Below are 60,948 nucleotides of genomic sequence, written 5' to 3' on the forward strand. Positions count from 1 at the left end.
AAAAGCCACCACAGCCCTGTCCTATATATAGCAAAGAAGACCATAGGAAGAGTGACTGTCCTCCTGGATGAAGGTCTGGGGGCCCGTCCCCCTTCTCAAGGGATCCAATAAGATTGACAGAGGCCTGGGGCTTGATCTCTCTGCCCCTGTCACCTAGACGATCATCACTACACAGGAGACTCGGGTTACACTGGAGATAGAAGGAAACAAAATCAGTTTCCTTCTGGATACAGATGCCACCTACCCTGCTCTCCTTTCCAATCCCTGGGGCCTCACTGCTCATAAGGCTACAGTGAAGGGTGTCTCGGGAGAAGGAACCTGTCTGCTGTGTCTGGGAAGATAGAATATTCACTCATTCATTTCTAATCATGCCTGGAAGCCTGACTCCCTTGTTGTATCTCAGACTGAGCTAAGATATCTCTTCCCAACAAGGGAGTCGGGCCCCGGGAGAGCTTTTATGTGTCCCTCCAACAAAGGATGATGTTGACCCCCAGGTATGGGTCTCTGAAGGAAATATAGGACATGCTGAGACCACCCACCCGGTTGTAGTTCGCTTAAAGGATCCCTCCTGATCTATTGGCTGATAATTATCTAAACAGGCCTCCTCCTAATAGAACCCAAGTAGCTGGAAGAAACACAAGTCATCCCAGACAAAGGGTACGCTGACTTTCTCTGATCCTCCTAATAGATGTGGGGGCATCTCCCTCATTCATTGCCTGGGTTAATGGCTATAACTGGAGCCAACTGTGGTTAGCCTACCTAGGGACAGGGACTTTAAACAATGTTCCCAGGCAAGCTGCCCAAACTCCCTTTGTTTCAGGGAAATTCCCTGTCTTCTCCAGTCTGATATGGACTGCCTAATTCCACCTGTTGGTGGAAAGAAACATGGCATTTGCTCATCTGTCCAAGTGGATGAGCTTTAGAACCAGGAACCCTTTTTCTCTGCCTTCTGGCTGCACTTCGCCTCTTCTGTGTCTGCCCCCCTCCTGTTTCTGTACCACCTTAGGTGTGGCCTGCATACACTGCCCACTTCAGATGTCCCCACCAGTGCCCAAGGTAAAAATGAACAATGGGGAACAAGTTGATTGACTTTTAAGTGGACCCAGGGGGAACATAATTTGGTATTTAAACTAATTGCAACTTTTATTCTGCCAAGATTTACTGAAGGTCAAATAAGCTAATGTTATCTCTGTTGCAATTTGTTAACAAAAAGATGACTTAAAATGATGGTTAATCTTGTCTGTCTCAAAGTTTTCATAGGTAATTGTTAAGATAGCTTTCAAAGTCTTTGGTAACCTGAAACCTCAAAATCTTGCTTGGATGATAAGTGGGATTGAATTCATTGGACATCTAGGTCCTTTCCAAATAGAATGGAGCGCTAAAGCATTGATTGCTGAATGTAAGTTTGTGCTTTTGACTTCTTACTGCAAAGAAACTATAGATATTTAAATTTGTTGGAAACAAATATGCTTTGTGCTTAATAGATTCATAAGTTTGCCATCCAAAGAATTCTGGTGTGACAGTTTGCAATTGGTTACTACTTCATCTTCACTGGAGACTAAGATTTCTAAGAGTTAAAATTCTGTTAAATGGAATTAAGACTGACAGAAATAAGGGAAGCAATTCTGTGTCTGTAAGAAAGATGTAAGGAATGGAAACACATTTTTATTGAAGGTAAATGAAGCTAATTTTGTCCTAAATAAGGCTGGTTGTTTGGAAAGAAATGGCTTGGGACAAAATCTGAATGCAAAGGAAAGTTATAGAAGGTTTGTAAAGGGAAATCTTTGGTAAGGAATTTCAGCTGTAGTCAGGATGGACTAAGATTGAAGTAGATGGATTTTAAAGTACACCGGTATAAGACTGAAAGTCTGCTTTCTCTCAGTTAAAAAGACAAAGTTTTCTTGAATTGTTGGTCTGCTCTTTATTAGAAAGTATAAACAAAGTCATTTTCTCTTTTCTTTGTCCAGTTTCTGTGTTTTGCCTTTGCCAGGTCTTGAGTGATCCCTAATCCTATTTAGGCAGGTGCTTTAGAACTTTCTAAGAGTTTAACAAACTTCCCCAAATTTAAATCATAAACGAAATTTCGTTGACTGATTAGGCTTGTTTATTTGGTTATGTTACATTCTGGGATAAGGTCATCATCACTCAATATTCTGATTATTGAAGTGTTATGTGTCACAGAAATAACTGAATTTCCTTGTCAATTGCATCATAATGAACTTCCATATCAGGTCATTAACAATGTCCATTTCTGAGTTTTTGTCATTTATAATTGTTCTTATTCTCTTGTGAAACAAGTTTCATCTCAAGGAGATTCATAAAAAAGTCCTTTTTAGGACAAATACAGGGACTCAATATCTTTAAGATCATAAAACTGAAATGGGTAAAAATTTCCAGAACTAACTAAAAAGCTACATTCAAACTGAACAAGAATTAGTAACATGGGACTAAAAGAACTAAAAAGATGATAGTTTTGTGACTCCTGTTTGAAACATTGCTGGCTCTCCAATGTTTGCTCTTCCAGATTAAGGACACTTTCTCTTAGGATATCTATGATTTACAGAAATGTGATAAAGTATCTGAATAATTTGTGAACAAATTGTAGCATTTAACTTTTCTCTCTCCTTGAACCTTTTGACATTCAAAAGGTCTCAGTAAGTATTCTTTCTTCCATGGCAATCATAGTCATTTACATACGTTCAACAAGAATCTGTTCTCCTTGGAACAGGACACGATTGAAAACAGTGGTTATTTTACCAAGGCTTTGACTGGAATGTCATGTTTGGAGAGACATGCACAGACTCAGATATGACCAAACAGCTTTAAGGAACTAAGGCTGACTTTATGAGACATGGAGCCATAAAGGCCCTTGGAAATGTTGGCCTGATACCTTGCTTACAGAGTTCCCAGCACCCTTACCAGGTGACTAAAGAATGTCACTCTCAGGCTTGTGCAGGAACCTCAGGATACTCTTGGGACCTCATGAAGAGGAATCCGCCCACCTCTACAGGTACTGCAGGCATGTCTGATGGCAAGTACTTGGCTTGGCTTCTGGCCTAGAGAGGAGACTAAAAGTTCAATCTAGATTCCTTATAAAAGTTCCAGCAAAGCAGATCTTAAAAGACCTATAAGGCCAATTGCTATTCTTACTGAGCTTATGTAAATAATTAGGCCAAGTTTGCTAAAAGTGGACTTGTTTTGCAAACAAATTAGTCTTAATTTAGCTATCTCTGGAAATAAGGGTGATTTTAGAGAGAAAAATTATGTTTCAATAACACACCTTTGCGGATATTAAATTCTAGCTCTGATTGTCTCTAAATGTTTGTTGTTTGCCTAAGCTAGACAACTTGCGGTAAACTTCAGAGAAATTGCCACAATAGCTCATGTATACACAATCTTCTTGCTTGTTATTCTGTGGGGATTATAGCAGGAACCCATAGGCATATAATTATTTGAACAGCTGAAATATGGGATTGATTCCCCAACAATTATATAACTCAACTAGCACCTTGACCCATTATGTGTACTTGGGATGACAAAATTGCTCCTTAAGAACCAGAGTGTACCCCATTCCATGGGGTTAACTATGGACTTGTGGAGATAATGGATGACCCCATTTTCTTTATGATTGGATTGAGTGATGTTCTTGGGGATGCCCTTATCTCTTGAGACAAGTCTCCTCCCACTTGCCAATGATTTCTTATAATTAGTATATTGTTAAGGCTGGACTTCAAACAAAAAGGGCTTCTTGATGGTTTCATCCCTCATAGTCATATTTATCCTAAAAGACACCTCTATTGATAGTCAATTACAAACAAAGCCTTTAACCAAACATTCAACAGCCCTCCTGGTAAAAGGAGGCTCAAAGTTTACCATGGGACTCCCGGGACTTATGTTAGGACTGTAAAATGAAATGAGCAAAACAGTATGCTTGCTCAGCAGTACTCCAAACGACACTTTCCAGGCACTAGATACACTCAGCCAAGAATTAAGTGAAGTCAGAGACAAACTTCTCAAGAACCGGGCCACTATTGACTATCTACTATTGCTACACCATTTGGGGTGTGAGGAGTTTCCTCACATGTGTTGTTTTAACATTACCAGTAGCTCCCGCAAGATGTCCCAATTAATCGGGGACATTCGTGATCAATTAAATAAGATCAAGATATCCATTGGTCTATTTGACAGAATTGGTAATTGAGGATCTTATCTAAGGGATGGATGTGATGATAATTTTGGGTCTAATACTTGTTTTATGCTTATCCTTTTGCATGTGCCGATGCATGCACCATTTGCTGTCCATCATGACCCCCTGGAGCCATACTGGGAATCGTCCCCTGGATAGATTCTACCTGCCGCACAGCCCGATGCCCCATTTCAGCAGAAAGCAGCCAGAGCAGTCATCACCCCATTCCCTAATGGCCGTAAGGGTGACCATTCCAGGGGAAGGAATGAGTAAAGGACAGGTGGGGCTAGGGATGGAGGGATAGGTAGGGGCCTCTATGATCAGGCTCACCAAAAATCCCAGAAGTGCTGAGGCATAATGAAACCAGAGATAAGGGAACAAACCAGACCGCCCTGCTCTGGGCATCAGAGGTGGGGTCCTTTATGGTAGTCACATTGTGACCACAAAGAATGACCAGACCCTAAAGAAGTAAGCCATTAAAGGTATTATCACCAGTCCTTACTCAATTGTGCCATCAGTGATAGAGACGTTAAAAAGATTTAAGTTCCCTGGTAAGTTTTCAATAAAAGACCAACCATAAAACCCTCTCACTCCGGAGAGCTATTTCCATATCCTTGCTTAATAAAATTCTATTGCTTTGCTCACTCTCCTTTGTCCACGAGATTCATTCTTTGATTCCGTGGGACAAGAACCTCACACTCCTGCTTCAATGTCAAGCCCCCAGTGTGAGGGCACGGAGCACGCAGCAGTTGGGAAGAGACCCCTTTGGTGGGCTCTGCAGGACCGGACCAGAGGCTCCCGCACACCACCGCCCCCAGTCACTTCGTGGGGAAGAGGGTCAGAGCAGACCTTGTCCGGCTCAGGCCTGCCCCGTGCTCTTCCTGCCCCCACAAGTTCTGGCCTCCGCCACCCTCACCCGCATCCTGCCCAGAGGCCCTGGCTGCAAGGTCTCCTCTCCCCAGGGTCAGCCCCCCCTCCCCCGCTAAGGACCCAAGGAGCCGCTCCCTCTGCTCTGGCCAGTGCTCTGCTGCCCCCTGCAGGTGAACGAGATGACTGCGGTTGTACTTCTAGAACAGCAAGTCCCATGGCTTCTCTAGCAAACCCTCTTCAAAAATATGTTCTTAAGACTTGTCAACTGACTAGAGGTGCAAACAAGGGGGCTTTTCTGTTGCTAATCTGGCCCACTTGCAAACCTATGGAATGACAAGGCAATTTAAGCGCCCCCCCTTGGTCTGCAGACACAGACTTCTCCCCAGGAATGTGTTCAGGATCCACATGAGGGGGTCTAACAGAGGGTGGCTCCCCCCAAGGGTGTCAAGAAATGCATAGAGGTGATTTTTTTTTATCTCACAATGAATGGGGGGAGAGGAGGCTATGACATGAGCTGCTTAGGGTCCTCATGTCCAGCAAGGTCAGGAAGTCCCACCCACCCCAAAATGCCCCCCTCCCCCAGAGAAACACTGGGAACATCAAGGAGGAAATGACATGGGAAGGACATGCGGATAACGCTCCTAAGTAGAAATGTCCCTCTTCCTTTGCCCTCTCCGTCCTCACTGGTTGTGACCACTCTCCTCCGCCCCGTGACGTGAACTGCAAGGGCAAATACATCTACTTTCTTGGCTTCTCTGCAGGGAGTGCAGCCCCTGTGAAAACCTACCACAAGTCCTTGCTGACTTATTCTCCAGGGTCGCTCCTGTGACGTCTCAATCATTTTCAGGAACCAGATTCCAGTACCGGGTGTCTCCAGACCCCAAGCAGCTACTTATTTGGGGATGTATTTATTTATTTTTTTAAAAAGACTGTGGTTAGAAATGCATGGCAGCCAACTCCTCCCTCTCTGGCTCATCAGGAAGCTAGGGTCTAGAGCCCTCTGAGGGAACGACTGAGGCAAATGAACTCATGGGTCTCATTGACCATGGAGTTGAGGAGCTTCTCCTGAATGGAGCAGGCCCTGGTGAGCCCAGGAAGGAGATCGGAGCTCACCACACAGCCAGTGAGCCCAGCTCCAGGGAAGAACCCCCCTGCCCATGGCTGGGGAGGAATCAGCGCAGATGCCCTGAGCCCACTGAAAGGCACAGGAAGCAGACAAGATCAATCCAGTGGATCTTCAGGGGCGGGGAGGGGTGTTGCTGGATGGCTCAGGTTGATTCCTGATTCCAGGCTACTGGGATCTAGCCCTCTGCCCACCCTGGGGCTCCCTGCTCAGCAAAGAGTCTGCTTCTCCCTCTCCCTCTGCCCCTCCCTCTGCTCGTCTGCTCTCTCTCAAATAAATAAATAAAATCTTTTTTAAAAAGTGGATTCTCACAGTCAAACCTGTGTTGTTCAAGTGTCAACAGTATTACAGAAAATCTGGAAAAAATACATTAACATTTAAAGCAGAAAGTGTGAATCACACCAGTAAAATTTCAAAACACCACTGTTAACATTTTGTTTCTATGCTTTTTAAAAAAAAAAGATAGGTGGAGGGGCACCTGGGTGGCTCAGTTGGTTAAGCGACTGCCTTCGGCTCAGGTCATGATCCAGGAGTCCCTGGATCGAGTCCCACATCAGGCTCCCTGCTCGGCAGAGAGTCTGCTTCTCCCTCTGACCCCCCCCCTCATGTGCTCTCTCTCTCTCTCTCTCTCTCTTGCTCTCTCATTCTGTCTCAAAAAAAAAAATCTTTAAAAACAGATAGGTGGAATTACAATGTGCACATATTATCTTCTGCTTTGAAGCCCTAGAATATCCAAAGCATTAAACTCTTCTTGCTAAAACCTCTTCAAAAATATTTTCATGGCCAAAACTTGTTCTATTCTATAGCTATATAAGAATTTACTAGACATTATTGTTGCTCATCTGATGTTTTTCATTTTTATAACTGTATTATAAATAACACTGCTATGAATATCTTTGTGCATAAAACTTTTTTCCCTACATTTTTCATTTCTTTACCATAGAGTCCCAGACGTGGAATTCCTAGCTTAAAGGGTATGACTATTTTGAAGACTCTTGATACACTTTCCTATGATGTGGGCTGGAAAGACACCCCTGCACTTATATTTGTTCTGTTTCCTTAAACCTTAGAGCAACAGTGTTTCCCAGACCAGAGCATATCATGTGATGTCTTGGAGCTCAAAACATTAAGAAAGAAAGAAGCAGGGCGCCTGGGTGGCTCAGTTGGTTAAGCGACTGCCTTCGGCTCAGGTCATGATCCTGGGGTCCCGGGATCGAGTCCCACATCGGGCTCCCTGCTCAGCAGGGAGTCTGCTTCTCCCTCTCTGGCCCTCTTCCCTCTCGTGCTCTTTATCTCTCATTCTCTCTCTCTCAAATAAATAAATAAAATCTTTAAAAAAAATAAAAATCTTTAAAAAAAAGAAAGAAAGAAGGAAGCAGTCAGCTTTCTCATTTCCTGTCTACTCTATGGGAAGAGTTATTACAGAAGGGGTGGGAGGAGGGAAACCAGGCACAGAAACTGTAAGGAGGCCAAATGATTTCCAAGTCCAAATACAGAAGAAGAAACTGATAGGTAGCTGATGCATTTACGCTAACTGTATGCAAACCACAGGGCAGGGAGAGATGCCCTTCCTACAGCCTGTGTGTCCAAAGCCTCATTTTGTTCATCTCATTATTTACCAGAAAAAAAAACAGACGTTTTCATAGAAAACAGAGCATTTCAGACTGATAAAAGGAATTTCTCACCTTTCGGAGTCTTGCAAGCAGACCTGCTACATGTTCGTGCTGTTCTGATTTAGCAAGCTCTTCTGCTGTCTTCCCATCCTGTTGGAGAACAATGGTTAGTGTCTTTCCTTCACAGGACAGCTGTTTGTTCCATGCACTGGTTCTGCTGTCAGAGGCAGAAACAAGAGTTAACAGGCCTTAGAAACAAAAAAGGTGGACAGAGGGTCCTGGATTCTTTTTCTTTCTGCACGGTCCTTATTTCATTTCCTTATTGGTTGCCCAGGGAAGGAAGGTGAGAATTAGAAAACAATTGTGCACTGGTGTGTTGAACTCCATCGGTGAGACGTCTCAGACCCACAGACTTTCATCACACCTGGCACCTCGTTGGTGGGAGGATTACCCCAAATGCTGAACCTCTCTCCAACAAACCAGACAACGAAGACTTTCATAGATGCCAAATTCTAGTTAGTGCTAGCTAATGTCTTCAAATCCTTCCATGGACAAACCTGAGCACTCATATAGGAGGCTAGTTACTGGTAATTACTGTGCATTTCGAAGAAAAGCCTTAGTTTTACCGACAATTTTGATCTAAAGATTTTCAGTGAATAATAAGAGGAGGAAATCAGAGTTCACAGCACCTTTTAATTGGAGAATTTTCATAAGGCTGCAGTTTCACAGTGAGCAAATTCATTTCCATTTCTGTGCCAGCAATAAGCAGGACCCTGGCTAACACGTATTGAGTACCTCCTAATCTCATGCGCCTGGTCCAGTTGTCTGTGCTTTGTGCACATGAACCCTCGGAGTCCCTCGGGGGAGGTGGGGACTATGGCTGTTCATGTGCCACCAAGGAGGAAACAGAGGCTTAGGGACTGTTCTGCTACAGTTTTAAAATCATTACAAATTCGAAGTAGAAAAGGCGAGAAGCAATTTCCGTGCAAATAAAAGCAATCTCTTTTCAAGAAGATTAAGAAGCATTTTGGATCCATCTCTCACTCAGGGTTTATCAGTACCAGTTAAAGCTCCATTCCCGTGGAAGCTCAGAGATGCCCGAGTCTGATTAACAGCACAGCTTCCAACCTCTCCACTCAAGTCATCATCCGAGCCATGCGTGGGGTTTCCTGAGACCAGTGTTTCTCAACATCGGCACTATTGACATTTTGGACCAGATAATTCTCTACTGTGTGGGGCTGTCCTGTGCACTGCAGGATGATGAGCGCATCTCTCTCTGGTCTCTGCAAGGATCGCCTTCCCCAACTCGTGACAACTCAAAGTGTCTTCAGACACTGCCAAGTGTTCCCTGGGTGGTGCGAAATCACCCCAGTGGGGAACCGCTGCCTTAAGCTGAAGCTGGAAGCTCACGTGAGTGCTCCGGGGAGGAGGCTTTACAGTCATGCTGCCCATCTCGCTCTCCCTTGGGGTCCCCAGATGTCTCCGGTGGGACAGTCATCTTGTTGACCTGCAGGGGGCAGCAGAGGACTGGCCAGAGCAGAGTGAGAGGCCCCCCCCCCCCCGGGTCCTTAGCACACATTTTTAGAGAGAGAGAGAGAGAGAGAGAGAGAGAGAGAGAGAAGGAGTTCCTCTCTAGACATTTCATGGCCAGTGTCGTTTTCATGGAAAGACATGTCTTTGTCGCTCTTGTTTAAACATCAACATGCGCTCGTGCTCGCTTCGGCAGCACATATACTAAATATCAACATGTGCATCCACATGGCACCTGCAGACTGTCACCCTGCCTCGTTCCCGTGTATCTCAGGTAGAAGGTGACACAGCTGTAGGTAAGGAAGGCCTGTGGGAGAACTCAGAAGACCCCTGACCTGTGATGTGTGGCACTCCGTTGTCATTGGTACACAATAGATGATTTTCACATCAGGTCCCGGTTCGATAACTTCCTGTCTGTAAAGTCTAACAAAGAAGGTGAAGGAAGCAAGATTTCCTGCAGTGATTTGAAACTGTGATAGAGTTTTAAATAGATATGAGGGAACGTGTCCTCTAATTCTTCTGTCCTGAGAGGCATGTAACTTTAATTTTACGACATCTGTCATTTATCTACCTACATGCAGTGTGTATATACACGTATATCAATAGAGTTATTTTTACTTAATCTATAAGGTATAGTCAAGAAGTTGCTGTTTGGCTTTTCTTTTTTGTTATTTCTTTTTCCTTTTTTTTTATAAATAAAATGTTCCTTGTTTCATTAGTTTTTTGAACTTTCATTCAAAAGGAATCCTTTATCTCTGTTTTGTTTTCACCCAGCAGTACCCCACAGAGCAGGCAAACCAAACAGAAGTCCAGAAAGTCCGTGAACCTGAACCCCCGTATGGAAACACCAGCTTATCTGGGGGATGTTATTACTAAAATTGGGAACGGTACCAGGAAATGGGAAGAGCCCAGAGGATTTTCACATTTGTTCTCACTCAAAGAAGGGAGCCCCTTCCGTTGTCCTTGCGTGACCCAAACACACACGGAATCCTGGAGGGCCCCGCGCGGGCACCCGGGGAGCCTTCTCTGTCTGTACAGACGTGCGGGGAACGGCCCGCAGGAGCGAGAGCAAACCTCCACAAGATGCCCAGCTCCCGCCCTTCCTTCCACCCAGAGCCCCAGCCCCACGCTGTCTGCTGAAAATCAGCTTTGACCTGCATGGTAGCTCTTAGTGACAAAACCTGCATTTAGGGGGCACCTGGGTGGTTCAGATGGTTAAGCATCTGCCCTTGGCTCAGGTCATGATCCCAGGGTCCTGGGATCCAGCCCGGTGTAGGGCTCCTTGCTCAGTGGGGAGTCTGCTTCTCCCTCTGTCTGCCGCTCCCCCTGATTGTGTTCTCTCTCTCTCTCTGACAAATAACATCTTAAAAAAAAAAACCTGCATTTAGTAAAATCTCAAGGTTTTAAACAAAAGAAAAAGGATTTGAAGGAAAAGACTAAAACGGTAATGATTTTCTCCGTGGGGCTGGGAATACAGTCCACTTCTGTTTTGCCCAAACTGCCCACAATAAACACAGTCTATGTTATAATGAGAAAAAGAAACATAAATGAAACAAAACTAAAAGCCTCACGGAGACATGCCTGGAAAGGGCAGCACTGAGACTGAAGCTGTGGTTGCCTCACAAGAGGGGACTCCGCTGTCTTGTGTCACTTCACTCTCTCCTGCTTCAAAGGGAGTGTCACAGGGGAGGGAAGCGGCACCAGGACGCTGGGGCCCAGAGCGTTGGTCTCTGGCAGGGTCTGTATGTAAATCCCAGAGAAGGATCTGGTCCCGCATGGGTCCCGGAGCAGCCCTGCTCAGAACATGGAGGGCGGGGTGGTGGAGTCCGCGACGGTCTAGCCCCGGGGACCCTGGGTTCTGGTAGGGAAAGGAGCCATTCTCCCTAAGAAGGGAGTTGTCTTAACAGGGGAAAGGCGCAGAGGGAGGATGCTGGGCAAAGAAAAGCAAAGGACTGCGAGAGTCTGTCCTGTCTTTGATGCGGGTGCCGGGATTGGCACATGTTCCGAAGGACGTGGCCACCTGGGCTCCCGAAATGTTGAAGCCATAATGGGAATCATTACAACCCAAATCTGAATTGCTTAAGGACCATGGAGCTCCCTGCCCCATCCTGGGAAAGACCATGGGGAGCATCCTGGGGGGCTTTGGGGGTCTTGAGAGCATGAACTCAGGTGAGGCTGGAAGTGTCTGGCAAAGTCCCATCCTGGGCAGCCGGCTCCACCTCCTGCAGGAGGGAAGAAACCAGAACACAACTCCCCTCCTGTTGCCACAGAGAGACTCAGATGGCGCAAGGTCCTGGGAGCCACAAAGACAAGCCTCATGGGATCTTTTTCTTAGTGTTGCCGTAAGGTGCACTCGGGAACAGGCTCCTCATCCCCTCTGGGCGGTGCTGCCCGTGGTACAAAGCCCACTCCTGGGCTGCCCTGTGGTGCCCGAGGTCTCCATATGCACAGGAGCTTCCCAGGGACCGAAGCCTGTGTGGAGTGTGCTGGAGGCCATGTGGGGGTTCTGCTCAGCTCCAAATCTGGATGGCACATTTCGAAAATGAATCAAAACTGTTGGTGGAGATTCTGGTGGACAGTTTGCAGAAAGGGGTTTAATTATAACTATAGGATTCCCTGAAATGACAAAACCACATTTGGCCCCATCGATGTCCAGAGTCCACATGGGTCTTACAAAACCTTGACGGTATGACCCTAGAAAAGCCACTCCAAAGTGAATGGCTGACCTAGCTCTTCCTATATGCACAGCAGCGATGTGCCTGTCAGGCGGGAAATCTGAGAAGGTGGTCAGGAGATCTGAGCTTAAAGTGGAAAGCCTTAGTGAAAAGGAAAACGCTAGTTTCAGTTAGGAAGATGAAAACGGTCTGGGGACGGATGGTGGTGACAGTGCCCAGCGCTGTGCGTGTGCTCGCTGTCCCTGCACCGTGCAGGGCAATGTGGCTCAAATTAACAATTTTATATTCTATTTTGCTACAACTTTTTTAAGAAGAGAAAATATATAAAGCTGGAATGTAAAAATATCCAGGTAACAATAAAGCTTGCGGAGGAATGTACCAGATTATCCATTGTGTTTAGAGCAACCAGCAAAGCAGGCTCCACAAAAGGGGGGACAGAAAAAAAGATTTTGTTTTGGAAGAATTTCATGTTTATTATTTCAAAAAATATTTTCTTTAAAGTGGTATCATAGGAAGAACAAGTAAGAATTGTGTTTGGCTTCTTTTCTCTTTTTCTTTCCTATACAGTCTTTCCCCCTCAGTTTCAATTCATTCGTGGGCTAGTCTTTCATATGCCGTAGTCTTTTCAGGACTTTGGATTCCTGAGGACTTAATCAGGCCAAACTTTGTGAGGAGTAATGCTGTCTGATTGATTATCCCCCAGATGTTTGCTGAACACCTATTATGAGTGCTTGCCCCCAGCTCACAACAGGGACACAGAGACAGGTGACCATGTGCCTGCTCACTCAGGCCGGTCACGGGGCTCAAGCCAACTGCCACCTGAAAAATTGGCTCCTGGGGGCTATTTTCAGAGTGTAGCTGTGCTTTGGGTGAGGTCAGACTTTATCTTTGCAACCAAAGGTCACACGCTGCTAAGAGGCTGGAGCCTCAAATCCCTCAGGCCCAGGACTCAGAAGCTTCCAGAGCTGGGCCAGGACACGGCCAGGTCCCGGCAGAACACCCAGGAGGATGGAGAGCCAGGGAGGAGCCCCTGAAAGGGGATTTTAAGGAGTAGTCAGCCCCCTCCCATGGCATCCCTGGAAATGTGCTTGAGGCGGAGCCAGACATTCCCCAGGGGACAGCCGCTAATCTTCCAGAACCCCCAGCCTCAGAGGCTGGCTGGTGGTGACTAGTTCACAGGGCCAGTCTCTGCTCCGAAAGGATGAGGAAGAGTGTGGGCGTGGGGAGGAGGGGCAGGAAAGAAGTTCCACAAGAATCTACAGCAGAGGTCCCCTGGGAAGGGGCTGTGATGTGCCCTCACCGTTGGGGCTGATGTTTGGCGAGGGGGGCCTGGCCTGGGGCCCAAGGCTGTGACTCCAGCCTGTGGGGCTCCTGCTGGGGGCACAGAGCAGGATCTGAGGTCAGCTCTTGGTGGATAACGTGCCTTGTCCCCTGAAATCACAGAATTTTACAACTAAAAGAGTCTTACAAATGGTTTGCTTCAACTTCAGTCTTTGAGATCTGGAAACAAAGGGTTTAAGAGATTTAGACAAAACTATACCATCAATTATTAACAATTCACACTAAGTGTCACGGCATCTGACCATACTTGGGGGCCCGTTATTCTCCTGTGCTAAGTATTTATATAGTAATGTAGTGTGTGTGTATCAAGTTGTACACATTTATGTGTATATTGTGTAACTGTGTATGCATATGTGTGCATTTGTCTATAAATGTTTGTGTGTGTGTTCCAGTCAGAATGGCTAAAATTAACAAGTCAGGAAACGACAGATGTTGGCGGGGATGCGGCAAAAGGGGAACCCTCCTACACTGTTGGTGGGAATGCAAGCTGGTGCAGCCTCTCTAGAAAACAGTATGGAGGCTCCTCAAACGGTTGAAAATAGAGCTACCCTACGATCCAGTAATTGCACTACTGGGTATTTACCACAAAGATACAAATGTAGGGATCCGAAGGGGTACGTGCACCCTAAAGTTTATAGCAGCAAAGTCCACAATAGCCAAACTGTGGAAAGAGCCAAGATGTCCATCGACAGATGAATGGATAAAGAAGATGTGGTGTATATATACACAATGGAATATTATGCAGCCATCAAAAGGAATGAGATCTTGCCATTTGCTACGACGTGGATGGAACTGGAGGGTGTTATGCTGAGTGAAATAAGTCAATCAGAGAAAGACATGTATCATATGACCTCACTGATATGAGGAATTCTTAATCTCAGGAAACAAACTGAGTGTTGCTGGAGTGGTGGGGGGTGGGAGGGATGGGGTGGCTGGGTGATAGACACTGGGGAGGGTACGTGCTATGGTGAGCGCTGTGAATTGTGCAAGACTGCTGAATCACAGGTTGCATGGAGCCGGTGCTGATGAGCATCTTTCTGTCTTCCAAGAAGGGAAGACCAGTCACCCTCGAGCAAGGCTGATGCTGATTCCTGTGAATCATGTGATTCTGTGACCAGTCCTCCCATGAGAAGCCTGGAATTTATTGCTGACAGTCTAGTGTGCTAAAAGTCAGCATCCGAAATCCTTCAGAGTCAACCCTCCCTGGAGCTCAGGAAATGACCCTCTTGGATTTGGGGGCAGTTTGATGTAATGAAAGTTTTTATTCTCTTCCGTTTTTTTCCTAGATGTTTTTGAATGTAACTTAAATCATATAAAGTGTACTTTATATCTTGCTTTTTTTTTACTTAATGTGTTATAACAGCAATAATTCAATGTTACTCAAAGCTCTTCAGAGTACAGTGCTAACAGCTGCATATTATGATGGTGTGGCCATGTCCCGATTCCCAACCCCGAGACACTCAGGCATTCTTGTCTATTAGAAATACAGCTGGGATAAATGCTTTCATGAACTTTTCTTCCTGTATTTTGGATTGGAGGTGAAACTTCTTTTTTTGTTGTTTTTTGGGTTTTGGTTCGTCAAATGACAATTAAAATCCAACGAGAGAAGCACTTCTTGCTGAGGGAAAAATTCCATTTGTATTGCTCTCTCTCTCTCTGGTTTTCATTTTTCCCAGAAAGAATTATTATATGAATAAACTGTTGACACACCTTCTAATACTTTTAATACAGTTTTTGCTACCTATAACAGATTTTATAATACCACTCTAAGCAAAACAGAAAGATTATTCTATCATCCCAACATCATGAGAGATGAAAATGATTAGTTAATAATTATAATTATTGATAGTTTAGAAAACTTTCAGCTTCAAAACTCATTCTTGGAAATGCCATGTGCATTTTTAGGATTGGTTTCAAATCTGGGGAACCCTCATCACGTTGTATATTTTTTCATATGTAAGCTGTAGGGTTTCCTGACATGTGGAAATTAGTGACTCATTTAGTAACTCATCAGAATACTCGTTGAATTGACAACACTATTAACCAGTCTATGGTGGTCCGAGTCCTTCTCTGTCTAGTTTGAGAGGCTGAGTTCCACTGCAGGATCCCTTCACTGAGGACGCAACCTCACTAGGGCTCTGGGCTGTTCTCTGTGGGAGGCTCCCCTGCCTCCCGGCTCAGGTTCCCCCTTCTCCAACGTCTTCACATCCCAACACCTGGGAGCCAGCCGTCCAGCCGGGACCCTGCCCACCTTGGCACTGGGAAACTACTGGGGGACCTTATCAGTCAACACAGGCTGTAGATAGTGAGGACCCCACTGAAGACCCTTCCATGTAGAGAACACCCAGCCGCAGGGCCCACATGCAGAACTGGTTATCTGGTGGAATGTTCTGGTTTGTGACTTTATCTGATTGCTTTCTCCTCATGACATCTAACTTATCTGGACATAAACTGGACAAAAGTGGACTTTAGGCTTGATGAGTTTCATTCATCATTTTGGTAGGAGTGCTGTCCTGAAACTAAGAAATAAAAATAAATTTTACTACTCTTTGCCTCCAAACTCTGGAGCCTGAAGCTCCCACACTTTGGGATTTTCAGGGAGTAGTAATATTTCATAAAGAGCACAGGGGACTGACACTTTGTTTTCCCAAGTAAGACCACTCAGAATACAGCAAGGGCTGCTTGCTGTTGTCACCAACAACACAAAACACATTTTTGAAACATTGTAATGCCATGAAGAAGAGAAAGAGTAGATTTTGAAAATGAGGAGGGTTAGAGTCTTAGAATAATGGATATATCTTTCTATTGAATAATTTATCCTAAAAAAAATCATCCAGTGATCCTTTTTTTCTCCAATTCACTAGACTAGTGACCAGACTGTTGTGGGCAGTGTGGCTGTCAAGTTTATTATTGTTTTGTTTGTCCAGACACTGTGTATAGAAATGCAGGGCAAAAGATGTCCATCGACAGATGAATGGATAAAGAAGATGTGGTATATATACACAATGGAATATTATGCAGCCATCAAAAGGAATGAGATCTTGCCATTTGCTACGACGTGGATGGAACTGGAAGGTGTTATGCTGAGTGAAATAAGTCAATCAGAGAAAGACATGTATCATATGACCTCACTGATATGAGGAATTCTTAATCTCAGGAAACAAACTGAGGGTTGCTGAGTGGTGGGGGGTGGGAGGGATGGGGTGGCTGGGTGATAGACATTGGGGAGGGTATGTGCTATGGTGAGCGCTGTGAATTGTGCAAGACTGTTGAATCACAGATCTGTACTTCTGAAACAAATAATGCAACATATGTTAAGAAAAAAGAAAAAGAAGAAGATAGCAGGAGGGGAAGAATGAAGGGGAGTAAGTCGGAGGGGGAGAGGAACCATGAGAGACGATGGACTCTGAAAAACAAACTGAGGGTTCTAGAGGGGAGGGGGGTGGGGGGATGGGTTAGCCTGGTGATGGGTATTAAAGAGGGCACAGTCTGCGTGGAGCACTGGGTGTTATGCACAAACAATGAATCATGGAACACTACATCAAGAACTAATGATGTAATGTATGGTGATTAACATAACAATAAAAAAATTAAAAAAAAATAAAGTGCACAGGTCAGTGGCAAAAAAAAAAAAAAAAGAAAAAAGAAATGCAGGGCAAGCCCACAGGCCCCTTTCCATGAAGTATTTCGTGGTCATGGGGATTCCATGCCCTGACACCTACCCTTGAGCATTCTAATAACACCATTTGGCACAACCAGGATCGCATTTGTGCCCAGACTGCTTGGATTCCTCTGAGCTCACTGAGCACTCCACTATGCAAATCATGGGCCATCAACTGAGAATGGTTCCCTTTGCAACAGGAGTGCACACAACTCAGATGGAAGAGAGTAGGGTGTGGGAATGGAGTTCCTCAGCCAGGACACAGGAACCCAAAGCTAAGCACACATGGCTGATGAGACAAAAATGTCTTAAACTGTTAGAGAAACTGTAGCATTTTCTTTTTATGTTTGTCAACCTTCATCAGGTTAGCAGCTGAGTAAGACTTGAACTTAAGGTGATTCCGCTGGAATTACAGGAATGGACTAAAGAGAAGCTATAACCTTAATTTCCCACATTCCAGCAACCCTATACATTTCCTTTCACTTTCTGGGAAATAATGAGTCCCTTTCATCTTCGACTATGACTAACCCTGGCCTTGGGTGTAATTACTATCCATACTATCGAGAACTGTCATATACCTGTATTATTCTTAAAATAAATCTGACTTGGAGCCACTTGTGCCAAATTCAGTCTCTTTCATTCTTTAAGAAGACTCTTCTCCCTCCCATGGCTGTGCAAGGGCCCTAGGGTCTTATGAGCAGTCTGTGTTTGCTAGTCTTGGTCATTTCAAATACGTGACCTTCACGTCTCCTTGCCAAAGGCTGGGCTGGGAATCTTCCAGAGCCCACCAGCCACACATGAGTATAGGCATCAGTGTAAGCAGGATGTTCCCCTCAGAGGGACTTCCTGCCCCTCTCCCTGTGTTAGGGAGACACTTTTCCCCTCTTCCCCTCATTCCACTAGACAAAGGAAACTTATTCCTGCATGCAATGACCTTATGTGAGGTTTTCAGATTGGGCCCTAGGATTAGGAAATCTTTTTCTCTCTCTTCAAAGCTTGGTTTCCAGGACCCTCCTGGATTCAGGAATTCTAATTGGGATGTCAAGTGCCGAGCAGTGACTCTCTCTTCTTGCATTCCTATTGTTAAAATTCTGATGGTCTATGAGACAAGCACGTCCCTGGCTGTAGAGGGTACCTGTCCCTAGAAAAGAAATACAAATAAGAAACGAACACTGACATTTCAGAAAATCTCACTCCCCTTGCCTCACATATGACACAGGTCTGCAGGTGGCTACGGGGCCCCTTTGGCATCGGATACAGTCTCCCCACAGTCCTGCAACCCCGCCCCAGGACCTGCTCTAGAAGAAATAACTCAAGCATGGGGGTCTTCTGCTGGGGCAGAGGGTGGTGGTTCCTGCAGGGAGAAGAGAAGATCTACCCAGAAGTCAGTGCACAGTCACAGAACACAGGAAGAACTTTCCAGAAATGTTTAAATGGACATAGTGGCAAAAGGTTAGAGAATGTACCTAGGGTAATGACTGTGGGGGGCCGGGGGGGGAGGGTGGTCCCTTGGTTCTTGTCCCTAGGACTGTGGCATGAAGCATTAACTATTGTCCTCACCAATTCTCTTTAATGATCTTTACTGATGGCCAGCCTTCAATCCCGGGTCTGGTCTGGCCCAGCCCTGCGTGCTGCCTTGTTTGGAGTAACAGCTCCTGAGAGCAAACCCTGTCTCCCTGCTGACCAGCCGGGGAAGCTGCCAGACTTCTCCCAACATCAGTTCATTCATCTGGAACATGGGATAAAGGATATTATGGTGATCAAAGGTCACCACCCAAAGCAGAGTGTTGGTGAGTGAGCCATACATCCCAGTTGTCTACTGATTTCAAGAAGCCACAAAGAAGTAGAGCAGAATTTTGGACACATTTTTTCCCCTTTTTTGCTCATCTGTACTTTCTAAGTTTTTCATAATGATTAATTGTTTTGTTTTTTAACAAAAAAAGAAAAGAGAAGGAAAAAAAACAGAAGGAACTGAAGACAAAGAAACGGAAAAAAATTGCTGGAAGGACAATGGCCAAGGACCCTCTGAGAATCCACGAAAACAGTTGCTACCATGTTGTGCATGAAAGCTCTAACGGGAGGAGACAACCTAGGGCAACGATGCATTATTGTCCCATCCCCGAGAACATGACATGGGACTATGTGACATTGTTGCTCATGAGCCAGGTAACTGGTTTGGTTAATTGTTCCATTTGTTAATTAAACATTCACACACTCTGTATTTTTACAACAAACCACTGCCTTCTCCACTAGAGTGTGAATAGGTCAGGATCTAGAAACTGAAAGTTTAAGGCAACTGTTCACTCATGTTTGCTGGCAAGTCCAGTTTGCCAGGACCGACTGGAGAATGAATCCACTAGACATCTACAAAGTCATTTTTGACTTGCCTATTATGTTTCTGAGATACTAGAGAAAATGGGGAAGAACACCAGTTTCCCAGATGGATCACCCATGAGCAAGTTTCACCAAGGCAAGGCCGGGACTCAGTGGTGCATTTTGCCCAAAAATCTGCCCACAGATGACCAATTTCAGTGCATCATGCACACTTGGGGACTCAACAAGCAGGGAAACACAGAGCATAAAGCCATGATGATGGAAGCTGGTTTGGTTGAGAGACTCCAAGATCACCTTAGTCCTTGACTCTCCATCCAACCTTGAGCACAGAGCACACCTGAGGTAGCATGTTGGAACGGCTCCCACTGAGTATCTGTGGTCTCGTGTTCGAAATCCTCTGTCCATCTCTGCTGGGTCCTGTGACCTCAGGTGCTCGGCCCTCCCCAGACCCAAAGGGCTTGTTATCTGTCCTATTACGTTTGGATTGTCTGATATTCTAAAACCACAAGTGATACATTTTAAGATATGATCCAACAAGGGTGTTTTGATAAGAGCTCTCTTAAATTCCAGAACATCATTAAGAATAATAATAGTAGCTTCATGTTAGGGACTGTATACTAACCACTATATAATTTATCCTCTATAATCCTTACAGTACCCCTTAGAAATGGGCATTTTTAATTCCCTTTGACAGGTGAGAATATAGACCCTACAAGGTGAAGTGTCTTGCCAAAGTTACATGACTGTTGAGAGGCAGAATCAAAATTTGAACGAAAAACTATGTTGTCTTAAAATCAGTGGCCTGACTTAGTAAATATTTCTCTGTGTACCCTGTGTCTTGCCTGCAAAGCATCATGTTCACCACTTACCCGACATATGATTGGCCTAAATAAATATTTGTTCAATGAATAAACACTATCTCCCCTGCAGACCTAGGGAATGGAGGCATAATTTTGGAATGACAGATCATTTACATTGTATTTCATTGTTTCGTATTTCGTTGAAATATTAGGTCCAGTTGCCTCTGGGCCCAAGGAGTCCAGCCAACTCTGTAGCTCCTACAAAAGTGGGGATGCCTTGTTGCATTGCAGAAGTACTTTGTGTCAAAACTTCTGTAAGATTTCTTTTTTCTTTCTTTAATACTCTTGAGCCTAGATTCATCAGCTCAAGTTGTTATAAATCTGGAAAATTCTGAATTAAGTAGAAAACATGTTTCTCAAGCGGGAAAATGTTTTTCAAGAGGGAAAAACTAACTCTAGCCTCAAATGGAAATTTCTTGCCCCAAATATTACTTTCTTTAAAAAATATGACTAGCTTTGTTCTAATGTCATCCATGGATTATTGGTGACTTTCTAGAAAGGTTTTTGAATGTTTCTATTACCCACTCAGGACAGAACTGCTGAAGCACTAGGGAGCGTAAATGAGGTGGTCAGAGGGAGGAGGGTGATGGCAGGGGGAAGGCTCAGCAGGTCTGTGTCAGTGTGAGGAGAAGGCCCCACCCACATGCCCCAGGCCGGAGGGGGAAGCAGGGCCTGTCCCTCAGACCTCATGTCACTGGGAGAAAAGATTTGACCTTCCTCCCACAGTTGAGATTCATTATTAATCATGTTGAAAGTACAGATGCATTTCTGTCCCTTATCCACCCAACTGCCCCCAAAAACAGAAGCCCCAAGTAATGTTGGCTCGCCCTGATACTAGGAGTCAGTTCAGTCAAATGTGTTCTCAGCTTCAATTCTGCTGAAAAATGTTAGCACATTCCCCGACTAGTGACAATGCTTCCGGTTTGTGTTCCTTAAATTTTTAATTATATAAATTGATATTTGTCTATTTTGTATGTTTTCCTCCATTTAAGATATTTTCACAAACTGTCATTTAAATCCTGACATTAAATGTAAATTAAAGTAATAATCATTGAAGTAAAGGCAAGTAAGACAAATTTCTTAAATTAAATCTGAAGAAAAGCACATTGGATACCGAGTAACATAATAATCCATAACGCAGAGAGTCGGGAGGAAAAAGCAGTTTCTACATTCTGCCTTTTTTCCTTTTATTAAGCCAGATTTCTCTGTAAATAACACGTTTCTGTCATTTTTGAGAAAGGCTTGAGAGGGAAGAAGAATGAGGAAGTCAGGGCAGGAGCATTACAAAATGCCAAACCTTCCCTGGACACCCCTCCCCCTAGTCCCTTTCCTTGAAAGCACTTGAGCCTTGCCCAGCGCATCCCCTGTTTGGGGATTTCCAGTCCTTTCCAGAGGCATCCCATCCTGAAACAGCGATAACCCATTCCCCTGCGGGCTCTGCTTCCTCCACCTGCCCCACCTTCGCTCAGAATAAACAGGAGCCACCACTAGGCTAGATAATCCTGTTCTCAGCCCTCGGGGAGATTTTCACCAAAGACTTTGGGACTAAAGGATACACAGGGTGACCCTGGAAACCCACTTGGGGCTCCCTGTGAGCTTCCTTTCGTGAACCGCCTGCCAACACATAAACTCCTGCTAATTAGTTGATCCGGGTCCCTAGGGAGGGACTGGATTCCCTCCTCAGTCCTGTCCGTGGTCCCCCAGCTCGCCTCTTGCGGGTCCACTGAGGCAGGCTTGTTCAGCTGTCCCCAGCTTCGCGGAGCTCCAGGGCACAGAGACCCCGCCCACAGGCTGGCTCAGCCACTCGCAGCCTGAACAGGCGTTGGGGGCGGGGCTGACCGGACCGGATCCGGACCCTAAAAAGGCGGCTTCGATCCACTGCCAGGCCTTCTGGACCGCAGGACACCCTGCGCAGCTGCACCGGCCACAGGTGGTCTTCTTGTGCCGAGCCTGAGCCGGGGGCCGCCGCGGAAGCAGCGCGGCCGCCTGCCTTGGGGGTCAGGGGTTCGGGGCTCCCAGGAGGCGCTGTCCCTGCGCTTGACCCCTCCAGACAGGGCAGCCTGATTCCCCTGACGCCTCGCTGCCAGGGCCCGCCCCTCCCTGTGCCAAGATGCAAGTCCCCCGGAAGAGGGTCGCAGGGCGGGGAGCAGGGCAGCGGGCCCCCTGCACATGCCACACCCTCAGCCTTCCTCCACCGCCCGGTGGAAACCCTGGGGAGGATAAAGTCCATGTCTGTACTCCACCTTAGTGGCTCTAACATCGCGGAAGAAAGAAGCATGGCTTTTCAGGTGGTTTGGCCTAATCAGAAACTCATGTGTTTTCCCTTCCTAGGTTTTGGAACATGCATCCTTCTCTCTTCCTGGCTGCCCTTTGCTTGGGAATAACCACAGCTGCTCCACAACCCGACCAGAGCTTAGATGCGCACTGGTCCCGGTGGAAGGCGGCGCACGAGAAGCTATATGACGAGGTTGGTAACAGCTGAGCTGTCCAGTGAGGCCCCCAGGGAATGTTCTATGCTGGTGGGAGTTCACAGCAGAGAGTAGCTGCTCCAGGCCGCTCTAACCAAGGCAGTAAGCAAGGCACCGTGACTGCACGACGGTGGGGGCCTATGTCCTGCTGCGCGGTTGCTGGAGAGCAGCTCCCGGAGCGTCAGCCCAGCCCTGGTCAAGGTTTCCCCTCCTCTCTGTCAGCACATCCATTTGGTGCAGGTGAGTTGGCTTTAAAATAGAAATAAAGATGATAGTTTGTTTTTCTGCAGAATGAAGAAGGATGGAGGAGAGCAGTGTGGGCGAAGAATATGAAAATGATTGAACGGCACAATCAGGAATACAGTCAAGGGAAACACAGCTTCACGATGGCGATGAACGCCTTTGGTGACCTGGTGAGTGTGGCAGGATTGCTGAATGTTTCATGCGTCCTTCCTCAGTACTTTACCAAAAAATCTCATGCTTGTCAACATTCTATTTCCTTTCCCTTGAAGACCAGTGAAGAATTCAGGCAGGTGATGAATGGCCTTAAAATCCAGACGCACAAGGAGGGGAATGTGTTCCAAGCACCTCCCTTTGCTGAGACCCCCTCCTCTGTGGACTGGAGAGAGAAAGGCTACGTAACCCCTGTGAAGGATCAGGTGAGACAGTATTCAGCAGGTCACCCTCAGGAGTAAAGGTGAAGGGAATCCACGTCCTTGCTGTGGTCGGCTGAGAAACGTGTGCAGCTCACGAGGTTTTAAAAGAGTTTTCAGATCTGTGGGTGCTGTCAAATCTTGATATTTGTTTTGTAGACTTGGGTTTTTTTAACTTGGTTTCAGGGTCTGTGTGGTTCTTGTTGGGCCTTTAGTGCAGCGGGTGCCCTCGAAGGACAGATGTTCCGGAAAACTAGCAAACTCGTGTCACTGAGTGAGCAGAACCTGGTGGACTGCTCCTGGTCTCAAGGCAACGAGGGCTGCCGTGGTGGCCTGATGGATTATGCCTTCCAGTATGTGAAGGACAACGGAGGCCTGGACTCGGAGGAATCCTATCCATACTGTGCACAGGTTAGTGCTCCTTACCTGTCCTTCCAGCTCTGCTTTTTGGAGTTGAACACATTCAAAGAAAACAGATACCATATTTAATATTCACAGTTAATATTCACAACTGTCGACTCTACACTTGCAAACTGTCAGGACTGTCATTAAACTATATTAGCCGGGCACAGTTCTCTGCCTCGATGGTTACCATATAACTGTTCCTATTTCTATGTTATGTGGCCATATATATATATACCATTCTATATACAGTACAAATTTCTCCAGAATGAAAAACTTCTTATGGACAGGTAGACTGAGAGTGTCTCATGAAATACCAGCTAATGTTTCGATTTCAAAACAACCACTAGCATTTCAGCTCCTGGGATGCTTCTTAACGAACTTGACTTGGGAATCATTTAGCTGCAAACTGTCTTGAACTCATATTCCCCAGGAGGTGGATGGTAGTGCTCAAGTCTCTTCCCCTTTTCCTTTGAAAGGACGGATCCTGCAAATACAAGCCTGAACAATCTGTCGCCAATGACACTGGCTTCACGGACATCCATCAGGATGAGGAGTCCCTTATGGTGGCGGTGGCAACTGTGGGGCCCATCTCTGCTGCGATCGATGCAAGCCTGGATTCCTTCCAGTTCTATCATAAGGGTAAGCATCTGTCTACATACAAATTTAGGCAGAAAAATGGGAAAACTACCATTACATACAGTAAGATTGACTCTGGTGTGTAGAAGTCAATGTAGAATTTTGGAGGGTGTAGATTTAACATAGTTGTCTTTTCTGCACATGTAATTTTTGTGCCTGTTGTTTCCATCAGCCATGACTTGACCAGTATCCCTGTGATTTTAAGTATGTCATAAATATATTTAAATGGCTACATAATTCAACTGGTATACCTTAATTTACTTTACTTTTTTCTAACTGTTAGACCTTGAAACGTTCCAAAGAATTTTACTACTGTTTTTGAAACTGGAAAGAACCTCTTGGCTCAAGTAATTTTGCGTTCTGTGCTGTTTCTGTAAGTTGACATGATCAAAGTCGAATCACAAGGTGTCAGTGAGTGCTCTTTTATGTTTCTTGACAAGTTGTTTACAAAAGAGATTGTACCAATTTGTCTTTCAGCTGGTATTAGATGAGGGCCTAAATCCGTAGCCTAGCTAAAAAATAAAAATAAATAAAAATAAAAACTAATTTTTAAATCTTATCTGGGGTTATGTCATTTAACTGAATTTTGAAATGCCTCCCTGACTGTGGTTGATAGGCTGGGTTACTATCACGTGTTCCCAGAGATCTTCACCCCAGCACTGAATTTCTCTTCTCCAGGCATTTATTATGATCCAAACTGCAGCAGTGAAGACCTGGATCACGGTATTCTGGTGGTTGGCTATGGCTCTCAAGGAGAAGAACCAGAGAACAAAAAATACTGGATTGTCAAGAACAGGTATAAAAAGCCAAGAATACTTATCTTTAAAGTTGAAAAGGGAATCCTTTTTGGAATCAGTGTTTGGAGGCAGGCCCCCCAACTCTTGAGCACACTTCTGAAATCCCAGCAGTGTTTACCCCACTTAGGGGGAACACAGACATATTTACCTGATGACCACAGTAAGATACCGTCTCAAGCTTGCTAGGGTCCTGAGATAGTTTTGGTACCATTGCATTTCTAAATTGGAAATGTTTTCCTATTTCAGAAACACATCTGACCCTAAGCATTTTATGGTCTCTCATTTTGTAGTCTGTGAAGGGTCTGTGGGTAGAATTCTGTGCTGGGTTACAACTCAAACATGAACAGGAACGGCCTCTACGGATTCTTCCAGAATCTGTCCTGGCCTCTGGTGCAGTGCTCAGTATCAGGTGTGATTGTTCATAGGGATAAATGTGTTTATTCCTCTAATAAATGTCAAACGCTGTCTTCTTCCAGCTGGGGCACGGACTGGGGCATGCAGGGCTACATACTGATGGCCAAAGACCGGGACAACCACTGTGGAATCGCCACCTCAGCCAGTTTTCCCACTGTGTGAGCTGAAGGTATAAAGAAGACCTTGACTGGGGACAGAATATGCAGAAGAGGAATTTTATCTTACAACTGATCATACTTCATTGTGTGAGATAAAACACTCGAACCACTGGAGATCCAACTTGTGATCGGATTCTGTGACTTCTTTAATTGCTGCATTGAACAGCTTTGTGTGATTGACTTGTCCAAGAACTTTTGAATTTTTATATCTTATACTGATGTATAAAGTTTCACCTTTTAAAATAAAACCGTTTCAAAGTAGAAGTGGGGGAAGTTTTTAATATATTAACTTCTTATAGAATCAGGCTGTTAAATAATAAGGGACCAAGTAAATTACAAAGATCTAATTGGTTTAACAAAGGATTCATGAATCAGGCAACTTCCCATTTATCTAGCAAGTAGAGGAGAACTCCAAGACCTACGGAAAAAGAAAGGTTTGTAACGGTAGGGAGAGGGAGCGGAGAAAGGGAAATTATTAGCAAAGAATCTGTTGTTTTAGGTAAGGTCGCTTTCCTTAGGAGGACAGAAAGGGCCTGTCAGTACATGGCCTAGTGCTGACCAGGACATTCCCATTATCACTGGGTAAAGGTCAGATTTCAGCTGGGAGGCGGTTGAAACTGCGGTTAGCTTAGGTATTAGGTCTTGGTTTACTGACTTGGGACCTTTACCTAAGTGATGCCATCTTGGGCCTGTGGTTTTATTTTTGACAGGGCTCCAAAGACATAACTGAATGTGCCAGTGGTCCATTAGGAGAATACTGGATGTCCTCTGGTTCTTGTAGTTATGAACATGCGCATCTTATATCAGCTGCCCTTTGGCTGTGTCTGACCCAACCCTGGAATGAAGCAAAATGGGACCAACGATCTATAGGGACAAAGGTACATTATCTTAACAAGGAAAAGACTTCACATTTTCGAAAAGTGAACATGCATACATAGGATTTCAATAATAGAGAAATGCATTAGAGATAATGGTCGTTTGACCCCAGATGGCTACAACCCAGTGGAGCTATAGGACGGATGTCCCAGAGCCAGTTTTGGGTGCATCTTCCTCACCTGCTAGTGAGGGCCACATGGCTACTTTGTAGATGAGAAAGGACCAGACACAGTGGATTGGTGTGTCTTGGGCCCAAAAAAGGATGAAGGGTAAGCCCCCAGACATGAGTCCAGGCTTCAAAAACAGAACTGGGGCCTGAGAGGTAGCAGACAGGTGAGGGCATCGAGAGTGCCCAGCTCTTTGGTCAAACACCAAAGTTTCTGGAACTTGCTGTGAAGTCCCTGTGTAGAAGTGATTAATAATTACAATCAGCGGACTTGGTTTAAATAAAGATTTCTCTCAATAATGTAGGTGGGCATGTGGGAGAGGGGTGGGAAATTCTCCTCCACCCTCTTAGGATCTCTGGCCTGACCCAGGAATTAGACTGACATAAGGTAAATTCACAGGAAAAAAGCACACAAGTTTAATTCAGTTTTTATATGCATCTGGGAGCCTTCACGAGAGAAGGAAGACCCAAAGAAGTGACCAGAGCTGGAAGCTCCTATACATTCTAGACAGAGAAATGATAAGTTTGTAGAGAAATGACAGGACAAAGGGCAGTAAGTTGTGGGGAAGGACGAGGAGATACCTGTGGGGGCAGGAGGCGGAAGGAAGGGAAGATCAGGGTTATTTGGGAAGTGTGTTTGCACAGATGCGGCTGGGTGTGCACTCCCGGCCTCTGGTGATCAGGATGTTCTCTTGCTGGTTCCTTTCTCAGGGGAGAACCCCTCCTCGGGGGAAATGTCATGACCTGCTTTCGGAAAGGGGATGTCAGAGAGCCGTTTCTACCTCTGCTGCTTCTCATGTGCCCTCAGCTGAAAATAACCGGTATGCCAACGCGGCATATTCTGGGGGAGCGTGTCCGGAACCCCTCCAGCCTCACCGATCAGTTAAAGGTCTTAGGAGCAAACCTGGGATTTCCGGGGGAAGAAGGAATTCTGCCTCAAGGCTGTGGCAAAGGGTGTGTGTGTGTGTGTGTCTGTGTGTGTCTGTGTGTCTGTGTGTCTGTGTGGGTTAGGGGGCTTGAATCCTATTGGCTCTGTGTCTCTGGAGAATTCAGACTGATGCACAGACCCATCTTGGAGACCTGCCCACCATCTCCCACTTTCCTGCATATCTTTCTCAGTCCTGTTTCCCTTCTTTGCAGAAAAAGGCAGGTGATTAGATTTCACTACATTTTTAGTTTCATTCCAGTTTAGACTCAGAGCTTTATAATGGTCAGTGTGCTTCTAGTTGGGCTTTTAGTGCAGCTGGTGCCTTCGAAGGACGGATGTTCCGGAAAACTGGCAAACTCGTGTCACTGAGCAGAACCTGCTGGACTGCTTTTTGTCTCAAGGCAACGAGGGCTGCCATGGTGGCCTGATGGATTATGCCTTCCAGCATGTTCGGAACAACGGAGGCCTGGACTCAGAGGAATCTGATCCATATTGTGCACAGGTAAGTGGAGCTCCTCACCTGTTATCATTCTAGCTCTGCTCTCAGAGTTGCATGCTTTTGAAGAAAACAGATACCATATTTAATATTTGCATTTTAAATGGTGGACTCTACAGCAGGAAGCTGTCAAAACTCTCGTTAAACTATATTAGCCGGGCACGGTTCTCTGCCTAGATGGTTACCACAGGGCTGTTTTTATTTCTATGCTACAGGGAGACATGCACAGCGTTCTATAGAGCATACAGATTTCTCCCGAGGGAAAACATTCTTAAGGACACGTAGACCCAGAATAATTCATTGAATGCACACAAGGTAGTTTTTCAGTTTCAAAACAACCACCAGCATTTCAGCTCCTGGGATGCGTTACGACAAATTTGGCTTGGAAATCCCTTACCTGTAAGCTGTCTTGAACTCATGTTCCCCAGGAGGTGGATGGTAGCAATCAAGTCTCTTCCCCTTTCCCTTTGAAAGGACGGATCCTGCGAATACATGCCCGACTCTTCTGCTGCCAACGTCACTGGCCTCGTGAACATCCCTCAGCAGGTGGCGTCCCTTCTGGTGGCCGTGGCAACTGTGGGGCCCGTCTCTGCTGCTGTCCGCGCAAGCCTGGATCCCTTCCGGTTCTATAAAGAAGGTAAGCATTTGTCTATGTAGAGATACAGGTAGGAAAATTGGAAACCACGCTAACATACAGCAAGTGTGACACTTTGGTATGCAGAATTCAATGTAGAATTTGGGGGGGGTGGTGTGGATTTAACATAGTTGTTCATCCTGTACGCGTAATATTTCTGCCCGCTCTTTCTGCTTGCCATGACTTGACCCAAATTCCCATGATTTTAAACACATTATAAATATATTTAAATGGCTACATAATTTGATTGGTATAGCTCGCTTTACTTTTTTCCAATTGTTAGACCTTGAAAAATTTTAAAGAATGTTACTACTGAACTTAACACTGGAAAGAAGCCCTTGGCCCAAGTAATTTTATGTTCTCTGCTGTTTCCCTAGGCTCACATCCCTTAAGGAGAATCATAAGGTTGTGGCAGGTGTTTTTTTATGCCACTTGACTATTGTTTACAAATGAGATTATGACAATTGGTATTTCTGCTAGCATTAGATGAGGGCCTAAACCTCTAGTCTAGCTAAACAAAACCACCTGACTTTTAAATCTTATCTGGATTTATATCACAACTGAATTTTGATACGTCTCCCTTACCATGGTTGATTCGCTGGGTTACTATCACATGTCACGTGGGAACCCTCATCCCAATATTGGATTTTACTTTCCAGGCATTTATTATGATCCAAACTGCAGCAGTGAAGACCTGGATCATGGTATTCTGGTGGGTGGCTATGGCTCTCAAGGAGAAGAACCCGAGAACCAAAAATACTGGAATGTCAAGAACAGGTATAAAAAGCCAAGAATACTTATCTTGGAAATAAAAAAGGATTTGGAATCAGTGTTTGGAGACAAGTCGCCCAACCCTAGAGCACACTTCTGAAATCCCAGAAGTGTTCACCCCACTTGGTTGGAGCACAGACATATTCACGTGGTGACCACAGTAAGGTACTCTCAAGCTTGCTAGGGTCCTGCGATAGTTTTGGTACCGTTGCATTTCTAAATTGCATTTTTTTTTTTTTAATTTCCGAAACACATCTGGCCCCAAGAGTTTCCTTTTCCTGCTTACGCTGCAGTTTTGTGAAAGGTCTGGGATAGAAGTATTGTGTGCTGGGTTAGAACTCAAACATGGACAGGAACGGCCTCTCCAGATTCTTCCGGAATCTGTGCTGGCCTCTGGTGCTCTGCTCAGTATCAGGTGTGATTGTTCATGAAGAGAAATGTGTTGGATTGTTTGTAATAATTGGCAAACGCCGTCTTCTTCCAGCTGGGGCACGGACCGGGGCATGCAGGGCTACATGCTGTTGGCCAAGGACCGGGACAACCAGTGTGGAATCGCCACCATGGCCCGCTTTCCTGTCGTGTGAGCTGAGGATGCAAAGAAGGCCTTGATTGGGGACAGAATGTCTGGAAAACGAATTTTATTTTAAAGCTGACCACACCTTACTGTGTGGCTGAAACACTTGAATCACTGAAGATCGCACTTATGATTTGATTCCGTGACTTTCACACTGGAGACATCGCTACCTCCTTACTCCCTGCTCTAATCAGTGTTGTGTGAGTCACCTGCTTCATGACTTCTGAATTTTCATGCTTTCAAAGGTTGCAGAAAGTTTCACCTTTTAAAATATGGGGCGCCTGTGTGGCTCAGTCAGTTAAGCATCTGCCTTTGGCTCAGGTCACGATCTCTGGGTCTTGGGATTGAGTCCGTGTCAGGCTCCCTGCTCTGCAGGGAGTCTGCTTCTCTCTCTCTCTTCCTCTGCCCCTCCCCACCAATCTTTCTTTCTCTCTCAAATAAATAAATAAAATATTTTTAAAAATAAATAAATAATAAATAAAATTTACTTGCATATGCTGAGGTGTGATTCTTTCTGTTTTCTTAAGATTTTATTTATTTGTGAGAGAGAGAGAGAGAGAGAGAGAGAGAGTATGAATGGGGGAGGGGCAGAGGGAGAAGCAGACTCCCCACTGAGCAGGGAGCCTGATGCAGGGCTCCATCCCAGGGCCCTGAGATCATGACCTGAGCTGAAGTCAGATGCTTAACCCACTGAGCTACGCAGGTGCCCCTCTTTCTGTTTTTAATACACAAACTTCTTTATAGTTAAAAACGTAATGGTTTGTAGGGAGGAAGAAATCATCTTATTTCCTCCAAAATTCTTCCAACTGGTTTAAGAATTTAATTGACATGAGACAGATTAACGGGAGGAAAAAAACCCCACAAAGTTTCATTACACAGGCACAGAGGCCCAAAGAAATTACCAAGGCAGGCAGAGTTGTTTTGTTTGTTGTGGCAGATGTTATAAATTTTAAACAAAGACAATAATCTGTGAGAAATTGACAGGATAGAGAAAACAGACGTGTGAGAGCTTTAAATCACAGGAATTCTAAGTGGAATTTGGGCTGAGGTTGTAGATTAGTAAAAAAGCCACAAGGTTTGTTTCCACAGCTTTCTGAGCTTTGAAGTCCCAACTGTGTAGCTAAGGATATCTTTTTACTTCTTAGTACAGGGAGGGTACCTCTCATACGGGAGACTCGTTTCCTGCTTTCGGGGGACAGAGGACAGTCTGGGTGTCCTCGCACCAGCTGTTTCCCAAGTAGCTTCGATTCCAGATAATCAATGTACCACTGTGGCACATTTTGGGGTGTCCTCCCTGGACCCCACAGTTTCTTTCTCTAAAACTCTTCTGGAAGTTTTATAGACTACTAGCTGAGCTGGCGGCTGTAGAGAGAGAAATCCCGTTAGTAAATGAGTGGTCGGAAATCTGCAAACAGTGAAGAGAGCACAGATTAGAATGAGGGTGAGTAAAAGGGGTACAGGCTTCCAGTTATGGAGAATAAGTCACAGGAATAAAAGGCACAGCATAAGGAATATCACCGATGGTGTTGTCAGCGCGTTGCGCTTGTACCGTGAGAGACTGACCGACAAGAGCTACCCCTGTGGTGAGCATGGCTTACTGTATGGGGTTGGCAAATTACTGTGTTGTGCACCTGAAACTAATGTAACATTGGGTGTCATCTATACTCGAAACATTTGTGGGGGGAAGCATGAGGATGAATAAACAGAAAAGAACACATTTCCCCACACCTCGTGAAACCAGTCCCACAACCCTCGAAATTGACCAACCCAATCAAATGTCTGTGTTTCATTCATCTGTTGGAAAATATTAGTCCTTTTTTTAAAAAAACAGATTTAAGTTAGATATTATGTGTCTCACGGGTTTACCCAAAAGCAACATTTTTCACTGATGATTGGGCGAGCGCCCCTGCTGGGAAGACCCTGTCCCTAGGACGTGATGATTTGGGGATTGGGATTCCCGTGGAGGCTGAGCTGTTACCTTCTGACTGGAGTATTCTCAAAGCTAGCATAGTGGCCCTGAACTTTGTTCCATTACCAGGGAGAGTTTTAGGATTGCCTTTTCTAATTCACAATCTCTGAAACTTGGGAATAAGATCCTTAATGCTGAAAAGAACTTGGAATTCTGATGTATCAGCAGATTTTCTATGATTTTTCAACATGCATGTTTGTGTGGCACCATTTTATGAACAGGTGTAATATGGTGGGCATTGAGAGTGGAGTGCTCGGTCCCAGAGGAGTCAGGTATCCAAGTCCATACAGTCGTGATGGACTTGGGCGTGACCACTTCAGGTGGGACCCCTTTCTATGCTTTTGCTGCCATATGAAATAAAAAGACCAGTGTGGTTTATAGACAAGGTTAGGTTGGAACCTGTGATTTTCAAAGTCTGGAGTGTTCCATGACCTTTGCCATTGCTAGTGTTAATGTCCTTACATCTCCATTTTTCTTGCGGTCCTGTCAGTCCGTGAGAGCAGAACAAGTTGCAAAATAGCTGATGTAAGAGGCTTGTGGTTTTGCTCTGGCGGCTAGAAAGTTTAGTTTAGTCACCCAGCCACGTTAAGCCCAGATTTTTGGTCCACATTTGTGGGTGGCCTGCCTTTGGTCAATACAGTTTCTTCCTCTGAAACTTTCCTGGGGGTTTCACACATTCAAAGTTGAGCTGATAGATTGTTTCATCTCCTTGAACCAGTCTCTTAGTTCTGACAGTGGGTCAGTTCAATCAAATTCACTTCAGGAGGAGGTGATGCAGCTGTGTTCTCAAAGTCAGGCCTCTGCTTCAAATGATAGGTAATAAGAGGCAAATCAGGGGCACCTGGGTGGCATCCTACTCAGCTGAACATCCTGCTCAGTTTTGGCTCAGGTCATGATCTCAGGGTCCTAGAATGGAGCCCCATGTCAGCCTCTATGCTCAGCAGGGAGTCTGCTTGAGATGCTCCCTCTCCCTCTGCCCCTCCCCCCGCTTGCTGTCTCTGTCTCTCTCTCTAAAATAAATGAATAAATCTTTAAAAAAAAAGAGTCAATCCTATGGCAATAAAAGCAAAATAATGGTTAATGATTGGCTCAAATTAGAAACCAGTTTCTGAGTTCTGAGGGTAGCCAGTCGAGAGAATTTTTAGATGTTGCTCTTAAAGCGTCTTTAGACAGAGGAAGAGTAGGTAATGGCAGTCTGAACGATTTTCTTGGCTTGTAATTTAAGTGTCCCTGGTGATTTTCTTTGTAAGATTGATTGATTGATTGATTGATTTGAGAGACAGAGAAACCACAAGCAGGGGGAGAGGCAGAAACAGAGGGAGACGGAGAAGCTGACTCCCTGCTGAGCTGGGAGCTGGACATGGGACTCGATTCCAGGACCTGGAGATCATGACCTGAGCCAAAGGAAGATGCTTAACCATCTGAACGACCCAGGCACCCCTCCCTGGTGATATTTTGAGTGGCCCAGAGAGAAACAGGGACGAAGATTGTCTATACATGAGCTGTTGTGGTGATTTCTCTGAAGTGTCCATCAAGTTGTGCATATGCAATTTGCAGGGCTTCAGGAAAAAGGATACTTTTAGTGATCCAGTGATTCCAAGCCAAAAGGGTGGGAAAAAGTGGAAAACATTAGTTTGGAGAATTGTAGCCAGGCTTTGGGGGAAACTAGAAGAAATTAGGATTTCGTCCCGTTTATAGTGAACTCTGTTAGAATCTAATATCCACAAGGTTGTGTTATTGAAACATAATTTTTCTTTCTATAATCACCCCCATTTTTACCAAGGACAGCCAAATTAAGACTAATTTATTTGTGAAATAGAGTTGTTGTTGTTGTTTTTGTTTTTTTAACTTGGCCTGATTATCAAATTGCTGTAAGTCATAGCTTAAGAGAAAAGTTCCTAGGATTCCTTACTAATTAAAGCTCCCAAACATCTGTTTTCTTTATCCTGTTAATTCATCATGAATTTCTGTCTCTTTGTCTACAGTGTATAAAAGCCACCTGCCTTGCTTATAGACTCAGATACAAGTTTTGGGCTGTTTTTCCAAGGGGCTTTATTGGCTCCATAAAGTCTACCTGAGTTCCTTAAATCATCTAGTCCTATCTGAGTCTGTGCATGTCTCCTCTCGAATATGACATTTCAGTCAAAGCCTTGGTAATATAACCAGTGTTTCCAATTGTGTCCTGTTACAAGGAGAGCAGATTCTTATTAAATTTATGCAAATAAACATATCGTCATGAAAATATAAGAATACTCCCTGAAAGTTTTAAAATTCTGGACAGACCAGGTAGGGAGGAAAAGATAAATGTTTCAGTTTGTTCACAAAGGTATATAAAGGTATATTTTGTCCAACTGCTTTAAGTTATAGCTGAAAAGAAAATAGCTTCTTTATACTGGAAAAAAGCATTTAATAAATCAGTGTCTCAAAAATTTTATAAAAATTATAATCATCCTCTATTCATTGAGTTCCAAATGATTAATTCTTGTTTTGCTTGAATCCAAATTAGCTCCAGAAATTCTAACCCAGTTCAGTTTTATGCTCTTAAGGTTATCAGAAACCTATATTCAAGAGTTCTTTCCATCAGTCTTACTGTAGATGAAGCACATTTGCAGAAAGCTTTGTAAAAGCATCTGAGTAAACCTATAACTTCCTGTAAATTATAAAAGATGTAAAAACGGCCATGCTTAAAGACCTGATGAGAGATCATTACAATGTAATTTACAAGGAAATTGGTTATTTCTATGACACACAACAGTTCAAGGTAGTAATATATCAGGACATAACAGATTTCTAGGAGTTTCATACAATTTCTAGAACACTCATTTTAATAACATATTTCTATATAAGTATAATCTAAGAGTGCTTAGTACCATTTATTTGACACTGCTTCCTATGTAACCTAACATAACAAATAAGCCTTAGTAGTGTAATATCTTCTTTTTTTTATAAAGTGACCAAATCTCTTGAAAATGTTGCACGGATCCTCTGGAACGTTTTATTTTTTTTATTATTATGTTATGTTAATCACCATACATTACGTCATTAGGGTTTTTTAAAATAATTTTTTATTGTTATGTTAATCACCATACATTACATCATTAGTTTTTGATGTCCTGTTCCATGATTCATTGTTTGTGCATAACACCCAGTGCTCCACGCAGAATGTGCCCTCTTTAATACCCATCACCAGGCTAACCCATCCCCCCAGCCCCCCTCCCCTCTAGAACCCTCAGTTTGTTTTTCAGAATCCATCGTCTCTAATGGTTCGTCTCCCCCTCCGACTTACTCCCCTTCATTCTTCCCCTCCTGCTATCTTCTTCTTTTTCTTTTTTCTTAACATATGTTGCATTATTTGTTTCAGAAGTACAGATCCGTGATTCATCAGTCTTGTACAATTCACAGCGCTCACCATAGCACATACCCTACCCAATGTCTATCACCCAGCCACCCCATCCCTCCCACCCCCCACCACTCCAGCAACACTCAGTTTGTTTCCTGAGATTAAGAATTCCTCATATCAGTGAGGTCATATGATACATGTCTTTCTCTGATTGACTTATTTCACTCAGCATAACACCCTCCAGTTCCATCCACGTCGTTGCAAATGGCAAGATCTCATTCCTTTTGATGGCTGCATAATATTCCATTGTGTATATATACACCACATCTTCTTTATCCATTCATCTGTCAATGGACATCTTGGCTCTTTCCACAGTTTGGCTATTGTGGACATTGCTGCTATAAACATTGGGGTGCACGTACCTCTTCGGATCCCTACATCTGTATCTTTGGGGTAAATACCCAGTAGTGCAATTGCTGGATCGTATGGTAGCTCTAATTTCAACTGTTTGAGGAACCTCCATACTGTTTTCCAGAGTGGCTGCACCAGCTTGCATTCCCACCAACAGTGTAGGAGGGTTCCCCTTTCTCCACATCCCCGCCAACATCTGTCGTTTCCTGACTTGTTAATTTTAGACACAGGTGTGAGGTGGTATCTCATTGAGGTTTTGATTTGGATTTCCCTGATGCAGAGCGACGTTGAGCACTTTTTCATGTGTCTGTTGGCCATTTGGATGTCTTCTTTGGAAAAATGTCTGTTCATGTCTTCTGCCCATTTCTTGATTGGATTATTTGTTCTTTGGGTGTTGAGTTTGATAAGTTCTTTATAGATTTTGGATACTAGCCCTTTATCTGATATGTCATTTGCAAATATTTTCTCCCATTCTGTCGGTTGTCTTTTGGTTTTGTGGACTGTTTCTTCTGCTGTGCAAAAGCTTTTTATCTTGATAAAATCCCAATACTTCATTTTTGCCCTGGCTTCCCGTGCCTTTGGCGATGTTTCTAGGAAGAAGTTGCTGCAGCTGAGGTCGAAGAGGTTGCTGCCTGTGTTCTCCTGTAGGATTTTGATGGACTCCTGTCTCACGTTTAGGTCTTTCAACCATTTGGAGTCTATTTTTGCGTGTGGTGTAAGGAAATGGTCCAGTTTCATTCTTCTGCATGTGGCCGTCCAATTTTCCCAACACCATTTGTTGAAGAGACTGTCTTTTTTCCATTGGACATTCTTTCCTGCTTTGTCAAAGATGAGTTGACCATAGAGTTGAGGGTCCATTTCTGGGCTCTCGATTCTGTTCCATTGATCTAGGTGTCTGTTTTTGTGCCAGTACCATACTGTCTTGATGATGACAGCTTTGTAATAGAGCTGGAAGTCCGGAATTGTGATGCCGCCAGCTTTGCTTTTCTTTTTCAATATTCCTCTGGCTATTCGGGGTCTCTTCTGGTTCCATACAAATTTTGGGATTATTTGTTCCATTTCTTTGAAAAAAGTGGATGGTATTTTGATGGGGATTGCATTGAATGTGTAGATTGCTCTAGGTAGCATTGACATCTTCACAATGTTTGTTCTCCCAATCCATGAGCATGGAACGTTTTTCCATTTCTTTGTGTCTTCTTCAATTTCTTTCATGAGTATTTCATAGTTTTCTGAGTACAGATCCTTTGCCTCTTTGGTTAAATTTATTCCTAGGTATCTTATGGTTTTGGGTGCAATTGTAAATGGGATCGACTCCTTGATTTGTCTCTCTTCTGTCTTGTTGTTGGTGTATAGGAATGCCACTGATTTCTGTGCATTGATTTTATAGCCTGCTACTTGACTGAATTCCTGTATGGGTTCTAGCAGTTTTGGGGTGGAGTCTTTTGGGTTTTCCACATACAGTATCATATCATCTGCAAAGAGTGAGAGTTTGACTTCCTCTTGGCCGATTTGGATGCCTTTGATTTCTTTTTGTTGTCTGATTGCTGTGGCTAGGACTTCTAATACTATGTTGAATAGCAGTGGTGAGAGTGGACATCCCTGCCGCGTTCCTGACCTTAGGGGAAAAGCTCTCAGCTTTTCCCCATTGAGAATGATATTCGCTGTAGGTTTTTCATAGATGGCTTTTATGATATTGAGGTATGTACCCTCTATCCCTATACTCTGGAGAGTTTTGATCAAGAAAGGATGCTGTACTTCGTCAAATGCTTTTTCTGCATCTATTGAGAGGATCATATGATTCTTGTTCTTTCTTTTGTTAATGTATTGTATCACATTGATTGATTTGCGGATGTTGAACCAGACTTGCAGCCCAGGGATAAATCCCACTTGGTCATGGTGAATAATCCTTTTAATGTACTGTTGGATCCTATTGGCTAGTACTTTGGTGAGAATTTTTGCATCCATGTTCATCAAGGATATTGGTCTGTAATTCTCCTTTTTGTTGGGGTCTTTGTCTAGTTTTGGGATCAAGGTAATGGTGGCCTCATAAAATGAGTTTGGAAGTTTTCCTTCCATTTCTATTTTTTGGAAGAGTTTCAGGAGAGTAGGTATTAATTCTTCTTTAAATGTCTGATAGAATTCCCCTGGGAAGCCATCTGGCCCTGGGCTTTTGTTTGTTGGGAAATTTTTGATGACTGCTTCAATTTCCTTAGTGGTTATAGGTCTGTTCAGGTTTTCTATTTCTTCCTGGTTCAATTTTGGTAGTTGATACATCTCTAGGAATGCACCCATTTCTTCCAGGTTATCTAATTTGCTGGCATAGAGTTGCTCATAATATGTTCTTATAATTGTTTGTATTTCTTTGGTGTTGGTTGTGATCTCTCCTCTTTCATTCATGATTTTGTTGTTTTGGGTCATTTCTCTTTTCTTTTTGATAAGTCTGGCCAGGGGTTTATCAATCTTGTTAATTCTTTCAAAGAAACAGCTCCTAGTTTCATTAATCTGTTCTACTGTTCTTTTGGTTTCTATTTCATTGCTTTTTTCTATTTCATTTCTGCTCTGATCTTTATTATTTCTCTTCTCCTGCTGGGTTTAGGCTTTATTTGCTGTTTTTTCTCTAGCTCCTTTAGGTGTAGGGTTAGGTTGTGTATTTGAGACCTTTCTTGTTTCTTGAGAAAGGCTTGTATTGCTATATACTTTCCTCTCAGGACTGCCTTTGCTGTATCCCAAAGATTTTGAACAGTTGTGTTTTCATTTTCATTGGTTTCCATGAATTTTTTTAATTCTTCTTTAATTTCCTGGTTGACCCATTCATTCTTTAGTAGGATGCTCTTTAGCCTCCATGTATTTGAGTTCTTTCCGACTTTCCTCTTGTGATTGAGTTCTAGTTTCAAAGCATTGTGGTCTGAAAATATGTAGGGAATGATCCCAATCTTTTGGTACCGGTTGAGACCTGATTTGTGACCTAGGATGTGATCAATTCTGGAGAATGTTCCATGCACTAGAGAAGAATGTGTATTCTGTTGCTTTGGGATGGAATGTTCTGAATATGTCTGTAAAGTCCATTTGGTCCAGTGTGTCATTTAAAGTCTTTATTTCCTTGTTGATCTTTTGCTTAGATGATCTGTCCATTTCAGTTAGGGGGCTGTTAAAGTCCCCCACTATTATTGTATTGTTGTCAATGTGTTTCTTTGCTTTTGTTATTAATTGCCTTATATAATTGGCTGCTCCCACGTTAGGGGCATAGATATTTACAATTGTTAGATCTTCTTGTTGGATAGATCCTTTAGGTAGGATATAGTGTCCTTCTTCATCTCTTATTACAGTCTTTGTTTTAAAATCTGATTTGTCTGATAGAAGGATTGCCACCCCAACTTTCTTTTGGTGTCCATTGGCATGGTAAATGGTTTTCCACCCCCTCACTTTCAATCTGGGGGTGTCTTTGGGTCTAAAATGAGTCTCTTGCAGACAGCATATTGATGGGTCTTGTTTTTTATCCAATCTGATAGCCCGTGTCTTCTGATTGGGGCATTGAGCCCATTTACATTCAGGGTAACTATTGAAAGGTATGAATTTAGTGCCATTGTATTGCCTGTAAGGTGACTGTTATTGTATATTGTCTGTGTTCCTTTCTGATCTATGCTGCTTTTAGGCTCTCTTTTTGCTTAGAGGACCTCTTTCAATATTTCTTGTAGGGCTGGTTTTGTGTTTGCCAATTCCTTTAGTTTTTGTTTGTCCTGGAAGGTTTTTATCTCTCCTATTTTCAATGATAGCCTAGCTGGATATAGTATTCTTGGCTGCATATTTTTCTCGTTTAGTGCTCCGAAGATATCATGCCAGTCCTTTCTGCCCTGCCAGGTCTCTGTGGATAGGTCTGTTGCCAGTCTAATGTTTCTACCATTGTAGGTTACATATCTCTTCTCCCGAGCTGCTTTCAGGATTTTCTCTTTGTCTCTGAGACTCATAAGTTTTACTATTAGATGTCGGGGTGTTGACCTATTTTTATTGATTTTGAGAGGGGTTCTCTGTGCCTTCTGGAATTTGATGCCTGTTTCCTTCCCCACATTAGGGAAGTTCTCTGCTATTATTTGCTCCAATATACCTTCTGCCCCTCTCTCTCTTTCTTCTTCCTCTGGGATCCCAATTATTCTAATGTTGTTTCATCTTATCGTATCGCTTATCTCTCGAATTCTGCCCTCGTGATCCTGTAGTTGTTTATCTCTCTTTTTCTCAGCCTCTTTATTTTCCATCACTTGGTCTTCTATATCGCTGATTCTGTCTTCTGCCTCATTTATCCTAGCAGTTAGTGCCCCCATTTTTGATTGCACCTCATCAATAGCCTTTTTGATTTCGACTTGGTTAGATTTTAGTTCTTTTATTTCTCCAGAAAGGTTTCTCTAATAACTTCCACACTTTTTTCAAGCCCAGCTAGTATCTTTAAAGTCATGATTCTGAACTCTAGGTCTGACATCGTACTAATATCTATATTGAGTAGGTCCCTGGCAGACGGTACTACCTCTTGTTCTTTTTGCTGAGGTGATTTTTTTCGTCTTGTCATTTTGTCCAGAGGAGAACAGATGAATGAGAGAACAGAATGCTAACAGGTTAACAACGTCTCCAGCAAATATACTCTATACAAATCAGAAAAGACCTGAAACCAGGGGACAAGAAAGGAAAAGAAAGAAGAGGGAAAAGAAAAGGAAAAAGAAAAAGATAAAAACAAACAAAAACAGAACAAAACAAAAAAAAAACAGTATGATCAAATATGATCAGGCTAGTGCATAGATCAGTGCCACACACTAGCTTTTGGGCATATTTTGGTCTGTTAGAAGAAAGTGCCTGCTAAAATTTTAAAGGAAGAAAGACTTATATATGTACAAAATAAGGGTTGATACAATGAAGGGATGGCAGATGACTGTAAAGATGAAAATTATAAAAGATTTTATAAAAGGACTTGATAAGATAAGAAGTTGTTTTTAAAAAGAAAGAAGATTTAGAAAGAAAAAGAAAAAAGAAAAAAAAAGGGAGAGAATGTGATCAGGCAGGAGACTAGAAAAAAGCCATACACTAGTGATTTAGGGTATATTTTGATCTGTTAGAAGAAATTGTATCTCAAAATTTTAAAGAGAGAACAACTTATATATATATGCCAAAAATAAGGGTAACTACTATGAAGGGATAAAAATATGACTCTAAAAATAAAAAATAAAAATTTTTTTTTAAAAAAGGGATTGAGAAGATGTTTGAAAAAGGGAAAAAGAAAAATAAAAAAAAAACAGTTAAAAAAATTAACTTTGAAAAACTAATGAATTATGGTAAAAAAGCCATGAATTCTATGTGCAGTATTCCCCTAGCGCTGGAGTTCTCCTGTTCTCCTTGATTGGTAAACTTGGTCTTGGCTTGCTGGCTGTTCGTGCTGATCTTCTGGGGGAGGGGCCTGTTGCCGTGGTTCCCAAATGTCTTTGCCGGAGGCGGAATTGCCCCGCCCTTGTGAGTCTGGGCTAAGCAAGCTGCTCCAGTTTGCTCTCAGGAGCTTTTGTTCCCTGCAAGCTCTCGGTACAGCTTTGGAGGACCAGGGTGAAAATGGTGGCCTCCCAATCTCTGCCCGGAGGAGCTGAGAACTCGGGGCCCCGCTCCTCAGTGTGCCCCCAGAGAAAAGCAGTCACTCCCATCTCCCCGGTCTCCGGCCGCACTCAGTGCTCACCCGGTCTGTGACCGAGCGTTGCTATCTCTGGCACCTGACCCCGGGTGGAGTCTCCAAACCCAGCAGATCCCTGCGGTGTGCTTCCGCGCCGCTCCTCCCCAGGGGAGGAAGGGGAATCTCCCTGCTCTGCCGCTTGTTGGGTCCCTGCTGGAGGAGCAGTGGCCCGACTGGGCCGTGGATCACAGTTTATGGCCACCCCGAGCTGAGAGCCCGCGCCTCAGCTCCGTCTCTGCAGCTGGCTTCCCCGCTCCGATACCCGGGAGCTCTGCTGCACTCAGGCACCCCTGGTCTTTCTGTGACCCCAAGGGTCCTGAGACCACACTGTCCCGGGAGGATTCCACACCCCGCTTAGCCACTGGAGCGACGTCCCTCAGCAGAGCCGACTTCTAAAAGTTCCAATTTTGTGCTCCGCGTCTCTAGCACTTGCCAGAAGCGGCCGACGGAGGCCCCCTCCCCGCCTTCTATCCTCCCGAATATCACCTTGGATTCACTTCTCCGCACGTCCTACCTTCCAGAAAGTGGTCGCTTCTCTGTTCAGAGAGTTGTTGCTATTCTTTTCTTCAATCTCCTGTTGAGTTCGTAGGTGTTCAGAATGTTTTGATCCCTATTCAGCTGAATTCCTGAGACCAGATGAATTCCAGGTCTCCTACTCCTCCGCCATCTTGCTCCGCCCCCCCCATTAGTTTTTGATGTAGTGTTCTATGACTGGAATATTTTAGTTACACTGTGATTGAATACTTCATTTTAGAATTCGATTTTGGAAAGTTTGTGTTAAAAAAATCAAAATATTTGAACGTTTGATTAAATAGGATCATAGATCATTAAGCAACGATATTTATTCAACTGAAGTGAAAATAAAAGGTTGTTTTGTTTTGTTTTAAGAAAAGTAAGCTTTTATTCCCCTGTTTCACAAATAAAGTGGGCTGGGTTGGTTGCTTTTTTTGGTGATTAGTCAAAGAGACCAAATCCCATATCCTCGTCCCACTCTTGTGAATCTTCCTTTGCTTCCACCTTGGCTGTGGCCGTGGCAGCCACGGGAGCGGTAGCCATGAATGCAGGTGGATCAGCCAAGAAGGCCTTGACCTTTTTTAGCAAGTGGAAGTGTGATCAGTCTCCACAGACAACGCCAGGACCTCCTTGTATCTGTTGATGGTAGAATGGGGCACTGATGCAACAGTCGGGTAACCTAGCTGCAAGACGTCCTCGGGCAACACTGCAGATGCCCTCTGGGAAGCAAGAATGCATTTGCCTCTGTGATGTCAAGCCCTTCAGGGTTGTAGAAGCTGCTGTAGTGCAACACCTGCTGGACGACCAGCCTGAAGGACAAGGGGGAGATGTTTAGCTTATTCAGCTGTGTGGCTTCCCTGGCTCCCACTCTTTCTCTGGTCTTAATCAGCTGCACCTCACTCAGGATTTCACTGGTACCCCTGGAGATTCTAGTGGTGATGTCTAAAGTCTGGAAGTAGGAGGCCTTCTCAGGCCCCCAGACAAATGTGGTGGGCTGGCACCGTGACTTTACTGGGACTATGACACCAGTACTGGCGGCAGCTGGCACCTTATTGGTCAGGAGCATGTCCCTGATCTCAGTGAGGTCCTCCCTGGTGAACACGAAGCCCACATTCACCCAGATATGAGGCACTAGTTTCTCGAGAGCTGGGTTGTTCTCGCTGGATGCCCTCAGATGGCCTTGAACGTCATGGTGTTCCTGCCCTCGGCACCACAACCTTCCCGTGGCGGGACATGCAGATCTGCTGTGTCTTCTTGGAACCCACGTTGTCAGCTCCACAGTAGAGCATTTAGATGATCATCCAAAAGTTGGATGATCTTAAGGAAGTAGTTGAACTTCCAGGTCGTGCTGTCTTCGCTGGGCATCATGGCGGAGCATCAGGGACGGGCTTGCAGGGTTGAAAGATGATGTTCCTCTCACAGGGATGCCTGGAGAGAGGAGGGCCAACAATAAAATATTTTAAAGGCAAATGCAGAAGGTTACACAGTTGTGAACAAAATTCAGCTCTTTTAATATTAAGACTCAGTTTTCTTGAATAATCTGATGAAGACAAAGCATTAAAAATTTGTATATCTAGGCCATTGGCCTTTACATTAAATGTAAGGAAAAACTTTGTTTATAATTTTTTGTAATAAGCAAACCAACAGTCTAAGAAAATTTTTTGTCTGTAAAAAGAGAAAAAAACCTAAGTTCTACTTTTGCATCAGTATACTTTTGGTATTAAAACTCATTCTTTAATAAAATCTTAAATAAAATCTATTTTGGCATGGCTTGTAAGAATCCAGGCAGGTTTCTCTTTTGTTTTGATGGCAACACCTCATAAGGTCCTTCCCAGGGAGGTGACAGCATATGCTTTTTTCCAAAGACCTTGATGTCTACTTGGTCTTCCAGTTGAAAGGTGTGGCAAGCCTCATCAGTTGGTAGAGGCCATGCCTCTTTTACCTATTGGTGATGTGCCTCAGGTAGACAAGGTAGTCCTTGTTTAGAGTTAGTCATAGCATCACATTTTTCACTTACTCCATGAATGGAAGGTTTAGAGATGTCAGTAGGCTTTGACGATCAAACACTATTTCAAAAGGGGTCGATCCATGTCTCCTACTTGGAGCATTCTGGATCTTAATAAGGGTCAGGGGCAATGTCGTTGGCCATTCATGCTTAATTTCTTGGTATTTCCCTACAGTCCTTCTTATGTCTAGATTTTTACATTCCATTTGCCCGGATGATTGAGGATGATATAGGGTATGAGGTTTTAACAGGTACCCGAGAGTTTTTGCAAGCAAGTGGTTTATCTCTGCTATCAAATGAGTTCCTTTTTTCTGACTCAATCCATAAAGGAATGGCAAAAAGAGGAATGGTCTCAGGTATTAATTTCTTTACTACTGTTGTGGCATCTAGTCAGAGAGCATCAGCCCATCCACTGAGCATACAGACAATGACCAAACAGTGAGAGTAGCCCAAGGCTAGGGGCAAATCTATAAAATCCATCTGAAGTTCCTGAAGGTAGTGTGGGCCTAGGAGGACTTCCTGGGGTATGCTAATTACTTCTAGGAATTTTCTGACATTTACAAGTAGTGCACTGGGAAATAATTTGGTCAGGAATGTTGTAGATGCTAAGGCAAAATCAATTGTCTTTTAGTTCCTTAATTATCTTTACAGATGTGTCCAATTTGTAGGGAGATAAGTACAGGCCAAATGGTTAAAAAAAAAAGGGTGCTCTAGGAAGTCCATCTGACCCACTATATAATCCATCTGATAGTTGTTTAACACCCTTTTGTATCCAACTGTTCCTGGTAGACTATGGGACATTTGCCGGGTAATTAATACTGTCAGTCGGGGATAAAGGTAGGGTTAGCAACTGGGTAGAGAAAGGATCAGGAGGTCTATTTGAGGTGCATTCTTAGCAGGTCTGTCAGCCATATCATTTTCCAAAGATATAACATCAGATTTCTTAGTATGGGTTGAGCAGTGAAGAATGACGATTTTAGAAGGGGGATGAATAGCTGTAATAGGTCAGCAATTATAATTCCATTAGCAATGGAAGTAAGATGACGGAGGGTTAGTTAAAAACGCTTGTTTGTGGGGCACCTGGGTGGCTCAGTCATTAAGTGTCTGCCTTCAGCTCAGGTCATGATCCTGGGATCCTGGGTTCGAGCCCCGCATCAGTCTCCCTGCTCCACAGGAAACCTGCTTCTCCCTCTCCCTCTCCCCCTGCTTGTGTTCCCTCTCTCGCTGTGTCTCTCTCTGTCAAATAAATAAATAAAATCTTAAAAAAAAAAAGAGCTTGTTTGTAAGGGGTCTGTCGCCATGTAGAGAGGTGCTGTGTTTTATGAACATGTAAGAGAGCAGGCACCACGTGGGGACACACAGGGGACTAGGGGAGCTTAATGTCAGAGTCCTGGCTTTGTCAATCAAGGCGGCAGCTGCGGCCACCACAAATAAGCATGGGGGCATACCAGATGTCAGAGGGTCTGATGGGCACAAGAAATATGCTACTGCTGTATCCAAGAGGCACAGGGTTGTCCCAGAATGCAGGCTGTAATACCAGTACTTTCATGACAGTATAAACAAAACGGCTTGTCAAAATTAGGTAAGCTAAGAGCTGGGGGTGTGGACAGAGCCAGTTTTAAAGCTTCAAAGGAGGTGAATGCCTCTGGAGTCCAGGAAATAGGCTCTGAATTGATAACCTGATTGAAGAGCATACAAAGGTTGATCAAAAATTGCGAAATTAGAACTCTTTAGAGGCAGGAGCCAGCTTCCCCTAAAAATTTACGTAACTGTGTTTTCATTTTGGGGAGAGGGATGGACAAAATTGACACAAGATTTGGAGTAAGATTTTGAAAGCTGTGAGACATCTCCTAAATGGGTAACATCATTCTAAACAGATAACAGTTGTTTGCACTCTTTGAAGTTTGGATGTATTGGCTTTATGGCCTCATTCAGCTAGTGCCTTTAGAGAATGAAGGCGTGCACCACAGCTCCCTGCTTGGTTTAATTACAGACTATAAGTTCATTATACATTGTACCAGAGGGAGCCTTGGGTAAAGGTTATAGCATCTAGGTGGGCTTTAAGGACTTGGTCAAATATTGAGGAAGACTCACAATATCCCTTGGGGTATGCAAATCCGGGTTAATTGTCTCCCTTTATTTTATTTTATTTTTTTATTTAAATTTTAGTAAGTTAACATACAGAGCAATATTAGTTTCTGAAGCAGAAGTCAATGATTCACCACTTAACATACAACACCTAGTGCTCATGATCACAAGTGTCCTCCTTAATCTCCATCACCCATCTAGCCCATCCCTCACCCACCTCCCTCCATCAACCCTCAATTTGTTCTCTATCATTAAGAATCTCTTATGGCTTGTTTCCCTCTCTCCTCCCCACCCTTCCTGTATGTTCGTCTGTTTTCTTTCTTAAATTCCACACATGCGTGAAATCATATGGTACTTGTCTTCCTCTGACTGACCTATTTCATTTAGTATAGTACCCTCTAGTTCCAACCACATCATTGCAAATGGCAAGATTTCATTCTTTTTGATGTCTGAGTAATATTCCATTGTGTAAATATACCACCTCTTCTTTATCCATTCATCAGTCAATGGACATTTGGGCTCTCTCCATAGTTTGGCTATTGTGGACATTGCTGCTATAAACAGCAGGGTGCATGTACTCTTTGAATCTGTACTTTAATATCCTTTGGATAAATACCTAGTAGAGCAATTGCTGAGTCATAGGGTAGTTCTATTTTTAACTTTTTGAGGAACCTCCATACTGTTTTCCAGAGTGGCTGCACCAGTTTGCATTCCCACCAACTGTGCATGAGGGTTCCCCTTTCTCTGCATCCTCGCCAACGTCTGTCATTTCCTGTGTTGTTAATTTCAGCCATTCTGACAGGTATGAGGTTGTATCTCATCATCGTTTCAATTTGTGTTTCCCTGATGATGACTGATGCTGAGCATCTTTTCATATGTCTGTTAGCCATCTGGATGTCTTTGAAAAAAATGTCTATTCATGTCTTCTGCCCATTTCTTAACTGGATTATTGTTTTTGGATGTTGAGTTTGATAAATTCTTTATAGATTTCATTAATTGTTTCTTTTTAAATGTGAATGCACAAGAAACCAGGGGTCGGGGTGCAGTGGGATTGAAAAGAAAGCTGCACAGAGGTCATTTCTGTAAACCAGGTTGCATCAGCAGGAATAATGAAGACTATCAGCTGGATTGGGAACCACAGGGCACCAAGGAATTATGAAAGAGATTATGGCCCTTAGGTCCTGTACATTGATGGATTTGGTTTCCCTCTGAGTCAAATTTGTCTTCTTTCTTTGTGGGCAAGATTGGGGTGTCACAAGGTGGGGTGGTAAAGACAAGGATGTCGTGTTTCAAGAGAGACTCTATTATAGGGTTAATCCCTTGCTCTGAGTCTCTGGAGGGAGGGTGTTGAGCCACTGAGGGAGAGGGTGGGCTCCTCTCCCAAGAAATACACACAGGCCCCCACTTCCTAACAACCCAACTTCATTCGCGTGTGTAGCCCAAAGACTGACGGGGGCATCTCTCAAAGATCCATCCTCTTCAGAGGAATTTATATCAGGATGAGCTTCCAGTAAAGAAAGCAGGAAACTTGGGGCTTGGCCTGAAGGTAAGGAAACAAAAATGCCTTTTTATTGCAATTTATAGTGGTATTAACTGTAGATAACAAATCTTTACCAACAGGGTTAGCCGGCCAACAACTGGACAGTAGCCAGGCCTGGTGAGTGTGAAGAGGGCCTGAAGATACTGGGCTGGGCGGGGACTCAGGCAGTAAGATGGGTCCCTGAGACTCCACAGGCTGCATAGAATCAGGGGGGACAGGGAGAGGTAACTTCTCTGAGCGGACAGGAGAGGAAGTTGCACCAACGTCCATCAAGAAACCCAGTACCTGAGCCTCTGTTTGAAGTTTTATGATAGGCTCCTGGGTGTGACAGAGTCCTGGCTGATCCTGTCATTGAAGGGGGAATTGTTCCTCAGGAGAAGGATGAATTTTTTCAGAGTTATGGGACTGAGGGGCATTGTTTCTTAGACTTTCCTTTTCCTTAACTGCAGGATCATTTCTCTTCCCATGACCTGGTTTTTTTTAGCAATAACAGGGAGAGCTCTGAGGGAGCTTTGAGCCATCCTCAGGCATGCTTTTGCCTTTCCAAAGATTCAGGTTGTAAAGCGAGAGTTGTTGCTTTTAGTTCCTTTTTTTTCATTGGCTCTCTTGCAAGCTATTTTCAAAGAACCGGGTGGCTGCCTCCCTCATTACTACTCAGCGGTCATTCTGTCCAACCGACCACACTACTGTGGACTTGTTTTTTAATATCGAGGAGAAACTTTCCCCCTGAAGCAGAAATTAGAAGATTTCTATGTTCTGGGGCTCCTAGCTTAAAAACAGTGTACCTTTAAAAGTTTGTATAAAATGCTTCACAAATGCGTTCCTCTTCTTTCTGAGTGTATATTTCAAACTTAGACCAACTCACTTGGGAAGAACAGGTCTCCTCCATTGTTCCTATTAACCCTTGAACACTTGAGCCATGTCCTGGTGATTTCCCCGAGGGCCAGACAGAGGCTCCAGCCCTCTGTTTCCCCCATGAGGGGGGCCGTTGGGCTTGCCCAGTAACCACCATGTTGTGCACTCTACTACAACACACCAAAACATATACTCATGGGCTGGAAGGATTCCCCTCAGTGAAGGTCTCTGTGAGTTGGGTTGTAAAAAGCTACTAAATTTTAAAATTCTTCTCTAAATTGGTTAGGATCCTCTGAGAGCAGAAATAAAGGGACTTTATAATTTAAGAGGTCTATTGCTATCCAGGAGACATGAATTCCTTGCAATGGGGGTCCAGGCAACACTCATCAAGGACAGTGCATAGGAATGCCTGAGACTGGTGGAGCTTGATGACAAAGCCCTGGAGAAGATTATCAGGCCCCACAAAATGAGCTTCATTGCCCTTCTTGGGGGCTCTTGCTAGATTTACTTCTTGACATTCAGCATTTACGTGAGTAACCTGTATCTCCCCAGCCAGGAGATCAGGCTGAGGTACTCTCTATCAATCTTGTAAAGAAAGAATAGTTAAAATAAGCAGCTGGCCGCTTCAGGGTTTTTCTGGGAAAGTTGGAGTTTTAGGATTGAAGAAGACTGGCCGAGGAGCTGGGGCTGGGTTTTGACGGGAAAGGTTTCAGACCAGGGACCCAGAGATCCAAACAAACTTCTGGAGGGTCAGGGACAGAGAGTCGGGGACAAAGGGGAATACAGGAAAGGGGGAGTATGTCAGATGTGGTTTTTAATTCTCATTCTAAGTCTGATTATTTTTCTTCTGTCAAGAGAGTCCCTGAGGCTAGTCCTTATACTTGTTCATGTTTTCCTTTCATCTTGATCCTCCCATAAATAGCAATAAGACAGCTGCTTAGGAAGGAGAGCTCTCTGAGAAATGTTCTAAATATAGATGTTCCTCGAATTTGAAAGATCTGCTGTCTGCTACTAATGACTGGGATCATCATTAGTATATTTATTCTAATAGTGACTCAATCCACTAAGCCTCTTTATGAAAGGACTCCGAGGCAACTTCCCAGGCTTAGAATAAATATTTACCATGGATGCAAGAGACATCTTGCATGGTGGTGGAAGGGGGAAGGGTCCTAATTTAAAACTTGATGGGGTCCTAGTCATAGAGGGGTCTCCACAGTTTTGTGAGTTTTGCCATCAGGAACTCTACTGGGTTCTCAAAGTGAATATCTGGAAAAAGAAAAAAAAAGTCTCCTCCTACTTCTGGCAAACCTACTCTGGTCTTCTTTGAATAAGGAAATAAATACCTTCTCTAGTTTTACACAAAGGCATTCTTCACATCATAGTAGAAAAATGTGGAAGGAAATAAATATACTGGCTCCATGTTAAGGCCTTTTGCTTCCTCCTAACCTGGTGACAACACATTCTTTACTCTCTGGATTCACTTTCATGTCATGTAATCTAATCACCTCCTTTTTTCTCCAGAAGGAAAAGATAAAACAAGACAACAATGTGGAGGAAAGTGGGAGATGGTGGATGGGTCTATTAAGTGAGTCTGTGTATCAGTCTGAGTTCTCCAGAGAAACAGGCCACTAGGATCCACACAACACAGACATACAAACTGAGACACAGACACACACAACTATGTCATGATTTTGAAGCTGAATGCCTTCTTCCTTAAAAATCCCAGGTTTGCTCCTAAGACCTTTAAGTGATCGGTGAGGCTGGAGGGGTTCCGGACACGCTCCCCCAGAATATGCCGCGTTGGCATACCGGTTATTTTCAGCTGAGGGCACATGAGAAGCAGCAGAGGTAGAAACGGCTCTCTGACATCCCCTTTCCGAAAGCAGGTCATGACATTTCCCCCGAGAAAGGGGTTCTCCCCTGAGAAAGGAACCAGCAAGAGAACATCCTGATCACCAGAGGCCGGGAGTGCACACCCAGCCGCATCTGTGCAAACACACTTCCCAAATAACCCTGATCTTCCCTTCCTTCCGCCTCCTGCCCCCACAGGTATCTCCTCGTCCTTCCCCACAACTTACTGCCCTTTGTCCTGTCATTTCTCTACAAACTTATCATTTCTCTGTCTAGAATGTATAGGAGCTTCCAGCTCTGGTCACTTCTTTGGGTCTTCCTTCTCTCATGGAGGCTCCCGGGCACATATAAAAACTCAATAAAACTTGCATGCTTTTTTCCTGTGAATCTACCTTATGTCAGTCTAATTCTTGGGCCAGGCCAGAGATCCTAAGAGGGTGGAGGAAAATTTCCCACCCCACCTCCCACATGCCCACCCTTTTATCGAGAGAAATCTTCTTTATCTGAAGTCAACTCGTTATCAGTTTTAATCACTTCTACACAGGGACTTCACAGCAAGCTCCAGAATGATGTTTGACCAAAGAGCTGGGCACCATAGCCGCCCCAAGCTGACACATGAAGTCAACCATCACAGTCTGAAGTACACACAGGGAAAGCTGATCAAGCTATACTGTTGGGTGAAAAAGGCATTTTACAAACGGATGATGTGGTGCAACTCTTGTGAATTGAAGGGGGAAAAAAAGCACAAAACAAACGACATGTGTTCTTAGGTAAAGGCAAAGGAACAAGACTACCAATTGGCCTGCGTTCATAGCCGTGGTTTCTCCCCTCAGGCAGGGAAATGTCGGTTGGAGGAATCAAGAACCAAAAGGGGACTCTACTCTATCTCCACTGCTTGACTCTTAACACTACAAGAAGGTACTCACTTGTAAGTTGTGTACGTCATTTATTAATTCAGGCGGGCAGCAGATTTTGTTGTCTCCTCTGGGCCAGGTCCTGTCTGGGTGCTGAGGAGAGAGGTGAACAAAAAAAATCCCTGATCTCAGGATGGATTCAGTGGTGATGTGTGGAACAAACCTCAGCCGCAGCAACACACACCATGGAGGAGTATGTCCGCTGGAGGCAACGCTATGGGAAAACAAAGCAAGGAAGGGGAGAGGAGGACCAGGAGGGGTTGTGTTTATTCTAATTCTAGGCGCCTCTCGGAGAGGGAGACGTTGCAGCCAAGGTCAGACGGAGGGAGGAGCCTCGTACACACGTGGCGGAAAGCCTCACAGGGAAGCAACGGAAAATACATAAAAGGACATTGAAACTAAAAGAATAATTCTAAACATTTCAAAATACTATATACAAGAGTTCAAGTGAACTTCTTTTAGGATCTCAACTCTCGCCCCCTCTAGGAACGGTCAGACCCACCCTGGAGAGGTGGGAAGCTGAGTGGGAAGAGACAAGGACAGGCCCCACCAGCTAATGGTTGACTCCACCTGAGACTGTTTTCTGGAGGCTTCCCTAACCAAAGAGCTTCTCAGGCACAAGAGGGCTCTTTGGCTGGAAATGCAGCTCCTGTCCCCGGAAGCTTTATTCGTCCTGCAAGTGAGGCTGACACCCAGGACAGTATGACCATGATGTGACCAGGGCTCCCAGACTCCCAGGGACAAGGCAGATGGGGGCCCAGGAAGGGCAGACCAGGATCACCTGCCTGCACTTGAGCCACCAAAGAAGAACAAAATCTGCCCCAGGAGTCGGAGGAAGCCCAGAAGCCAGGGGGAAGCCCTGGGGCAGGCGACTTGTTCCCACAGGTTGGGACTTCCGTGACAAAAGGCCAACAGCATCCCCACTAAGAGGAGGGGTCTGGTGCCACAATGAAGACTTGCGTGGTCTCCCGAGTCTCCTCCATATCTTCCTTCTGCCCTTTCCTCACTCACAGAGAAAAACAGGGAACATTTGATGTCATCGAGGAAAGGTACCACCAAAGAGTCAAGAACGTGTGAATCATCACAAGTGAAATAAAAAGAGAAGGAAGCAAAGCGTGTTTGGAGTGCACGTTCATGTGTGAGAATGCCTCTCAGTCAGGGGTCACCTGTCTCAGGTGTGGAACCCTGGCCAGGGCCTGGTCAACACGGCACAGGGAGCCCAAGCCATGGAGAGGCCCAGGTGGGCCCTCCAGTCAGCAGCCAAGGGCTGAACGCCCAGCCCACACCAGCATCTAGGACCAGTGAACCCAGGAGCACCTCAGGCCAGCTGAACCAACAGATGACTCCAGCTCCCGGGAGAGACTCCCAGGGATAACCATCCCCCTGAGCCCAGGCAGGAAGCGGGAGAGGTGGTTCTGTCAAGCTGCTAGGACTCTGGGAGTGTGTTGTACAATAAGAGATAACCAGAACAGTCTGTCCACTGCTTCCCCAGTGGCACCCCTGTGTCCTCAGACCCTACATGGGCACCCAGCCTCATCTCCCCCACCTCTCCTTCCTCACTAGCACCTTCTCTAGATGTACTTTCTCTTTTTCTCCGGGGAGTTGGCCCCGAGTCTCTGCTCAGACACCCCTCTGTTCTCCTGTCTCACTGACCGGCTCCTCTGGGTTCACGTCAGACCCCGCTTCCCTGCTGTTCTCGGCTGTCTCCTCCCCTCCCAGCACCAGCTCCTTCTGGTGGTTGGGGATGTGTCCTCCAGGAGGTGACGGCTGGGGCAAAGTGGTTGCCGCCTCAGTTCTGGTTGTTTCAACCCTGGTCCCAGCTTGCAGAAGGGATCCCGCTCGGGAGCCCCCGCATCTCCCGTGACTCCACCTGACAAGACGGTCAGAAAACCCACACGATTTCACTACAAACACCACATTGGCCACTTTAGGTCAAACAGTTGGAAATGGAAGCACCTAGGAGGGAAGGTCACATTGAAGGGTCCAGCATGACACATGGCCCAGTCCAGAGGGACATGACCTGAGGTGCAGGGGGTCCCTATAGGCTTAGATCCGCTGTCCTGGACCTCTACTATTAACAACATACTTCTGCCTTCTCCTGATGCTTCCTGAGTGGAAACATGAGGTATTTAAACACAGAGAAAGCAAATGGAACCGTGTGCTTCAGTCTGCAGATGTAGGCAATCTGTCTTCTTTTAATAAGTTCTGAGGTTAGGTACCTAGTTGTGAATTAGGCCTCAGATGACCCCTTTGATGTCCTCACCTGTCTCCCACCTCTGAGGCCCCAGCTCTAGTTTCGAGGACTGGACTCATGTCTGGGGGTGCACTCTCGTCCCTTGTGGACCCAAGACACACGTTCCTGGTAATCCACCGTGTCTGGTCCTTCCTCACCTGCAAAGTAGCCACGTGGTATTTACTATTCGGTGGGGACAATGAACTTGAAACTGGCTGTGACATCCATCCTGTACCTTGGCTGGGTTCTAACCATCTGGGGTCAAATGACCATGATCTCGAAGGCACTTTTCTACTTTGGAAATCCTATGTATACATGTTTACATGTCTAAAATGTGAAGGTTTTTTCCTTATTAAAATAATTTACCTTTTTCTTTAGAGATCATCAGTCACATTTTGCTGCATTCCAGGGTTGGGTCAGATATGGGCAAGGTGCAGCTGACATGAAATGTGAGTATTCACAACTACAAGAGCCCAGGCCACCCAGTATTCTCCCAGTGGACCACTGGCACATCCAGGGATGTCCTTAGAGCCCAATCACATTTTGACTCTATAAAAAGTTAATGTAGTAACATTTTACCTCACTTCTTCTTTGAAGTTGTTTTATTTTTAAAAAGTAAAACATTATATTTTTTTAAAAAAATGAAAATTCAAAAGTTATAAGACAAGTCAGTCATACAGAGGTGTTTACAGCAGTAATGAGCAAAGTGGTAACATCCCCAGTGTAAATGCCACACAATCAAATCGCAACTTGGGACTCCAATGATTCAATGTTTTATCCCACACCATAAGGTGTGGTCAGCTTTAAAATACAACTCATTTTCTGGATATTCTGTCAAAGACATTTGGGATGTTGACAGAGTTGATAGCAGTGTTGAAGAAACAGACGTCAGGACCGAAGCAACTGGAATCCAGGGCAAATCTGGGATCTAAGTAGCAGGAACTATTAGGCAATATTGTCAGGGCTCAGTTGCTGGAATGAAGAATTCACACGTTTCCTTCATCCTTGCATCATTCTGCTTCCAGATTTAAAAACCTGGAAGACAGTGTCTATTGATATTTTATCCCATGTCTAAGAGAGGGAAAGGCATCTTAATTATAGCCCCACCAAGATTGCATGCAATGGGGAAAAGACAAGTTTCCAAAAAAAAAAAAAAAAAACCCACAGTGCTCCTACCAAGACCAGAGGAAGTGGATGTTGGTGGCTGAGAAATAGCCTTGGTTCCACACAGCAACCCCATTTAGCTTCTCAACACACAAATCAACTTTTTATTTTCATTAAACTTTTTCTTTTGAGCTAATTATAGAGTCACATGCAATTGTAAGAAATTATACAGAGAAATCCCATGTCTCTTTTACTGGCAAAAAACAGAAACATAGATCAATAGAACAGAATAGAAAGCCCAGAACTAAATTCAAGCATATATGGTTACTTCATTTACATCAAAAGGGGTGAAAATATACAAAAGGGGAAGAACCGTCTCTCCAATAAATGGTGCTGGGAAAACTGGACCACCCCACGCAAAAGAATGAAACTGGACCACTATCTCACACCATACACAGAAATTAACTCAAAATGAGTGAAAGATTCAAATGTAAGTTCTGAAAGCATAAAACTCCCAGAAAAAAATAGAAGCAGTAAGTTCCTTAGACATAGGTCTTGGCAGTGGTTCTTTGAATCTGACACCAAAAGGAAAAGCAAGAAAAGCAAAAACAAACAAGTAGGGCTCCACCAAACTAAAAACTTCAGCACAGCAAAGAAACCCATTAACAAAATGAAAAGGCAACCTACCGAATGGGAGAAAATATTTGCAAATCATGCATCTGATAAGGGTTTAAAATCCAAAATATTAAAGAACTCATAGAATGCAATAGCAAAAAAAAAAAAAAAAGGATTAAAAAATGGTCAGAAGATCTGAATAGACATTTTTTCCGAAGAAGACACACAGATGGCCGACAAGTACAACAAAAGAGGCTCATCATCATTAACCATCAGGAAAGGCAAATAAAAATCACAATGAGATGTGACCTCACACTTGTTAGGATGGCTACTATCAAAAGACAAGAAATAAACAGCTCGGTGAGGATGTGAATGGAAGGATGCCCTTGTGCACTGTTGGTGGGAATGCAAACTGGAGCAGCCACTATGGAAAACAGTACAGAGCTTCCCCCAAATTAAAAATAGAACTACCATAATATCCAGAAATCCCACGTCTGGGTATTTATCCGTAGAAAATGGAAGCAAAACTCAAAAAGATATATGTAGCACATATCTACCGCAGCATTACTTAAACGAGCCAAGATAGAGAAACAACCTAATTGTCCATCAGTGAGTGAATGCATAAAGATGTAACATATATATATATATACAATGGAATATTATTCAGCTATAAATAAGAATGGAATTTTGGCCATTTGCGACAACACGGATGGACCTTGAGGGCATCATCCCAAGTGAAATAAGTCAGACAAAGATAACTACCGTATGATCTCTCTTCTATGTGGAATCAAAACAAAACAAAAATTGAGCATACAAACAAAAAACAAAACTAAGCTCATAGATACAGAAAGCAGATGGGTGGTTGCCAGACACAGGGGCTGGGGGGTGGGAGAAATGGGTAGGGGCTCAAAAGGTAAAGAATATCACAAAAAGAAAAAAGAAAGCCTGAGAGAAAAAAGCTGTTGATTCCTCCTGCTATCTTAACTTCTCTTCCATCTTTAGCTTCAATTCCAACATTAGCCTGGGGCAGAGAATTTAGTGCCTATCACCCTTGCAGGTAAAAGGATGAGCAGAGTTTAACATCTTCAATTATTGTGCACAGAAAGGGTCTCTCTTAACAAGGTTTTATTTTCTTCCCTCTATTTCCAGACAGGCTGGCACGCAAAGAAAAGAAGTTCTCTGCAAAGGAAGTGCGTTTCTTACAGGAGCTTAGTGCAGGCTGCGCGGAGTAATCACCAAATCCTCCATTCTAAAGTTCTTCTGCCATGTTTCCTGATATTCCAGCCTTGGTAGGCGTTGTGTGTAGGTGTGTGTCTAGGGATAAGAGGTGCCAGGTCAACCTCCTCGTAGCGGACATTTCCAGCTTCTTAGTTTACTTAGTAAGGAGAGAGACACCCTCACAGCATCTACCTTCTCACAGCTCAGCCCATGCCCCATTTTACAGGCTTATTGAAAGCTTAGTAGGTGTGGGACAAACCTCCGTGAGCTATGTCACCCCACCCTGTGCGCGTTCCTTCCCCCATCTGCTCTAGTTCCTGGCTGTTGACTTCACTCTCGGACTTCTTAGACTCACTCCTGGCTATTACGGACTTACCTTTTCTCAGGATGGTATCCTCAGAAAAGGGAAGGGATCCTGTGGAATAACATAGACAGTCTTGGAATGGTTCCATTGGCTCTAATGGGCTGTGGCAGGTGCTCGTTTTAAATAATCTCTATGGATTGTAGATGAAGGAGCAGGTCTCGGCTCGGTCCTGGACTCTCAAGGAGGAGGGGGTGATTGAAAAGGGGAAAAAGAGTGCAATTGCTGGGTCCTAAGGTAATTGAATGTTTCCTTTTATGAGAAGCTACTTATAAAATGGGGGAATGTAGGGGCAGGGGTACAAGGGGACAGACTTCCAGTTATTGGTAAATAAACTCTGGGGATGTAACGTCCAGCATGGTGACCAGGGCAAACAATGCCATTGTGTACACGTGAAAGTTGCTGAGAGAGTAACTCTTAAAAGTCCCATTCACAAGGAAAAGTAATTGTAACTACATGAGGGGATGGATGTTGATTACAGTTACTGTGGTGATCATTTTACAGTTTATACATATATCAAATCATTATGTTGTGCACTCTACTACAACACACCAAAACTCGGCCTGAAAACAACCAGCACTCACTGTTTCTCACAGGTCTGTGCGTCGGCAGAAGGTTTTCTGATCTGGGCTGGGTCAGTCGGCTCTGCACCGTGCATCTCTCATCCTCGCTGGGCTAGCCACGTCATGCTCCTCACGTGGCAATGGCAGAAATACAAGAGTGGGAGGAAACACCCATGGCCTCTTAAGGCCTCTGCTCGGAACTGGCACCCTGTCCCTTCCATATTATTCCACTCGACAAAGCAAGTCACAAGACAAACCCCACCCCAACTGAGCAGGGAGGTATACTCTGCTCTTGCAGGGGATGTCGAGGGAATGAATATTTCTGAATAAGAATCCACCTGGCAGCTGGGTTCCGGGAGCAGGTGTCCCCACGGCAAGGTGCAAGAGTGTGGCATATTTATGCTCCAGTCTTGTAAGTCACATCGCATGACTTCCCCTGTACTATATCTGTGGCAGTCACCAGATGCCACCAGGTTCAAGAAGAGAGGACATAGATCCCATTATTCAATGCAAGGTGTGACAGTGTCATTTGGTAAAGACAAAAAACAAAAAAAGATGTAATTGGAGATATTGATATGGATATCTCTGGAAAATGCAATCTTAAAAAAAAAAAAACCACAATAGTATTTCCAAGAAACAAGCCCCCCTTGGCACAGGGTCCTTTGGGAGCTGCAGTGCACCCTCAGGGCCCTGAGTGCCAGTGGGTACCATGTAGTAGGCAGAAGAAATGACTTCCTCCAAAGAAAATGAGCACCAGGTTTCTAGAGTAGAAGTTTCTCCCTGGACACTGGGATCCGTCCTGGCTGTAAGTGATAACTTTCTCTCGGGGACCTTGACTCCCTGGCTAGCCGGTGCAGCGGGCAGGCTGGTAGAACCCAGGACCTCTCAGAGATCACCGCAAGATCACCTGAAGCCCATGGCTGTTTTCCCAGGCAGGTGAGAGATGCCAAGCGAGAGGAGTGTGCAGATTCTAGCGCAGACTGCCAGCTTCCCGCATAAGAACCTTGGGCTCCCTTGCTTTTCTCGGTTCCAGTTTTCTTATTCGGTGAAACAGGAAGGAGAAACTTGTTCAGAGAGGTAAGCCGTGCTAATGCACACAAAGCATTGCTTTGGCTCTGGGAAAGTTCTCCACAAATACACACTGATAGAAAGATGCTGGTGGGGGCGCCTGGGTGGCTCAGTCGTTAAGCGTCTGCCTTCAGCTCAGGTCATGATCCCAGGGTCCTGGGATCGAGCCCCACATCGGGCTCCTGGCTCCACGGGAAGCCTGCTTCTCCCTCTCCCACTCTCCCTGCTTGTGTTCCCTCTCTCGCTGTGTCTCTCTCTGTCAAATAAATAAACAAAATCTTTAAAAAAAAAAAAAGAAAGAAAGATGCTGGTGGCTGATAGACATTGGGATGGACACAGAGCAGAGAACCACGGGGTATTTGCTGTAGACTGAAGGTTCGTGTCCCCCACCAATTCATGTATTGAAATCCTAACCCCCAAGGTGGTGGGATTAGGAGGTGGGGTGTTTGGGAGGTGGTTGGTATCCACGGGGATGGGATTAGTGCCCTTACAAAAGAGAACCCAGGGAGCTCCTTATCCTTTTTTGCCGTATGAAGGCACAGCCAAAAGATGACCATCTATGTGGGGCGCCTGGGTGGCTCAGTTGGTTAAGCGACTGCCTTCGGCTCAGGTCATGATCCTGGAGTCCCGGGATCGAGTCCCACATCAGGCTCCCTGCTCAGCAGGGAGCCTGCTTCTCCCTCTGACCCTCTTCACTCTCATGCTCTCTATCTCTCATTCTCTCTCTCTCAAATAAATAAATAAAATCTTTAAAAAAAAAAGATGACCATCTATGAGGCAGGAAATGGGCCCTCGTCAGACGCTGAAATTTGCTGGTGCCTTGATCTTGGAAATCCAGCCTCCAGAACCGTGAGGATAAATTTCTGTTGTGTAGAAGAGCCCATCTATGTTATTCTGTCATAGCAGCGGGAACAGCCTAAGATGGCATTTATGCATGGCTGAGAGTGGAACCTGATTTCCTCACATGGATGCAAGTCTCTGTAGGGCTGGGTGGACAGACAACATTTCTCTTCTGGGGTTTCTTTTAAAGTCCGAGAAGAAGAATTGTTTAGCCTGAGAACTGAGGATGACTGCTCTTCTCCACTTGACAGGGTAGAAGTAGAAGGTAGATACCAAGACTTCATTTGGAGAAACAAAGAAATTACTGGAAAACAAAAATACTCTCCACAATCTCTTGAGGTACTTCCTATGTAATTCATTGCCTAGTAAAGAAGAAATTAAACTCTGTGATTTCCTTTTTTAATGTATATCAGATAAAATTTTATATGCCACTTGTTTTCACTCAATAATATAGCTTGTTCATCCTTTTATGTCAATACATGTAGATCTATGTGGTTCTTTTTAATGGCTGTATAGAATTCTACCACAGGGACATATCTACTGGAGGATAGTTGGTTGTCTTCAGATTGTTGATTTTTTCCCCCTATTTAAAGTATTATACAAATATTCTTGTACATTTGTGTGGATATTTCTTTAGATTCTTGGGAAACTTATTACATCCATTAGTATGACCATTAAAATTTTGTAGATATTTCCTTTTAAAAAATTACTTGTGTTGAGAGAGAGTTAGCACGAGTTGGGGCAGGGGAAGAGGGGTGAGAGAGAGAGAAGCTCAAGCAGACTCCCCACCGAGCACAGAGCCCTACACAGGGCTCGATCCCACAACCCATGATATCACGACCCAAACCAAAATCAAGAGTCGAAAGTTTAACCAGACTGAGCCACCCAGGTACCCCTGTAGATATTTTCAAATACCCTACAAAAAAGCTAAGTCAATTTATACCCACTCAGTGTATGAGAGTTTCCCCTTCCCATACACCCATCTTAGCCCCACTGGATGTATTAGTTGAGAACTTACAGATTCAAACTGTTATGGGGAGTTCTCTTTGGTAGAAGTCCATTTATTATGACAGTATTTGTTTTGTCTTTAATATTAAGAAATAGTTTAGTATTAGCTATAATAATCTGTAGTGAGTAATCATAAAAATGGAATCATGTGACATTTCAATTTTTCCTATGGGAAACCATGTGCAAACCAGTTTAAGTAAATAGAAGGCAAGCCCTCCCCTTTTTCTCTCCTATCTCTATTTTATTATATATACAATTTTAAAGAGGACCAATTCTTAAACACTCCCAAGAAAATATTAACTGGCGTCGTTCCTCCCGATATCCCAACCACATGATTTCTTTTTCTGAACACAAACATCTAATTGCTTATTTATTATTAAACCCCTAGTGATGTATCCAGGAATCAGACTGTCAGCAAGAACTCCACATCTGTAGGCAGCAATGAGAGTCACGTGAAGACTGTGTCATCACCAGGTGTCTGTCACACAGGCTCCATCCCCTTCCCCGATACTGGAAATGGAGCCTGAAGTGAAGGAGGGTACCTGGGGGGCAGTCAGCTGGGTCATCAAGACATCAGGGAGCTGG

At 44.3% G+C, this 60,948-nt stretch overlaps 2 protein-coding genes and 1 pseudogene across 2 annotated transcripts; 2 read left to right on the forward strand and 1 right to left on the reverse strand.

Annotated features, from left to right (window-relative positions):
- The first annotated feature begins 22,056 nt into the window (after positions 1 to 22,056).
- Positions 22,057 to 25,910, forward strand: LOC114223380 (procathepsin L-like). The gene is made up of 8 exons (XM_028122296.2): positions 22,057 to 22,123; positions 22,525 to 22,660; positions 22,952 to 23,074; positions 23,174 to 23,320; positions 23,501 to 23,725; positions 24,196 to 24,358; positions 25,034 to 25,151; positions 25,629 to 25,910. Exons 2-8 carry the CDS (start codon positions 22,535 to 22,537, stop codon positions 25,726 to 25,728), a joined length of 1,002 nt encoding a protein of 333 aa, XP_027978097.2. The 5' UTR covers positions 22,057 to 22,123; positions 22,525 to 22,534; the 3' UTR covers positions 25,729 to 25,910.
- A 2,071-nt stretch (positions 25,911 to 27,981) lies between these two features.
- On the forward strand, positions 27,982 to 30,179 carry LOC114223369 (procathepsin L-like). Its single transcript, XM_028122290.2, has 4 exons — positions 27,982 to 28,196; positions 28,665 to 28,827; positions 29,484 to 29,601; positions 30,080 to 30,179. Exons 1-4 carry the CDS (start codon positions 28,122 to 28,124, stop codon positions 30,177 to 30,179), a joined length of 456 nt encoding a protein of 151 aa, XP_027978091.2. The 5' UTR covers positions 27,982 to 28,121.
- A 12,362-nt stretch (positions 30,180 to 42,541) lies between these two features.
- LOC114223398 (putative ribosomal protein uL10-like pseudogene) lies at positions 42,542 to 43,465 on the reverse strand (annotated as a pseudogene).
- Between the last annotated feature and the right edge of the window lie 17,483 nt (positions 43,466 to 60,948).

This window comes from Eumetopias jubatus, unplaced genomic scaffold (genome assembly GCF_037043125.1).
Source record: "Eumetopias jubatus isolate StellerSeaLion01/CBP00866 unplaced genomic scaffold, mEumJub1_p1.0 scaffold_15, whole genome shotgun sequence".
Classification (NCBI taxonomy): domain Eukaryota; kingdom Metazoa; phylum Chordata; class Mammalia; order Carnivora; family Otariidae; genus Eumetopias; species Eumetopias jubatus.

Excerpts from the sequence above, each read along its gene's own strand:
- LOC114223380 (XM_028122296.2), top strand. The coding sequence starts at position 22,535 with ATGCATCCTTCTCTCTTCCTGGCTGCCCTTTGCTTGGGAATAACCACA. Across the intron at positions 23,075-23,173 it reads TGAACGCCTTTGGTGACCTG|ACCAGTGAAGAATTCAGGCA; the intron begins GTGAGTGTGGCA and ends TTTCCCTTGAAG. Across the intron at positions 23,726-24,195 it reads CCTATCCATACTGTGCACAG|GACGGATCCTGCAAATACAA; the intron begins GTTAGTGCTCCT and ends TTCCTTTGAAAG.
- LOC114223369 (XM_028122290.2), top strand. The coding sequence starts at position 28,122 with ATGGATTATGCCTTCCAGCATGTTCGGAACAACGGAGGCCTGGACTCA. Across the intron at positions 28,197-28,664 it reads CTGATCCATATTGTGCACAG|GACGGATCCTGCGAATACAT; the intron begins GTAAGTGGAGCT and ends TCCCTTTGAAAG. Across the intron at positions 28,828-29,483 it reads CTTCCGGTTCTATAAAGAAG|GCATTTATTATGATCCAAAC; the intron begins GTAAGCATTTGT and ends TTTACTTTCCAG.